The following is a 72,089-nucleotide window of genomic DNA, read 5'->3' on the forward strand; positions in this document are numbered from 1 at the left end:
GACGCGTGTATTTCGCAAAAACTAATTCGTAGGGACGCCATAAATTCAAACGCAGTTTGGGTCGCCCGAACTCAGTTTATTCGTGAAATTAATTACTACAATTATTAAGCGCATTTGTCATGTCTTACTTGTGAAATTTGAGTGGAGATAATTCTTGAATTATTGATTCGAATCAGCCTGATTAGGTTTTATTGTGGTGCCATGTAACAATAGAGCCACTTTATTTTTTTTTCGCACGGATGTCGTAAACAGCGATTAAGCAAATACACTCATTTATTGATTGCTGGTGTGGTGATAGTGACTGCTGCTTTTAGAATCCAAAGTAACAAACATGCTTCTATTCTATTCTTACATTCTACACTTGCGGGGTAGAAAGTGCTAACAGTTTTGAAAAAAAACTGAAACGCTACGATCAGTCGTAATGCTAAGAAACAAACAATTTATAAAAAATTAACTTTTTCCAAAATCACAAAAAAAACAAGATATTGAAAAACATAGATATAAAAGAAAAATCAAGGTTGCGTGATTTTCTAAATAAATCAAATTATATACCTATACTTTTTTATTTATGATATTTTAAAAGAGACTTTGATTTCTAGTTCACATGAAAGAAATAAACTTAAAACCAGTTAACCCATAGTGATGGAACACAGACATAAGTATTAGACTGGTATGAGAAAAAAAGGTAACCTCAAACTGATACTACTAAAAAAAACAATAATATACGTTAACCTTAAAAAAAATCTTAATACATCTTTATATTCTTTGACTTAAAGAGGGAATCGCGTTTTGCAGAAGGCGTATTCCGACAAAACAAATGAAGACGCCAGTGTTTGCTCGCAAAAGTGCCGATCCCTGAAACCTTCCATTAGCAACCCTTCTGACAGATGCATTTGCATTAAATTAATTGTCTTATTCATTTAAATATTTAAAATAGGCTGTTAAACGTGGGATTCTTTTTTAGGCAATGGGCTAGCAACCTGTCACTATTTGAATCTCAATTCCATTATTAAAAGATGCCACATACGTCGCACAGGTAGTAAAAAATGTGATAATATAATAATATAAATAAAGTAATAATAATTTTGCTGAAAACTTAACAATTAGAATTTCAAAGAGCAAAGAATTTGTCCTTAAAGAAAGCGGTATAATTTTATTACCTATTTTAGTTTTTTAGTAGAGCTTTTCATGAGCAATTGTAAAATTGAAACTGTTGCTAACAATCTGGTTTGGTGCCGTGTGGTTCCCGGCACCAATACAAAAAAGAATAGGATCACTCCATCTCTTTCCCATGGATGTCGTAAAAGGGATAGGCTTACAAAATTGGGATTCTTTTTTAGGCGATGGGCTAGCAACCTGTCACTATTTGAATCTCAATTCTATCATTAAGCCAAATAGCTGAACGGCTCTGTCTAACCCGCAAGGGATATAGACGTGACCATATGTATGTATGTATTTACTCTGGTTTGCTCAGCAATGCGGCCCAGACGTTTATTCAATATAAAAATATTTGCACAGCTTTTAAAGTAATTACATAATTTCGCTGTACTGTTTGTGAGGAGGTGCGGTTTTGTTACGCCGATTTCAAAAGACATTACACATTTAAGCATTCTTATTTATAACCTGTTGGTCTTATTTATAACTGTTTTGTCGTAAAAGGTGACTATCGAATAGGTTTATAAACTTGAGAATTCTCTTGTAGGCGATGAGCTAGGAACTTGTCACTATACGACTCTCAACTCCATTATGAAACCATACAATTTTCTCTTCTGAAACAAAGTACTGTTCACCTCAGCTAGCCCGCACGCGACTGCGCCTAAATACGCATTTGCAATACTCTTTCTACTTATTTAGTACTCCAAACAGATGACAATAGGTTAGTAAACTTTATTTTTTTCTTTTAGGCGATGGGCTGGCAACCTGTCACTATTTGAATCTCAATTCTATCATTAAGCCAAACAGCTAAACGTGGTCTTTCAGTTTTTTTCAAGACTGTTTACTTTGTCTACTCCGCAAGGGATTTACACGTGATATTTTATGTATCCTAAAAAAAGTGTACACAAATAGAATTTATCTAGTTTTTATAAACTAGATCAGTTCTATATTTTTATGCTTCGCGTATAATCTATTGAACCATGATTTTTTTTCTAATTCCACACCTACTTGGAAACAAATGTATAACGTTCGTCTTAGGTAGCCCGCACGCGACTGCAGCTCGCTCCGCAATACTCTATTAATCCGCCAACGAGCACCTCACTTAAAATACATTACAGCAAGTTACGGCGGCCGTGCGCCGCGTACCAACGTCGAATCATATATGAATCAATTTACTTGAAAGTTATCTACACTCGTAAAAACCTATGTTTTTTATTGAAGTAAATGTGTTTAAGTTTATGACTGGTATTTTTTTTTTGTAGATTGTAAATGGGTAGTGGTTTTTATTATTGCATGAAAGTAGAAGATGTAATGAAATATAATACTTAAGGATAGGTTAGGTTCACAGGTAAATTATCTCGTAAAGTTTTCTCGTGGCATTCGTCCTTCTTAGGAAAGTCGGAGTTCACCGAAGACCACGATTTAGAATAGAAAAACTTCATTGATTTTGGAACAGAGAAACCTTAGGCAGTCACTCGTTTAGTTTTGTTTGCGAAGATTTTTTAATTTTAGTACGTCGCTTAGTATTTGAATTTAAAATTGTTACATATTAATCACCAAGAATAACATATAGCAAATACACAGTTTGAAAAAGGTAGACGATTAATCGTCTGACTAACAATTAAAGCCAAATTTGTGGAAATTTTAAATTTAGAACAAAGGTTCATTTTATAGTAATATTAAATTTAGAACGAAGGTTCATTTTGTATTCTAGGTATGCATTATGAGAGTTATTCCCGAAATTTCCACTGGATCAGAAGTTATCTAGATATTTAGTTTTACGCGGGTGAACTCGCGGGCGCCAAACACATGCGTATATATTGGTGAACAAACATATACACATGTAATCACGTCTACGTTGCAGGGTAGCCAGAGCCAACATTCAGCTGTAAAGATTTATGATGGAATTAAGATTTAAACAGTGATAGGTTGTTAGTCCATCGCTTAAACGAAGAATCCCAAGTTCATTAGCCATTTTCTTAGTCATCTTTAACGACATCCATGGCAGAGCAATGGAGTGATCCTATAGTGCCGGGAACCACACGGCACTTGGTAAACAAAATTAATAAAAATAACTGAAATAATAACATTTCAGTTCTTGAAATGACGATACTCATGTCGTCCAATTACGAGCGAGCAATCTCTTGACTCCAGACATCATGCGCTGCTCTACTGATATGATGATTTTAAATTTTATCATTACAAATTTTAAAATATGTTATTTACAAAAAGTCTTTTGAATACATCTTAATATTATTGTTTATATATATTGATTTAAAGTACGGTTTATTTCTAGAACTTTGCCGCCATAAAAGTTTATCAAAGTAGCCTAAAAGAACTCTCTTTTATTAATTTTATTAAAATCGGTACAGCTGTTTTTATATAAAAACATAGTAGATTTACGGTGAGGGATAACATCGCGAGAAAATCTGCACATTCAGTCAACTGGATTACAACTAGTTAAACTAGTTCTAATTAAGATTGTCAATGAATTTTTAAATTATCGCATGTCTGTTTACCTGCGACGTTTTACTAAAACGCCACATCATGATAAATAGAAATATACATATAATCACGTCTATATCTCTTGCAGAGACAGAGAGAGAGTACAGACAGAGCCAACAGTCTTGACAAGACTGATATGCCACGTTCAGCTGTTTGGCTTAACGAAAGGTCACTTCAAAGAAGTAACAGGTTGCTAGCTCATCGCCTAAAAGAAAAATCCCTAGTTTATAAGCCTATCCCTTAGTCGCCTTTAACGACATCCATGGGAACGAGATGGAGTGGTCTTATTTTTTTTTATTTAGTTCCGCGAGCCACACGGCACATCATGATAACGGAATGAAAACGAGCGGAGTCCCGGTATACCTACAGCTAACCTCACAAGATGTACTGACATATCGTAATGTTGCAATTAATCGATGCGACGCGACGCGACTAGATTGATGAGGTCGCAAGGAGCAAGCTGGGCGCTTGTATATGTATGTTGATCCATGTTCACGCTTCGCATGAGACCGGACATGACATAGTGATTTGAATGGGATGTTAGTGGCGTTTGTAAGATTAATTGCATATATCACGTCTTTATTCTTTACGGGGTAGAGAGAGTCAGAGATAGCGTTAATGCTGAAGGCATGATACCTTAGCAGCGATAACAAGATTTCAGTTTTGGATATATAACGTATGGGATCCATCTTAGCCGTGTGGTTCTCCGCACTTTAGAATAGGACCACTTCATATCTTTTCAATGGATGTAGTCAACAATAAATATGTAAAAAAGGCGACTAAGGGACAGGCAAATAAACTTGGTAAAGAATCCCAAGTTTATTAGCCTATCTCTTGTGCGATATGGGCTAGCTATCTATCACTATTTGAATCTCAATTCCATCATTTATACAATAGTTCATACAATAGTTGTATTTAATTTAAGTTTAAGAGGTCTCATCACAAATCAATACATTTAATTTTTTATTTTATGCAATCTATACTTATAATAAATCTGTAGAGAGGTCAATTCTGTACATGGAATATATTTTCAAAATAACTATCAGGGGGTGATTAGTGATCGATACTGATGCCAAAAATGCAATCAGTAAAATTTTTGTCTGTCTGTCTGTCTGTCTGTCTGTCTGTCTGTATGTTCTTTATAGAAACAAAAACTACTTGACGGATTTTAACGAAACTTGGTACAGTTATTCTTCATACTCCTGAGCAGGTTATAGTATACTTTTCATTACGCTACAATCTCTAGGAGCAGAGCAGTGAAAGGAAATGTTGGGAAAACGGGAGAATTTACTTGATTTTTTAAGCTTCCGTCGCGTGTGCAGCCTTAATGGTTAAAGATACAGCGAAACCGTGTATAACGGAAATATACTACATAAAATTATTAAAAAAATATCCCAAGACAGCATAAGTCTATCTTTTATGGTTGATTCACAATAACACGTGTAATTCCTAATAGCTTAGCAGTTCGGATATTTCTGATTATATTTCTTTACTCTGATGTTTATAATACCAATAACACTCACACTCATTCGTAATTCTTAAAAGTTAATATAAGTACTTATTCAATAAAAAAAGAATCATCGAAATCGGTATAGAAACACCAAACTTATACATGAAATGAAATACGCTAACAAGCCATCGCGCGTAAATACTGAATCATGCTATAAGTATTATTTTTGCGTAACGGTTACCGCGCTCGACGCGGCTAGCGGCGGCAGGGAAGAAAAGGGGCGGGAGGCGAGCGCAAGCTTCATGACCAAGGCAGCCAGGGGGAGACTTCACGCAGTTCTCTCCTCCAGCCTCCCCCTGAGGACGAAGCTCGGGATCTACCAAACGTACGTCAGATCCCGCCTCGCGTACGCGGCCCCGGCGTGGTACGCATTCTGCTCTGAGACCAACAGGAGAAGACTCAGAGCTCAAGAAAACCAAAGTCTTGGAGCAGTCGTCGGAGCCCCGCGCTACGTGAGGAACTCGACGATCCTCAGGGACCTGAAGTGGGAGAACCTAGATATTCGAGAGGGCGGACGCGTCATCACACAGCCACCTGCGCAGCATCTCGCCGCTCCACGCCCGCCCTCCGGGCCGTCGGGTGGAACTCTCCCCACGCTGCCTTGCGGCAGACGTCGTCGACCATTGACAACGCCGCCGCCGATGGGAACTCCCACTGAATGAAGTCGTGAAGACCCAGGCCGTCACGGCCGCCCCATCGACCTGCCTACAGTCGTAGGCAGCGATGATGCCATTGAAGAGGGCCAAAAGCCCTGACCAATCTGCTCCGACTTCCCCTAAGGAAGTATGGGAAGACCCGACGATGGCAAGATAGTATTGCACAGGCGTTTCAACTTTATTTTCATTTCTTTTTCTTTTGTAAGTTGTAGGTACATATTTCTGGTTATAATTCTATTACAATATATTTTTTAATTTAAATAGGCACTAAGATTTATCTATACTAATATTATAAAACAGAAGAGTTTGTTTGTTTGTTTGCATGTGCTAATCTCAAGAACTACTGGTTCGATTTGAAAGATTATTTTTGTGTTGAATAGACCATTTATCGAGGGAGGCTTTAGGCTATACTAGCTGTGCCCGCGACTCCGTCCGCGTGGAATAGTTATTTTGGGCATCATTCCGGCCCTCAAGGGTGAATAATTTTCGCCTGTTTTTTTCACATTTTCCATTATTTCTTCGCTCCTTACAGTTGCAGCGTGATACGTTATATAGCCTAAAGCCTTTCTCGATAATTGGTCCATTCAACACAAAAAGATTATTTCAATTCGAACCAGCACTTCCTGAGATTAGCGCGTTCAAACAAACAAACTCTTCAGCTTTATAATATTAGTATAGATTTGGACTACAGTTTTGTCTATCAGTCTATGTATTATAATTATTAATAGCTTTTTGTATCGATTTAAAAATGACGAAGTTCCATACAAACTTGCACCCCCTATTTCATCCCCTTGGGATAGAATTTCAGGATAAAAGCCTATATTCTAATCCAGGTTACTAACTATATCTGTGCCAAATTTCGTTCAGATCCGTTCGGTAGGTTTTGCGTGATGCGCGTACAAACATACAGACAGACAGACGGACAGACAGACAAAAATTCTAAAAAAAATTGTTTTTGCTTCTATTGACCCTAAAAAGACCCCTTATATTTTTTTTTTCTTAAATATCTTCAATGTACAGACAAGGTTCAGTTACAGTTTTATTATATGTTTGGATTGGATAACGTCTAGCTGCAACTATTAGGAGCGAAGAAATAATGGAAAATGTGAAAAAAATCGGGGAAGGAGCATTTTTGAGGGCTTCAATGATGCCCAAAATAACTATTCCACGCGGACGAAGTCGCAGGCACAGCTAGTTATTTTAATAAAGATAAAGTTTTTTAAAGTATTTTAATGATAAATTCAAATTCAAAAATTTTATTCATTATTATAGGATACTACATATCGCTTAATAATAGTCAAATCTTTTAATTTCACAACATTTGTTGACGTCAAATAAATTACTTAAACCAATTAATAACTTACTTCAAGTACCAGATGTCTGCAAAAGTTCTTAAAATTCGACTTGATAGCCTAAAATCTAGACTTTAGTGATTCAAATGTCGATTACAAGCTTTGAAAGTTTCGAATTTCGAGTGCTTTCAGAAAACTTATTTCATACTTATGTAAGTGTGTTTGTTGAAAAGACTTCTGAAACTTTTGGTATTTAAGGACAAATATTCTTTCTTTCTGAAACCTTAAAAGACAAATAAGCATAACTCACTTATATTTATATTTTTGTTTGTGTAAATAAATAAATAAATAAATAAATAAAATAGTATGTACAATATAAACCCTTTGGGCATCGAAATTTTAAAATAATATGGAACGGCGGGCAGGTTTATATTGTTTAATGACTATCGATTATATATATGATTTCATGTAGGTATTATAAATAAAACAATATTTTGTATTACAGTAACTAGCAGTTTGAATATCGCTTACAGTTTTGTTATTAATAAATCTTATTTTAATGGCAAAATTTTGTAAACTACTCTAACTTACATTCATACTTACTTTATATTATAAAAAGTAAGTTTCGTCTTCGTATTGTTTAATTTTAACAAATAAGTCCTTTATAAACAAATAAGTATTTTTAAGGCTTTTTATTATTATACTTCATGGTATATCTTATTAGAGTGAGGAAAAACTTCGTGAGGAAACCTGCACATTCAGGCAACTGAATGTGTAACCATGGATCCAATACGGGGTTTCTTTACTATTATTTTTATTTGTAGAAGGAAGTATGCAGAGATCGTGGCAAGTGGAAACTGGTAGTCTCTGCCTACCCCTCCGGGAAAAAGGCGTGATTTTATGTATCTATGTATTTTTATTTGTTTTAGCTTTAGGTTTATTTTGTCACTTATGTAGGTTTACCTGCAAAGGTTGCGGAGGTCAGATGGGAGTCGTTTCCTTTAAAAACCAGACTCCCAAAACCAGGATCCATGGTCAAAGGTATACCCCGGGCTCCTCTCCAGAGAGTTGAGGAAGGGAATAAAAACTGTTGGCTCTGTATACATACATATATCGTACTGTAGACGTCTACGACGTTCGTAGCACCCGCTACGAGATTGACGTGTTGTAGCATGTCTACGCAACATGATTAAAAAAATTCTTTTTTGCTTTTAAAAATTCTTTTCTTGTAACAACTTTCCTTCAGATATAATATTGAATTACTACGAACTTTATTATCTGTATAGTGGCGGTGATACGTTTTTAGATAAAGGTGTTCATTGATTTATATTAAGTCTAAAATGTCACGTAGTATTTTTCATGCAATAATTATACGTTTGTTTTGAAATAAGAGTAGACTTAAGAAATATTTTTATTTTTACTTTTACCATATAAAGTTTACGTCTTCTATGATACAGGCGATTGTTAGTTTAAAATGACTATTGCAATAAAAAGAATCCGCAAAAAATTTACATAAAACTTACTAAAATCATTTGCTACAAATATTAGTCTAATCATTTTACGTTTAAGACACGTGGCATCTACATATTAAAGTTATCTGTTTAAAAAAGTTTCCTTAACAAATCTAACTAACCCACGTGACTAAACTCACCTCTAACGTCGATCTTCTAACACTAATCTACTTCTCACAACCGATTGAGTCAGCTTCTAAAACTATCACTACAGCTATAAAAGTCAAAAAAATATGTGAAAAAGTTTATAGAAAACTTTTGGAATAAGTATGAAACACGTGCGACCGGTTTCAGAGTCAATGTGGCACTGCCGGCTATCAGACTGTTGCTGATAGTACCTAGGTCTAGAATGGGTAGGCATAGTCTGGGGTCTAGGCACTGCGTGTGCGGAAACTCTCGCTGTAGGGTTGTGAAAATTATGGAGGTTTACAGATGTGCGTCCGTCGTCGAATCGGTAAGGTGCCCGGTTGAAATTCGTACATACATACATATGATCACGTCTATATCCCTATCGGGGTAGACAGAGCCAACAGTCTTGAAAAGACTGATAGGCCACGCTCAGCTGTTTGGCTTAGTGATAGAATTGAGATTCAAATAGTGACAGGTTGCTAGCCCATCGCCTAAAACAGGAATCCCAAGTTTATAAGCCTATCCCTTAGTCGCCTTTTACGACATTTGTGGGAAAGAGATGGAGTGGTCCTATTCTTTTTTGTAATGGTGCCGGGAACCACACGGCACTAAAATTCGTGATGTTCAAAAAGGCACAGGTTCGAATCCCATCTCGGCCATGTACCAATGACTATTTTTGAAATTATGTACCTTAGTTTGAATACTAACTGATGCTCTTAAGGTGAGGGAAAACATGGTGAGGAAACCTGCACATTCAGGGCAGATGGATATGTGCAATACGGGTTAGGTTCCCCGCAAAGTTTGCAGAGGTAAGATGGGAGTCGCTGTGAATGTGGCCTCTCAGTCTTTTTAAGACTGTTTGCTCTGCCTACCCTGCAAGGGATATAACAAATCTAACTAACCCACGTCAATCTTCTAACTTTAATCTACTTCTCACAACCGATTGAATCAGCTTCTAAAACTATCACTACAGCTATAAAAGTCAAAAAATATGTGAAAAAGTTTATAGAAAACTTTTGGAATAAGTATGAAACGCGTGCGACCGGTTTCAGAGTCAATGTGGCACTGCCGGCTATCAGACTGTTGCTGATAGTACCTAGGTCTAGAATGGGTAGGCATAGTCTGGGGTCTAGGCACTACACACTGGGGTATAGACGTGAAATATTTACCCTGCAAGGGATATAGACGTGATTATATGTATGTATGTAATCTTGGTGTACTTCTGTTATTTCCAAATTTATATTCATGGGTCGCTATTTGCATTGGCCCTTCAGACTGGAATAGATATTGTAATGTTGAAGCATAACAATGATATTACTTAACTAAGGTTTGATTTTACATAACAGGTGACTCGTGACTTACGTTTGGTATAAAATTTTATAAACTAAAAAAAAATTATTAAACAAAAATATCGAAGTTAAATGCCCGTTTTTCGATTAAACATAACTTGCAACTTACTTAAAATTACTTTCTTAAAAAAAATATTCTCTTAGAGGAAAAAATTTTTTAGTTACCAATATTTTCCAAGTAGTTAGGTACTATCTCTAAAAAGATAAAAATAGCCTAAATAATTGTTTGTTGCCTGCCTTACCTTAAATAGATTAATCAATTATTCATGGTGAGCATAATTATAGTAATCCTTTAAGAAAATTATTTCCCGAACTACCTACACGAAACACCGCGTTTAAAATAAACAAAAATTTGTTCTCACTGCATCTTTTCTCAAGTAAATTTACGAAATCACAGAGCAAAAGTTGCACAAAGCCTTGATAAAGACCGGAAGGCTTCAGATGTTGTCACAATGGACAATAGCCTGATTACGACACGAACCCTCGGTGCAACGCCATCTAGTGGCGGAAATGGGAACCGCTTAGTTAAAGCGCTCTCGTACGTAACAACTTCTGCTTACAGTTTTCAGGATTTTCTTTTGTTGAAGAATGTATCTTGATCAAATTTAGGACGTCCTGGTAAAGGGTCAGGTCAAGAGTACCCGAAACCGCCGAGCTTGCATGAAGAGAGTTATGAATGTGGATGAAGCGAAGGAAGTATGCAGAGATCGTGGCAAGTGGAAAGAGATAGTCTCTGCCTACCCCTCCGGGAAATAGGCGTGATTTTATGTTTGTACGTATGTATGTTTCATCATTTAACCGCCAGGCTATACGTCGTTATTTCAGTAGTAAGACCAACATTCTTTCAAACAAGACATTAAACAAACCCACATTTATTTACAAAGCTAAGTTTAAACAGTAACAAAATAATAGACGGACAAACATACGGGCTCACTGCATTTACATAGCAAATTGTATGAGCGGTCCCGTGCAATTTTTGTATGACTAGAATATTTTCCGTATGCATTTGGGAATTTTCAGTATTTCCAGATTTACTGTTCAACCTATGTACTTGTGGTTTATAGACAAAGAACTTGTAATTCCCTCTATTATTTTATATGAAGAATTTTCATCGCGCGGAAGACTATCGCTGTTTCGCTTTTTATTGTGACGTAAGACGTGACAGCAACATTGACGTCCGATGAAAATACTGCAGTGTAGTTTGTTCCGCTGCTTCTTCTACACATGCGCTTAGGAAGCGGTAGTAGTTACAATTAGACGAACTGATACTTTGTATCCAATTTTGAGAATAAATCTATTCTATTCTATTCTATAGGAGTTACAGAGTGACAGTTTTTCGCGCGATAAAAATAGCATCGCGCGTGCTATGCTACGCGTGCTGTTTTCGTACCATCTTGGGTGGTCATCATGCTTGGAATGGTGGGGTTTTTGAAATAAATTAGGTCTTAAGTCCGCAATTTAAGCTGTTTAGGTAAACCTAACCAGTATCTGTGACTTCGGTCACGACGTTTCCCCACTCAGGCAGAGCATCGGTTAGCACTCAAACTAATAGTAAAAATATTAGGACTACTCCATCTCTTTCCCGTGGATGTCGTAAATGGCGACTAAAGGATATGGGATTCCTTTTAGGCGTTGGGCTAACAACCTGTCACTGTTTGAATCTCAATTCTATCATTAAGTCAAACAGCCGAACGTGGCCTATCAGTCTTTTGAAGATTGTTGGCTCTGTCTATCTCGCGAGGGATAAACATATGAATGTAGAAAAGAGTCAGATACATTGCCAAGAACTTGGGATTTACTTGTGCCTCGATATAGCAACTTACCTGGACAGAATTATTCCATAAATAATTGATTTTTTTTAATGCAACGGGTTAACCCCTCTCAATCCCGAATCAGCTAAAAAGGCCCATGAAAGATAGTTTCATCCGTATCGGCGTCATTACCGTAACTGCCGGATATCCGGCCCGGTTGAATTGCCGGTAATGAGCGTGTATAGCGCCGATAGCAGTGACGGCGTCGATTTGATTCCGAACGTATTGTTACTGGCCGTAATTTAGATTGGATTTTTTGCAATTTCCATACATACATACATATCTATGGTCACGTCTATGTCCCTTGCGGGGTAGATAGAGCCAACATGCTTAAAAAGACTGAATGGCCACGTTCAGCTATTTGGCTTAATGATAGAATTGAGATTTAAATAGTGACAGGTTGCTAGCCCATCGCCTAAAAAAGAATCCCAAGTTTGTAAGCCTATCCCTTAGTCGCCTTTTACGAAATCCATGGGAAAGAGATGAAGTGGTCCTATTCTTTTTTGTATTGGTGCCAGGAACCACACGGCAATTTCAATTTCCATAGGTGCATCAATCAATATATGTATATATACGTTTAATAAATTAATAAATATATATAACACGACACTTACTGACTGTTAAATAAACGCAAAAAAACGGATTTATAAATTTGAAATTTGGCGGTAAGGTCTATTGTGTTGTCAAAAATATAATTCAAAGCAAAATGGCATTTGTTATAGGTTGGTACTAAAGCACACAATATAAGTTATTAATATCCTACTAATATTATAAATGCGAAAGTTTTTGAATATGTCAGTATGGATGTTTGTTACTCTTTCACGCAAAAACTACTGACCAGATTACGACGAAATTTGATATGTTGAAGTATGCTGAAGACCCAGAATAACATATAGGCTACTTTTTATCCCAGAGTTCCCGCGGGATTGATATATAAAAAAATGTATATCTAAACGGTCCCTTGCCTGCCTTATAAATTTACAACCTTTCTGAATCTAGACCTAGACGAACGTATCTTGATCAAATTAAGGACGTCCTGGTAAAGGGTCAGGTCAAAAGTACCCGAAACCGCTGAGCTTGCATGAAGAGAGTTATGAATGTGGATAAAGAGAAGGAAATATGCAGAGATCGTGGCAAATGGAAAGCGGTAGTCTCTGCCTACCCCTCCGGGAAAGAGGCGTGATTTTATGTATGTATCTGAATCTAAATTTTAATAAAGCTGATATTCAGATACGTGTCCTATCCAGCTAAACGTAGTCTTTTATTTTTTTCAAGGCACAAGAAAAATGTACATTCGATATACAATGATTATTTTGAAAGTTATATTAAAAGTAGGTTTTTAATTTTCGATTTAGTTAATCAGAATCTCTAGATTAGTCGTCCAACAATTTGTCGCCACATCCAAGTAGTCAGGTGCTCGGGAAACTGTTCGACTGAGCTGAAACACTCACGGTTCTAAATTCGCCGCTTTTATGCTGTTTTTATTAATAATATTTTGGATGTCGTAAAAAGCCATCATTTAATATGGGTAAGGACTAGGTTTCGGAGAATTAACGAGAGTCGCTCCATGTGAAAACTTAAAACTTACCCAATTTCGTAAAATCAAATAAATAAATTTGTTGAGGTCAAAATTTCCATTGACAAAATGTGCACCTCGCCCGCTCCAGAGAGATGAAAATATTGTAACCGCCTACAATAAGGATCCCAAGTTTATTAGCCTTTCCCTTAATCGCCTCTAACGACATCCACAGGAAAGGTTATTATTCAAAGGTGGTAGGCACATCTCGGAACTTAAAGTTTTTACAGTGAATGAAATCTTTGTTTGTTTGTTTGTAATATCTTTATTGCATAGAAATTTACACAGTTACAAGAAAATACGAGTAGTACATAGTTATAAAAGAAACAAATCACTTGCAATGGAGGACTTATCCCATGAAGGGATCTCTTCCAGTCAAACGGCAAACAATAAAGAACTATATAATTCAGTAAAAAGTAGTAATACCTATCCACTAAACATAGATGTATAAACTTATCTTTAGTGAATATTCTAAGCGGTCACGCCACAAATATTCTCCCGTGTGTTTCCACGAACAGTTGCGCGTTGCACCTGCGAAGTTGGCCGCAATTTAATTAGTTATGGAAACGGACCCGCTCGCCGGGGCCCATGTAAATTGTTTTCAGAGTTGTTAGTTTGTCTTGTGCGCGATTTATTATTAAACTGGATTTGGGCGGTCAAGTGGCTCGGCAAGTGGCTTGTCCTCTCTTGATGGTCAATCTACATGTAAAAACTCTTCCGTCACTGATCTAACCAATGATACTTAATATAAAATATTTCTTTGTTTTTCTTGCTTATTTACAATTGTTATTACTTTGCCCCTCTTTTTGATATACACAATTTTTCTCAACAATACATACGTACATACGGTCACGTCTATATTATTTGCGGAGTAGGCAAAGCCACCAGTCTTGAAAAGACTGAATGGCCACGTTCAGCTAGTTGGCTTAATGATAGAATTGAGATTCAAATAGTGACAGGTTGCTAGCTTATCGCCTAAAAAAGAATTCCAAGTTTGTATGCCTATCCATTATCCTATCTAACCATTAGTTGTCTTTTACGACATCCATGGAAAAGAGATGGAGTGGTCCTATTCTTTTTTATATTGGTGCCGGGAACCACACGGCATTACACGGTTCACAACAATAGATGAAGTTTTTTTTAAATATTATTTAATCAGCTTACACGTAAATGTTACATACTTATACACACCCTCATTCCCTCGCAAAAGAGGGGTTCTCAAAATGGTTTTTTATTGAAATTTATGCTCGCCACAAATTCTTCCACGACATGGTTTTGTAATTGAGACATTTGTTAAGAGGGGACAATATAAATGATATGATAAGTTTTACTCAACAATTTTGAGGGTGCATTATCATTATGGCACTGATGTATTGTTGAAGAATTTTTTTTATGCATTCCTTGTTATATTGAAGAATGCATGAAAAAATAAACTGGTTCTAAGCATTTTACGCATGGAGTGGTCTCACACAATTTTTTCCCCGGATGTCGTATGGTTGGACTAAGGAAATATGCACTTTCACTTTGTGTTATCATCATGTTCAAACCTGGGTTTGATTCGTCGATGACGGAGAAATTATTGGTTTTAAACTTCAGCGTTGCATTAAACTTTCTATAATTTATACTGGAATTAAACGTTAAGTGCGTTAACGTACCTTTATTTTAGTTAGTACGTTCCGAATCATGTTACAATAATCCGTGGTCACCAAGTGACTGAAACATACGAGAGGTAAAACAAAATTACGTTAAGTGCGCGTTTAAATGCTTTTTTATTAATATATTGTGTTTTATTCTTGGACCATAGTCATGGTCAGACCTCTGGCTCAATTCCAGGATATTGCAACTGGAACACCAGTAGCATAAAAAAAAAATTAAATAGTAGTAGTAAATATAATTTTAATAAGTTATTTCTAATTTTTTTTTCCTAGAATGCGCAACTAAAATGTAATTGCTTTTAATTTATTGTTTTCATGAGAAAATAAAATATTTATTTTAACAGTGAATAGGAGACGATAACTGGAGCGTTTACCCTAATCCAGGGGTGTGCGATACGTCAGCCGGGCGGAAAAGGCGGCAAAGCAATATCCGCCAATACCAAACGCCTTCAGACGTATTTTTAGAGATAAAATGTAAGTAGTTCGCTATATGTGGATATAGGTATAGTGTATTTATTTTGCTCGTACGTGATATTGTGATATATACATACAAAAATACATAAATCACGCCTCTTTCCCAGAGGGGTAGGCAGAGATTAGATCTTTTCACTTATTATTGTGTTATGATAACTCAGTATTGTGATACAAGAAATTATAAAGTCATCCAAATAACTAAAAACATCTTTGTTTTTGTAACGCTTGTTGCGGATGTGAATCTATGGATTTTTTATGAAATATGGCTGGCAATACTTACTATATGGATTGTACATATGCCTCAGGTGATACCTGGGCCATATCCCGTACAACAATCAAGTCAAGGTGTCACAATTAACTCCTGAGCCCACTGTACTAAAATTTGGCATTCATATTGTTATTTTGATGCAAAGCAGAATACACTGTTGTTATTAACGTTATCATTCATTTAAATGTCGGCTTCGACGCATTTGCTGTGAAATTAAACATAGTAAAGCCACATATTCAGACATTTGAAAAGCTATGTTGTCATCAGATCAAACAGAGTCCCAAAGGTAGCCTCTCCACGTAACTACTGACCATTTTAATTCCGTTCTGCCTTAAATAAACCGGATGTTTTTATATAGATAAATACATATGATATGATATATTTCTTAAGAAAACATTTCCACGCAGACGCATCGCTCACTCAAGTAGGAGAGAGACGGATGTCGAACGCTGCCGAACGCGAAGGCCGATTGTGTCTCTTTGTCGCTCATTCCGCGCTCTCGCTCACACTTCAAGCCTTACATGGAACGCCTCAGACCGAGGTAACGCCGCATAAGTCATCTTTTTTCGTGCGTGCAACCGGCTCAATCGAATTATAAGATGTTGTCACGTCAAAAATCTACTTTGGAAGTTATTTTCTTTAGACAAATCCACTTCAGCAAACCCTGCTATTTGGCTACTAACCATTACTGCGAAAACAATTTAGTGTAACGGTCAAACTTAAGCGGCAGCCCTTGAAATAAGGCTATACGTTCACCTACGCAAAGCCAGGCCATCCCGACAATAGGCAGTTAGGCTTAGACAATTTACATATTGAGGGGCTCAGTGGCGCCCCAGCGGCCACAATTGGAACCATGATTTGATGATTGCTGAACACGTAAATGAATATCGGTTGATTGATTTCGCAAAGTGGAATGATATTTCCTGCTTGCCCGTATGTTGGTAACTACGTCATTGGTTCCTATTTCGATTGGTGTTTTAGTTTTTGCTATTTTTTTTTATACCTACATGCTGTAAGCAACCTTCTTTAATTATATTAACTAGAGGCCGCCCGCGACTTTGTTTGCGTGAAATCAATCCCACGGGAACTCCGGTATAAAAAGTAGCCTAAGTGTAATTTAGGGTCTTCAGCTACCTACATACCAAATTTCATCGTAATGGGTTCAGTCGCATTTATAATATTGGTGGGATTGTTTATTGTATATAAATATTAAGAAGAATATCAGAAGCTGGCTTACATATGCATTTGTATGCCATAGCAATACCCATGAATGTCGTAAAGGGCGACTTTGGGAAAAGCTTATGAACAAGGGATTCGTCTTTTAGACGATGGGCTAGCTACTTGTCCTATTTGAGCTGAACGTGGCTTACCAGTCTTTTCAAGATAGTGGTACTGTTTACCCCGCAGGGGTAAATAGACGTAATTATATGTATGTTTGAGAATCAAATAGTATCAGGTTGCTAGCTCATCGCCCACGAGAAGAATCCCAAGCTACACACCTTTCCCTTAATCGCCTTTTACATCATTCATAGGAAACATAAGAAGTGATCCCATTCAAAAGCGCCGGGAACCACACGTAGCCGTGTGGTTCCCGGTTAATATTTATCCTAAAATAGGCCGATTACATAAATACGCCACTAAATTATTCCTGATTACACAAATAGATGTCGAGGGACATTTTAGTTTATCTGTGAAACTACAGATCATAAATGAACCATATTCCCAATACTCAGAGGCCTTTAACCGACTTTGCAAAGAAGAAGTATGTAAGTACTGAAAATAAATCAATCGTACATAGTACCGTGTGGTTTATGTCACCAATAGGAAAAAGAATAGGGCCACTCCATCTCTTTTCCATGGATGTCGTAAAAGGGGACTAGGGGTTTATGAACTGGGGATTCTCCTTTAAGGTAAACGGCTAGCAACCTGTCACTATTTAAATCTCAATACTATCATTAAGCCTAACATCTGAATGTGATTTTATGTATAAATGTATACACACACACATATTTACCTATAGTGGGCCTACTGGTAGAAATTTCTCTAGAAATAAGTAGTACCAAAATTCTCTTTAGTTTAAGTTCTATTCTTACTTTTTCCTTGATACATACATACACGTCTATATCCCTTCCGGGGTAGACAGAGCCAACAGTCTTGACAAGACTGAATGGCCACGTTCAGCTATTTAGCTTAATGATAGAATTGATATTCAAATAGTGATAGGTTGCTAACCCATCGTCTTAAATCAAAAGAATCCCTAATTTTTATTGATGTACATAAATATATAAATAAATAATTACATATATTTTATTAGAATGAAAATCAAATAACAAGTAACTTACAAATAACAGAATTGTCCAACCAAGCCTAATACTTTGACGCAGCCATCTTAGATACACGAAGCTACGAGCTACGGCGTAGCATCGTAGCACATTCGTAGCGCACTCGTAGCCCTTCAATTTGCTATGTAAATTTCATCTTTTGTCCGTACGTTCGCCACTCGGCGAATTTTGTTCGAGAACTGACCATTTCGTATGCAATTTTGAGCAACGCATCGCTATTGGTCGGCCCCGTAATATGTAATGTACCAAATACGCCATTACTTGTAATTTAATGGAATCCATTTAATGTTGTCATTGCTTCTTTATTAAAAACTAGAGGCAATCCGCGATTTCGTCCGCGTGGTACCAATCCCGCGGGAACTCCGGGATAAAAGTAGCCTATATGTTATTCTGGGTCTTCCGCTACCTACATACCAAATTCCATCGTAATCGGTTAAATAGTTTTTGCGTGAAAGAGTAACAAACATCCATACTGACATACTTATAAACTTTCGCATTTATAATAGGACTAGAGGCCGCCCGCGACTTCGTCCGCATGGAAACCCTATCAATCCCGCGGGAACTCGGGGATAAAAAGTAGCCTATGTGTTATTCTGGGTCTTCAGCTACCTACATACCAAATTTCATGGTAATCGGTTCAGTAGTTTTTGCGTGAAAGAGTAACAAACATCCATACATCCATACAAACTTTCGCCTTTATAATAGTAGTAGGATAGTAGTAGTATATATACTTTATTGACACAAACATTAAATATTATCACGTCTTTATCACTTGAGGGGTAGACAGAGCCAACAGTCTTGAAGAGACTAAAAGGTCGCGTTTAACTGCATGCCTTTATCATTCAATTGAGATTCATATAGTGAAAGCACCACAAAAAATTATGGCAAGTTTATTAACCATTCCCCTAATCGTCTTTTACGACATCCATTATAAGGTGTGCCTATTCAAAAGTGACGGGAACCACACGACATACCCATCCTATCCATATTAATACGACCCCGTGTCATCAAACTACGGCCCAGTAGTTTCATTAGCGTAGTGGGGACATTGTTTCCGGCCTATAGACTTTTATTATAATGTTCATTTTATACCAATGACTATAAATACAGTTTATTTTAGCTTCTGCATACATACACACATATGGTCACGTCTATATCCCTTGCGGGGTAGACAGAGCCTACAGTCTTGAAAAGACTAAATGGCCACGTTCAGCTTTTTGGCTTTACGATAGAATTGAGATTCAACTAGTGACAGGTTGCTAGCCCATCGCCTAAAAAAGAAGCCCAAGTTTGTAAGCCTATCCCTTAGTCGCCTTTTACAACATCCATGCGAAAGAGATGTAGTGGTCCTATTCTTTTTTGTATTGGGCCACACGACACTTTAGCTTTTGAGCCGTGTGAATCATCATCATTGCTAATGTAGCTTATTGGCAGAGTGCTTGTCTGTAACACAGAAGGTTCCGGGTTCGAATACCGGCTAGGGTACGACAAAAACGAACAGTTTCTTGTTTCCCTGGGTTTTTAACGTAACCTTTTCCAGTTACCTGAATGTGCTGGTTTTCTCATGATGTTTTTTCCTCACCGTAAGAGCATCTTTTAGTATTCAAACTAATGTACATCAATACATAGTATAAAACAAAGTCGCTATTTTAGTCTGTTTGTCTGTATGCTTAAATCTTTAAAATTATGCAACGGATTTTAATGCGGTTTTTTTGTTTTTGAGGAAGGTTTTTATGTATAATTTTTTCCGAATTTTGCACCCGTGCGAAGCCGGGGCGGGTCGCTAGTAACTTATAAAATAGTCATTGGTAAATGACCGAAGTGGGATTCGAACCTGAGTCTTTTCGCGCCACACACGTGTCGATTCGACCATCGACGCTCTTCACTGTTTTGAGTCAAACACATAGTAATATGTTATCTGTTGAATAAGAGATATAACGGCCACGCACATTCAAAATAGATATAACAAGCAAAAAATAATTCCAATTTCGTAATTCGCTATATTAACGCAGATTCTAATTACAAGAAAAACAAATTTAACTGTCTCCCTGATGATAAGCTAATGGTACTTATACAACTTCAAAGAATAATGAATATTAATACATTGAAATTTTAAATATCTCGCGCTGAGACACAGAAATTAGGACGTCGGGATCGGAAAAAAGTATTTTTCCATGTTAATTTAACGGTACTTACAGGAATTTATCCCGAAGTATTAAGAGGAATTAAAAAACTTTGCGGGGAGTTAGCTTATTATACGTTTCGATTTGAATTCCTAAACAATTTGCATTATGAATATTAAAAATGAAAATAAACTCGACAACGCTCTCAGTTTCTTTTTGAATTGTATTAAGTACTGAAGATATGAATATATAATGTTTCCTATTCTTTTGTGTTTTGTTTTAAGAAAATTTTATTTGTTTTAAAACAGGTTGCATTTATTCAAATAAAGAAATCTTCCTCTTTAATCATTCTTTCTAATAGAAAACTGTATCAAAATTTGTTGTGTAGTTTTAAAGATCTAAGCGTACATACAGACATAGGGACAGATACGGGAAGCGACTTGGCTATAAACTATGTAGTGATTACATTATTATTTGTTCATACTTAAAATTACTTTATACTGCCTCATTCATACATACATACATACATACAGTTACGTCTATATTCCTTGCGGGGTAGAAAGAACCAACAGTCTTGATAAGACTGATAGGCCACGTTCAGCTTTTCGGCTTGATGATAGAATTAAGAATCAAATAGTGACAGGTTGCTAGTCTATCGCCTAAAAGAAGAATCCCAAGTTTATAAGCCTATCCCTTAATCGCTTTTAACGATGGGATGGGAACGAGATGGAGTGGTCCTTTTCTTTTTTATTGGTGCCGGGAACCACACGGCACATTACACTGTTTCATCTACAGATCAAATCCAATTTAACTAATTATGGTTTCGTATGTAATATTAGACGTAAATACTTTCTTATAATATATTAAAGGGTACTATTATTAAGATTTTTTCTAAAAATTATCTAAAGTAAGTTTAATGTAAAAAAATATTTAGTTATTTTTTTAATTTACATCAACAGAATATCCAATGAACCACTGCTGACACTGAAAATTAATAATTAATATTTAATTATATTTAATAAAATTCATAATACTACAAAATTATTTAATAAACATTCTCCCACTATTCCAGTTACAAATATTTTTTTACTCTACTCCTCTAACTGTAAAGATGATCCCTTCCAAAAAACCCTTACCTTTCCATAAATCCCTTTTAATTCAGAATGAAATTTATGCTTTCTGGCAGTAAATAAAATTACCTACTCGTCTGAAATTACTAATGGCACCCATTATTCCGATATGATTTGAGGCGCATCAGCAAAATACCCCCATCAAAATGAGCAATTTCCCAATTTTTTTCCGTGATGATTTTTGGCACGGGATGTTAGCCACGGGAATATGGTATTACCACGGGAATCTGAATAATAATACTTAAAACTTCTATAGGGTGTGTGTCTATGTATGTCTTACGTTTTTAAAAATTACACTTAATTATGTATTTTGCGTACTTATTTAAAGGATGCCGTGTGGTGAATAGAATCACTTCATGTCTTTCCCATGGATGTAGTGAAAGGCGACTAGGGATTGGCTTATAAATTTGGGATTCATCTAGTAGGCACTGTGCTAGCAACCTGTCACTGTTTGAATCTCAATTCGATCTAAAAGCCATACAACTAAACGTGGCCATTTTGTCATTTCGAGACTTTTGTCTCTACATAATATAAATATATAGCATAACTAGCTGTCCTGGCAAACGTTGTTTTGCCATATAAATAATTTTTAATTAGTTACTAGTTAAAAAAAATGTTAAGGGTTCACAACCCTTATTACTAAGGGGTATGAGAAATAAATGTTGGCCGATTCTCAGACCTACTCAATATGCTCACAAAATTTTATATGTAAGATGTGCGGATTTTATATATATGATATGATGCTAGAAGCATTATCTACCAGTCAACCATTAGATCTCACAGAGAACTTTATATTTAAACTAATAGTCGCATTTCCTATAAAATAAGTATATAAAGTACAAAAAATGACCCATACAAACAAACATATAAATCAAATACAGTTTCATCAGCTAACAAATTGTAAACATATAAAAGAAATCGCCATTAACCGGCCATTGAAAGGGCAATGCGTGGGGCAGTCCTCACAAAATACTCGTAGCTGCAGACTAATGGTTATAGCCGTTTGATTTACAAATGCATCGTTTGAGGGGAAAACTTATATTTATGTAGTGCAATCACTGAACAGGTCTATAAAGGTCTGGTGGGGAGCATGTGATTCGCTAGGTCAAGTTTTTCATTATTTTTTATTAATATCTAGCTGTGCCCGCGACTTTGTCCGCGTGGAATAGTTATTTTGGGCATCAATGAAGCCCTCATGGATGAATAATTTTCCCAGTTTTTTTTTTCACATTTTATTTTATTTCGTCGCTCCTAATAGTTGCAGCGTGATGTTATATAGCCTAAAACCTTCCTCAGGTTATTTATTCAATACAAAAATAATTTTTCAATTCGAACCATATAAAATCATTTATAATTCATTTATTTATAGCCCAAAAATGTTAGTTTAGAAGGTCAACTTATACATAGTGTGGGCCGGGTTAGTTTTACATTTGCATTAGAAGGTTGAATCGTTTATAAAAGAACAAATCATAATTATCTTAACGCATGCAGTTGAGGGACTGCTTATTTTCGTTCAGACGTCTGATAAAAAATCAAACGTTCGCCTTTATCAGCTTTCTACATTGTTTCTATACTAGATGTTATAATTAAAAATGTTAAGATCTAAATTTCCAACAGTTACTTCATTAATTACTATATGCATACATAAAAACATTCCTATTTCCCAGAGGGGTAGGCAGAGCCGGGTACAGACTTTCCACTTTCAACAATCCCTTCGTACTAATTAATATTTTAATTACAATTTTATTTGCAAATGACAACAGCTGATATTTATAAATCATGAGATATTTTTTTAAAGAATATAAGCTTAAAGAAAAAACTTTACCCCACCAGCTCAGTATTATTTCGTCTGGTTTTAGACGGTTTTCAAATCTGTGGCTACTCTGCAGACTTCAATACCATTCATGTTACGTACTTATTATTTTTAGCTAAATTTCTCATTAAACTCACAATTAATTCATTCAGAATATTATTTCACCCAGTACAATTTCATTATTTCTTGGAGTACACCTGTATATTAAAAATTTACATCAATTCTAGCATTAAGCCCAATCAATCTTATCAAAACTGTTGGCTCTCACTACCCCGCAAGGGATAAAGACGTGATTGTATGTATGTATGTAAATGAAAAATAATCATTACAATGTATACGTAAAAAAAATATGTGAAGATTTGAAAGTTAAATAAAATTTATAATACACTAAGTTAAAAAATTGAAACTCGTACGTACTATTTATACTTTCAAATGGACTAATACGAGTACATACTAAGTCATAGTAAAAATAATTTTACTCTTAGGTATTATAATAATTATACTTATTAAGTTCTTTGATATTTGAATGAAAAAAAAAGACATATATTTTAAAAAAAATTCTATTGCGAATGTGAAAACAGATGAGCAAAGGAATTCTTATTCTATTTGTTTATGGATTTCCTTAACCAAAAGTACAATAGCATATTTCACATTGATCCTCCATCTTGTGACGTCACGGTTACGATCACAGACTATAAATCCAAACTCACTATTTTTACCAAGATATCGTGCCAAAGTCTATATGTTTTGGTTCGATGCTTTTGAGTTTAACCGATTTCAAAAACGAATGTCATGGGTTACGTGTAAAAGGTCGATATTTTTATTGGGAATTTTAGTGCTTATGAACCTACTTTAGATCTTTAAAGTCTAATGTAGTGCAAACTTAAATAATATCTATTAACTCTTGCCCTGAAAATGCCTAGGTATGTTGTATGAATTTTTGTTTTAATTATTCGCTTGATAAAAGTATATTTTTATCAAGCGAATAATTAAAATATATTTTAGTAGCACAATTTTATACCTTAAATTAATAAATACAAAAGCTTTATAATAAACAGAGTTGTAAGGCGGTTTTGTTTTGTACTGTGAAGTGAAAGTTATAAAAAAGAATCTTAATTTTGTAAGCCTATCCCTTAGTCGCCTTTTACGACATCCTTTGTACTGGTGCCGGGAACCACACGGCAAAGCTAGTATCAAGATAAATCAGACAAAAATAAACTAACACACGAGTTCAGAAAACAAACGTCTTGTTATAAATCGTACGAGACGTTCGAGTCTCCAATCTTCTTACCAAAAGTCGCAGGTCGCAGTCGCAGGTCGCTAGAGCGGCATTATCGCCGTCCAGTCGCAGATTTGAATTTCAATGACGGACAATGTAAATACTTCGTCAGGTGCACAGGTAGAGATATATTTTCACTAGGTAGACCATTGTCCGAATTAAACATAGAAAATCGAAAGATAAGTGAACATCATGTCCGGAAGAACGATTATTTTACTAGTATAGTTGCTTGGTTATTTTATTTATAGGCATAACTATATTGGTATTGAGGTATATTTTTGAATTTATCAAGGTACGTAATTTTCATAAATATGCCAGCTATTTCGTCTTGCCGAGCTGGTTGTAAGAGTAAATTAAGGAAAAGGCTTATACACTTGGGATTATTCTGTGCCGTGTGGTTCCCGGCACCAATAGAAAAAGAATAAGACTGCTCTATCTCTTTCTCATGTATGTATAACTGTCAGCAGAACAGGACCTAGAAGAAACCTACATGCCTCAAGGATTGAATTGATGCAAAAATGTAAGAAAGGTCACACACATTCTGTTAAGACATTCCAAATTTCAAAAATAACACTGGCAGTTAAAAGTCGTTCCATTTTCAAAACCGTCACACAGAAATCGTCCAGCGCGTCCCTATTAACCGACCTCGGGAGAAATGTGAGAAATGAGTGACGAGGCGAGCAGTGAAACGCCATCCAATCAATCGCCGGCCGATCGCTCGCAAAAAGCAAAGAAATCGCCGATAACCTCCGACCGGCTAATAAGTTTGCTCGCTCTTGCATAGCAAAACGGAATTGGTGCAATTTCGTTCTTTTTTTTTTTAAATCCAGCAATCGAAACGAAAACGGATTTCGCGATGGCCCGCTTGTTTTTAGCGATGTTTGATGGGTTTTTATAGCGCAGTAGGTCTGGATGTCAGTGCTTCGGTGGCGATGTTGTTCGCCTCGCTTCGTCCGATGTTGCTTCGGATAAGGCATATAAAATTAAAAAACATACATAAATAAATAATAATATATACGGGACAAATTACACAGATTGAGTTAGTCTCGAAGTAAGTTCGAAACTTGTGTTACGAGATACTTACTCAACGATACTTTATTTTAAAATAAATACTTATATAGATATAATTCTACTATAGTATACAATCTAAAAGAATAAATTACAGTTTTTTTCTTTGTGGCAATAATAAATAATCAAATTTATTGACAGATTTTAATAATCAGAGTCACACCTTAACAACATAGCGATAACATTTTTGATGGCCTCTTTTGAACTTTGTCTGATTGTCCTGGGTCTTGGATGTTTATCTATATATGTAAGTATTTATTGTAAATATAGTATCGTTGAGTTAGTACCTCGTAACACAAGTTTCGAACTTACTTCGAGGCTATCTCAATCTTGGTAATTTGCCCCATATAAAAAAAAAACAAATAACATATACGTCTTCACCCATACCAAACGAAATCCATCCAACCAACCCAACCGCCAACAATAAACTATTTTTTCACACTCAATATTTTTAGTCTCTCTACAAAGCAGATCTAAACAGATTGAAACCGTCAAAGGCTGCCGATAAGAGCTGCATATAAGCAGGCGGTAATGTAACCGAAGTGTCCCGCTTTGACGGTATCAAATAAGAGAGAATAGTAATAAAATTGAACCGACGCCGGCCAGATGTAGCGGCGGATTTATCGCTGATTTAGGGCGGCGACACACTGGGTTGCAATTTTTTGAAATCAATTGCGTGTTACATTTTGACTATGATGAGGACAAATGTTGTAACAATCGCGGGAACATCGTTCGACCGGTTGAAACCTGTATTATTTATACATATATATATTATTTATATATATATTTATAAAGAAATATATATATACATATATATATATATATATATATATATAAAGAAATGCTATATGAATACTACAAAGAAATGCTGAACAAAAGAGCACACTTATAGTAACATACATACATAAACACACATAGAATCACGTTTATATCCCTTGGAAGGTAGACAGAGCCAACAGTCTTAAAAATACTGATAGGCCACATTCAGCTGTTTGGTTTATAGAATTGGGATTCAAATAGTGACAGGTCGCTAGCCCATCGCCTTACCGAAGAATCCCAAGTTTAAAAGCCCACTCCATCTCTTTCCCATGGATGTCGTAAAAGGCGACTTAAGGATGGACTTTTAAACTTGGGATTCTTCTTTTAGGCGATTGGCTAGCAACCTGTCACTATTTGTATCCCAATTCTATCTAAAAGCCAAATAGCTGAACGTGGCCTAACAGTTATTTTAACAAGACCGTTGGCCTTGTCTACCCTGCAAGGGATATAGACGTGACTATATGTATGTATGTAACACAATCTCTCAGTGCACCCCAGCCCAGCAGCGCCGCTTACACATCCGCCGAACTGCATCCAATATGTCTCCGGCATATTGTCTTTAACGGCTCCATTATGCCGGCGGATTGCTTGGAAGCGATCGCTCCGAGGAATCTTACTTGTCATGAATATTTTGTTTGTCCCCGGATCCCGTATTAATGTCGGTGAGTAAGTATTTGTTCTTACCGTTTTGTATGAATTGTAGTACACGTTGGTACCGTCTGGTTACCGGCACTAATACATAAAATCACGCCTCTTTCCCGGAGGGGTAGGCACATCTTTCCACTTGCCACGATCCCTGCATACTTCCTTCGCGAAACGAATACGACCTTTCTTCCTTCATTGTATAAATCCGCCCTATAAAAATAACCTTTTCAAAATCTACAACCTGTCATCTATTCGAAATATAATCGTATCTATATTGAGAAAATGAAGCAAAATATTCCATTAATCTACCGCAAACAGTGTATAAACAGACCGGTTTTAAAATGATTAACAACGCGTTGCCACAGAAAACCGCGCTGCCTTATAATTGAATGAACATTCAAGCTTCTTAATCAATAGAAGGATTTCCACGAGGTCTGGAGGCAACCACCAGCCTGTGAAATTGGACTAGAATAGAGAGAGACGGCTGTAGGATTTAACTTTAGTGCGAACGGGACGGAGATGGGAGCGAGCGTTTTATAAATCATTTTTCCTGGCACGCCGAAGTCTTAGGGCAGTTATTAACTTGCGATAAAGTCATCAATATATGTGATATCTTTATTGAGTTTTAACGTTGTTAAAAGCGTAGCCGTATTGGAGAAACTGTAGTGTGAAATTGAAATATAAATCCTAACTTTCCATATTTATTTTTGAAAAAGAGGTTTTCTCGATGTTAGTAATTTTGCTTGTCACGGATAAACTCAAAAATGTCTGGAGAGATATTGATGACATCTTGCACATAAATAGATGAGAACCTCAGTAGTAAGTTCACCTAATTTCATTAATTTATGACGGCATCAAATCTGGTTTTAGATATTTATAGTAACAATTTACTTAATAAATGTTCTTGAAACTAAAAAAAATATACGTTAATAAAACTGTATTTTATAATATAAAATAATTTTATGGTCACTTGAAAAAATACTTAATTTTTGTAAAGAACATTTTCATTTTCTTCCGATCATACAGAACCTACATTTTAGATAGATGATTAAAAACTTCGATTTTATTTTCATATATCATTCCACTAAACATATATTTTATGTTAGAACTTATTTATTTAGCAGCTAACATAGTTTCATTAAAAAAAAAGATTAAAAAAAAAAAAACAGTCGGGTCATATTTATTCCCAAAAGTCGCACGGGCATATAAACGCAATCAGCTGTCGCGAGTTAGCGGGCACCCTTAGTTAGTAAAATGCTGAATCGCGATTATTTCTCTTTGCGTTTAGTTAATCAATTATTCTAATGTTGTTGGCAGAGACGTGTGCACGTTTGTTCCCGTCTGAATTTTTACGTACCGACGTTCTGGGTAACTTTGTAAAAGTGGCTTATATACCGGTCTCGTAGCGTAGAAAAAAGCATAGTGTGTGCCATCTGCTTTATTCCCCGTGCAGATAGAAAGTTCAATGATAGCTTTATAAATATATCCTTGATTAACTCCTCTGAATGAATCCTAAGTCACAAGTACCATGGATTTTTATTTCAGGCGATCGTTCGACAACCTAGCACTGTCTAAATCTCAACTGTTATGCCATCCAGATAAACGCAGCCTTAGAATTTGTAAAACTATTTACGGTGAAGTGATAGAGGTATAGTTTTGGGTACTTAAGAATAGAACCACTTAATATCTTCCCATGGATGTCGAGAAAGGCCACTAAGGGATAGGTAGGCTTTTAAACTTGGGATTCCTCTTGTAGGCGATAGGCTAGCAACCTGTCACTATTTGAATCTCAATTCCATCATGAAGCCATACAGCTGAACGTGGAATTCAGTTTTTTCAAGACTGTGGGCTCTGTCTACCCATCGTCTAAAAGAAGAATCCTAAGTTTATAAGCCTATCCCTTAGTCGCCTTTTACGACATCCATAGGAGCGATATGGAGTGGCTTTTTTTTAGTTCCAGGAACCACACGGTTTTTTTAATTTAACTCTAAAATATACAGATTACAATGCTTGTCACACCCAATAAAACAGCTACATCTAGCTTATCCGTAAATTGAAATTTCGTTACATTTTCAACGGTAAGATTTATAGGAAACCTACAATATCAAGGAAAATATATTATACAAAGTCTCGACGGTTTTATGACAACATCCTCACGGCTTATCGACGAATTTATTTTGTTTCAAATAAAATTTCACAATCATTTTAGCGATAGCGTCGGCGACACGATTTTGAGATTCAGAATGTATACTATTGTTATTTTGGGTGATTGTTTATTATAAGTTTTCTATTTATTTACTAGAATTTCTTAATTCAAATTCAAATTTTTCATTCATGATTATAGGATACTTCATATCGCTTAATAATTGCCTAATTTATGTTTTCACAACATTGGTTGACGTCAAATAAATTACTTAAAACTGAGTTTACTGCCGCTTCCAAGGCGTCAGTGCAGAAGAAGCGGTAACAAACTGCACTGAAGCATTTTCTTTCTTATTAAAGTCGTAATTCTTTTAAGTTTCCATCCTAGACATAGGTACAGATTAAATATTACACAGTGAGATCGTTAATTTTGATTTACCAAATTCTAAATTAAGTATATCTAAGTACATAGTGTCTTGTGTACCTATCTTACGATATTATTCGTGTTATACAAGATTTTTGAAAGAAGATTGTCATAAAAAATTATGTTTCAGTGTTGTTCACTAAAATCAAATTGATATTAAGTGCTGAAGTAAGTAACAAAACTGCAATAAAAGATGGATTGGCCAAGAGTTTAGCCTTGGTAAGTACCTACTGATTTTGATTGATCTTCTTTGTCTGTCCACTAATCACCGTTTTCACAATTACATTTACCAGAACGCATCCAAGAGCGAGAGAGATATTACATACATATATATGTTGTGGTCCAAATGATAAATTGGGCATTTTAAATAATGCCCGGTCATTATGAAAAATGCCCAATCTGAGGGAGCAATTTAATAATAATTGTTCAAATAATCAAATTGACCGGGCATTCTACATATTGTACATGACCCTTTGGGCAGAGTAATACTCTCTCAGCGATATCTCTATTTTTGGCGGACTCCACTGGATTATTTCCAGTAGATAATAGTTTCTCCAAGTCTTCTTCTGAATTAATATCAAGCAGAGCCTCATGCGGTATAAAATAACTTTTATGTCCTACTTTCATCTTCGTTCCGAACATGGCTTCATATGGGGTACAGTTAATGCTTGTATCATGGGCTCTATTTTTCATTAATTGTGCAAAACGTAATTCTTCCGACCATTTCTGAGTCTTGTTATCCTCCAACTACGTACTCAGCATATTCTCTGTGTCCTGGTTTACTCTCTCTGCTGATCCTTGGCTTTGAGAGTGTCTCGGTTTGCCATGTACTTACAATTTTCAATTCGGGCCACATTCCACACGCTTCCTGAACAATATTATTAGAAAACTCTCTGCCATTTAGCTTTATTATCAAATTGCCCAAATGTTATGTAGCAATATAATAATGACCGTGCAATGTGATAATTAAAGAAATTTAAATAGATATTAATCACTTAGCCCGATAGAGCTGACATTATTCATAATGCTCGCACATTATGAATAATGCCCGCATTAATCACCTAGTCCATAACATATACATATGATCACGTCTTTATCCCTCGCGGGTTAGGCAGAGCCAACAGTCTTGAAAAGACTGATAGGCCACGTTCAGCTGTTTGGCTTTGTGATGGGATTCAGATTCAAATAGTGACAGGTTGCTAGCCCATCGCCTATAAGAGGAATCCAAGTTTAAAAGCATATCCCTTAGTCGCCTTTTACGACATCCATGAGAACGAGATAGAGTGGTCCTATTCTTTTTTTTATTTGTGTCACACGGCACTATAAGTGCAACAATTGGAAATTAATTAAATCATCACGTCATCGTTTCCAGAAAATTCATTAATTTTTTTTTTTTATTTTTATTCATTATTATAGGATACTTCACATCGCTTAATAATTGTCAAAACGTACGGTTTAACAACATTGGTTGACGTCAAATAAATTACTTAAAACTAAGTTTACTGCCGCTTCCAAGGCGTCAGTGCAGAAGAAGCGGTATCAAACTGCTCTGCAGCATTTTCTTCTTCTTCAATTCGGAACATATTTCAGATTCCACTGCGTCGTAAGACCGTTAGTGCGGTAGTGTCGACGTTTCCGTTAAGGCTGGGTTTGAACAAGTTGGCTTCAGTTGCCAAGGGAGTCGCCAAATCTGAGCTGTTAACAGCTTTGAATGTCAATGACACCAAGAAAGTAAGAGTCTCAGATTGACACAATTATATTTAAGCCTATAAGTTTTTTCTTACACAAAATTGATTATTGGTGTGTGGTTCCCAGTACCAATACAAAAAAGAATAGGACCACTCCATGTCTTGCCCGTGGATGTCGTAAAAGGCGTCTAAGGGATGGACTATGGGATAAACTTGGGATTCTTTTTTAGGCGATGGGCTGGCAACCTGTCACTATTTGAATCACAATTCTATCATTGAGCCAAATAGCTGAACGTGGCCATTCAGTCTTTTCAAGACTGGTGGCTCTGTCTACCTCGCAAGGGATATAGACGCCTAAAAAAGGATCCCAAGTTTGTAAACCTATCCCTTAGTCGCCTTCTACGACATCCATGGGAAAGAGATGGAGTGGTCCTATACTTTTTGTATTTGTGCCGGGAACCACACGGCACCATTTTTATTGACTCGTTATTTTGTTTTATAATTTTTCACAGGTTAAAAATTATTTTGTAAACTCTATACAAGATAGCAAATATAGTATTTTTTATTCTTCTATTTCATTGTTTCAGTTGAATAAGTTTTATCCAGAACTAGATACGAAATTGTCGTGCCTGACAGAGTCCGACATGATCATGTTGAACAAATTCTACGTGAACTATACTGATGAACTGGATCCCCGCTTTATCGCGGATTCCTATAAGAATTTCGGAGTTCATACGGACAAAATGCGTTTTCAAAATCCTGTCAGTGTGGTCGATTTTATTAATCAATGGGTAATATTTTTAACGAATAATTTAATAAATAATAAAAGACTATTTAAAATAATCAGTTGACACATATATACAATCACGTCTATAGCCCTTGCGGGGTAGATAGAGCCAACAGTTTTGAAAAGACTGAAAGGCCACGTTCGATTGTTTGGCTAAATGATGGAATTAAGATTTAAATAGTGACAGGTTGCTTGCCCAACGCCTAAAAGAAGAATCACAATTTTACACGCTTATCCTTTAATCGCCTTTTACGACATAACAACGAGATGGAGTGGTCCTATTCCTTTTTTTATTGGTGCCGGGAACCACACGGCACACACATTGTTTTTAAAATGCACTATTTCAGGTAGATTCAACTACGTACAAACGCATCCCAAACCTGATGTCGCCTAAAGATATTAATCCAAGTGATAATTTGATTCTGATAAATGCTGTTTACATGAAGGTAAGTTGAGATGCTGACTTTGCAAATTTAACTCAAATGAGTATCAACTATGCAATTTCTGTTTTGGGATTTCTATCCAAAATCTATACTCTATACATATATTATAAAGCTAAAACAGTTTGATTGTTTGTTTGAACGCGCTAAACTTAGAAACTGTACAGGTACTGGTTCGAATTGAAAAATTCTTTTTGCGTTGAATAGACATTGAATAGACAGAGCATTTATCGAGGAAGGCTTTAAGGCTATATAACATCACGCTGCAACTATAAGGAGTAAAGAAATAATGGAAAATGTGAAAAAACGGGTAAAATTATTCATCCTTGAGTGCTTCAATGATGCCCGAAATAACTATTCCGCGGACTAAGTCGCGGGCACAGCTATTAATGAAATAAAATCCCATTATTATCTAAAATATTCTCAATAATTTCTTCATTCTTCTAAACTTGTTCGATCTAGTTGCAACCTGGTCTTCCACGTAAACTTATGTTACTTCAATAAGATTAACTGTTAAAAAAAGGTATAGGACCACTCTATCTCTTTCCCATGGATGTCGTATAAGGCGACTAAGGAATAGGCTTAGAAACTTGGGATTCTTTTTAAGCGATGGGCTAGTTACCTGTCACTGTTCGAATCTCCATTCTATCATTAAGCCAAATAGCTGAACGTGGCCATTCAGTTTTTACAAGACTGTTGGCTCTGTCTACCTCGCAAGGGATATGGACAGGACCATATGTATGTATGTATTAACTGTTAAATAGTCAGTCAGATTTTAAAACCTAAAAATTGTTTGACTAATTCCGATATTTTTTAACATTACCATGTTATTTTCGAATTGCAGCCATCTTGGGAATCAAAATTCGACATACGATTATCTATAATGAAACCATTTATACTTCACGACAAAAAGAAAACAATTGATATGAGAATGATGACAGCACTTTACAAAATGTTTTTCTATTATAGGGATAAAGAAAATAAATTTCAGGTAATAAATATTGTCACTCGACTATTCTAAAGTGTTATTAAAGGCTTACCTCTGTAATTGCGTTGCAGAATTTTTGCAATTCATATTGATAAAAATTATTACCATAAAAACATATTATTTATGATTCCAATGACGTATTATTAATCTTTATCCTTTTAGTAATTTATTTATATAACTAGAGGCCGCCCGCGACATCGTCCGAATGGAAACCCTATCAATCCCGATAAAAAGTAGCCTATATGTTATTCTGGGTCTTCAGCTACCTACATACCAAATTTCATCATAATCGGTTCAGTAGTTTTTGCGTGAAAGAGTAACAATCATCCATACTGACATGCTTACAAATTTTCGCATTTATAATATTAGTAGGATCATTCAGGCAATATCATGATCCAATAAGTTCCCTAGCAAAGGTTGAGGAGACCAGACGCGAATGGCTTCGTGTAAAAACCTGGATCTCAAACTTTTTTTTATTCGATGTTAGATTAGGCATTTATCTTCCATCTCACCTTATGGTAAGTGACGATAAAGATGAAAATGTTACATGCTTTTCCAAGATATACCTATTTATTCTACTTCTGTATGTCTATCTCTATATCTAAGATTGTCTTAATAGATGTGTCCCAGACTCTTCTCCAGATATGTGAAGATATAATCGAGGATTAGCGCCAAGGATGATGTTTAAACATACATACATATAGTCACGTCTATATCCCTTGCGGGGTAGACAGAGCCAACATTCTTGAAAAGACTGATAGGCCACGTTCAGCTTTTTGGCTTGATGATACTACTGAGATTCAAATATTGACAGGTAGCTGGCTCATTGCCTAAAAGAAGAATCCCAAGTTTGTAAGCCTATCCCTTAGTCGCCTTTTACGACATCCATGGGAAAGAGAAGGAGTGATTCTATTCTTTATTTTTATTGGTGCCGGGAACCGCAAATAATATGATGGTTGAAGGTAGCCACTTATTTATATTATACAGGCGGAATCCTATCTAAACATCAGGTCAAGCATAGCTTCAAAGCAACGAGAATTTTGAATGTGGATGAAGAGAACCGTGTGGTTCCCGGCACCAATAAAAAAAGTATAGGACCACTCTATCTCGTTCCCATAGATGTCCTAAAAGGCGACTAAAAGATAGCCTTATAAACTTGGGATTCTTCTTTTAGGCGATGGGCTAGCAACCTGTCACTATTTGAATCTCAATTCCATCATAGAGCCAAACAGCTGAACGTGGCCTATCAGTCTTTTCAAGACTGTTGGCTCTGTCTACCCCGCAAGGGATATAGACGTGATTATATAAATGTATGTATGTAAGAAGCGAAAGAAGTAAGAAAGTGGAAAAATGTCCCCGCAAGGGATATAGACGTGATTATATGTATGTATGTATGAAGCGAAGGAAATGTAGTCTCTGTTTCTATTCGTAACAGGTATTGATGCTACGTCTTTTCTGTGACGGCTGTAAGATGACCTTCTTCCTACCGAACGAGGTGTCTGGACTACCAAAACTTCTGCAATTGTTCGACAAAAAACCTGAAGTGCCGACAAACGCCGTGAAGAAATTGGAGCTGGACATCATCAATGTGAGAATACCAGTCCTGAAGATAAAGACTATGGTGAACTGGACACCGTTTTTGAAACTGGTACCTATATATACATAAATACATAAATATATACGGGACAAATTACACAGATTGAGTCAGCCTTGAAGTAAGTTTGAGACTTGTGTTACGAGATACTAAGTCAACGATACTATATTTTATAATAAATACTTGTATAGAGACCCAGGCGCAAGTTCTTTTCTCATCATGCCCTGACCGGGATTCGAATCCGGGACCTCCGGTGTCACAGACAAGCGCACTACCGCTGCGCCACAGAAGCCGTCAAATAAAAAAAGATATAGGTATGTATATATATTCTTCTTTTTAAATAATTTGATTGCGGTTTACCTTAATCTGCCTGGTGGTAAACAGGGTAAATTAATACGTACATACGTATAAACTAGTCTGGATCCCTTATGGAGAAGACATATCCAAACAGTCTTGAAGAGTATGAAAGACCAACTTCAGCTCTATATCTTAGTGATAGGATTGAGATTCAAATAGTGACAGGTTGTTAGTTATAATCCCAAGTTTATTAGCCTTTCCCTTGATTGAGTTTACATCTGCAAGGGAAGAGAAGCAGCTGGCAGACTATATTTTTTCTTCAATTCCCTTTCTCGCCTTTTACGATGTCCATCTTAAAGTGATGGAGTGGTTCTATTCTAATGTGCTGAAAACCACACAACGCTTTAATTCACATTCATTTCATATTTCAGATCGGGGTCAAGAAAATATTTGACACTAATTCGTCAGGACTCGACGCCATATCACAAGGTCATCCAAAAACCAATCATCATTTGGGCAATGTCATCCAGAAAGTGTTCATAGAATTGGATGAATTCGGGATCTACCGGGAAGCACGTAAGTAACGTTTAAATCTAGCTTGTGTTATAAAACATACATATGTAATCACTTCTATATCCCTTGCGGGGTAGGCAGAGCCAAAATATTTGACAAGTCAGAAAGGTCACGTTCAGCTGTATTTAATTAAACACTTTTAAGAGCTCTCTTTAGGAATTTTTTGGGATAACTTCACTTTAACGTCAGCTAATCCAGGATCCATGGTCGAGGGCGAATCCTGGGCTCATCTCCAGAGTAACCAGCACTAAAGCCAGGAGGTAGAAGTCTTTGACCTTACGCATTAGCCATTGGCAAAGCTTGTACCATAATTAGTCACCTTAGATTTCATTATACACATAACAAATATACACATACAACATACATACATACATATGGTCACGTCGATATCCCTTGCGGGGTAGACATAGCCTGTAGGGGTAGCAGTCTTGAAAAGACTGAATGGCCACGTTCACCTATTTGGCTTAACAATAGAATTGAGATTCAACTAGTGACTGGTTGCTAGCCCATCGCCAAAAAAAGAATCCCAAGTTTGTAAGACTATCCCTTAAGGTAATAGTACCAGTAGTTGATATTATAGTAAGAAAAAATGAAGTTTTCTTCAATAACTATGTATTTATTTTAGTTAGAATTTTTTAAGTAAGTAACAAATATTAACCAACCTTTTATTTATCTTAGGTTGAACTTAATAAAAGAAAATCACTGTTGTTGATTTTAATATAGATTTTTTTCGAGAAGATTATAAATGTACCAGTTGTTGATGGGCAAATTTTCAAAAGCCCTAGTAATTGACTATGACTTTTTCAAGCTAGTGACCCAGTAATTGACAAGAGTACTTCTTAGAAAAAACATACAATAAACTTTAAACAAAACAATAGAACATAATTTCACAAAACTTCTTAAATCACTTAAAATCAACAAAAATAAGTACAATCAAACACCTAAATAAAGACCTAAGCAATTAAAAAAATATACTTAAAAAATATTAAATTCAGTATCATGATCATCGCTATTGAGATCATCTGTACTACCACCAGAAGGCTTCCATGTACCACATTCAGATTCGCTACTTGATGCAAACAATGATTTTGTGACATTTTTTTAAAGAAGCTGATACATTTGTTTTAGTCTTTTTTTTACAGCCTTTATTTTTTTTGTTTTTGATAGCTATTTTGGGATGTTCTTAGACGAATCTCTGGGTGTCTTTTTTTAAATGATTCATACCAGTGTCTTCCAGGCCTGTTATTTTTAAATGGAGTTTCGATATTTAATTCAGTCACTAACTTACATACACTATCTTGTAACTGCTGCACAGTAACGGGAAATCCAGCTTTAGCCATTTCTAATATCCATAAAACAATGATATCCTCTTGTTCTGCAGATAAATAAGATACTGGACCCATACGGCGTTCAAGAGGTGTTTTGCCATTAACTTTATATGAGAGAGTGCTATAAGGAATACTGTATCTTCTTCAGAATAACTTAACATTTTTCCCTTTATTGGAGGCATTTTTACGTATTACTTATTAAATACCTGCACAAAAAAATAATAACTTTAATTTTGTACTAGTATTTGATAGTTTATGTTCCAGTAGTTGATACCCTTATCAACGACTAGATAGAAGTCACATATAAAAGCCATATTTAAAACTGTGATAGATCAACCTTAAATTTATTATTTTATGGTATAAAATCGATCGAATCGAACGGATAAGAATATGCCTAGTAGATGATAGCTGTATCAAGTACTGGAAATCAGACTTTTTATGTACTAGTATTTGATACCCTTGTATTTTGTTTTATTATTATAAAAACGAATCAAAAAGTAAACATTAGCATAATTGATACTGTTCCGAACATAATAAAATAATTACTTACCACTTATTGAGCATTAATTTTGAGTAACACAGTTCGAAACAAGTAAGGTCCTTAACAAATTCGTTAACATAAATATTGAACGACGAGCACGTAAGGACACATTGCAAACAAAATTCAAATGTGAAGTTTTGACAGCCAATCACAAAGAAAGTTGTTATAGGATAGATTAAGAGATGTCGCTACTAGTATAATTAATAAACGTTTCATTGATACCTTCAGAAGAATACTTATTATAAAGAGTTGAATCAAAATTTATCAACTACTCGGGCAATATCAAGTAGTCGTACAATTACCTTACTCGCCTTTTACGACATCGAGTGGTCCTATTCTTTTTTGTATTGGTGCCGGGAACCACACAGCACAAACACACATAAAACATACATATATCTCGTCACGGAGATAGAAACTGTAGAAAAGAAAGTTTCCTTTTTTAATAATTAACCAATCTTACCTTTTATTTAGCTCTGTCACCAGTAGATTTGCCGGTAAACACGATTACAAGGGCCGTGCCGCAGTTCATCGCTGACCACCCTTTCTACTTCAAAATCGAGATGGAAGATGATGGAGTCTCCCACGAGCTCATCAGCGGAGTCTTCTATGGGAACGACAAGATATGAAACTGAATTTGTGACACAGACATAGGTCTAGCTAGATATCGTATGTGTGTTGTGTGTGTGTTTGTGACTATGTCACACGATATCTAACGTAATTTCGTGCCGTGTGGTTCTCGGCATCAGTAAAAAAAATAATACTTACCACCACTCTATACATGTTCGCATGTCGTAAAAGGCAACTAAGGGATTTGTTTACAAACTTGGTATTCTTCTTTTAGGCGATGGGCTAGCACTATTTGAATCTCAATTCTATCATTGAGCCAAACAGCTGAACGTGGCCTATCAATCGTGAGTCAGATAAAGACGTGATTATAGGTATGTTTGTTTCTTAAAACTGCAGAAAAATATGTAGGTTAGACATAATAAGGTAAATTATAAAAGATTTTTCAGAGTTTTTAAGACTGTTGGCTGTATCTACCCAGGAAGAGGTATAGACGTATTTTAATGTGTGTATGTAGATATGTTATAGATATTTGCGGCGGAAGTCGCGAGCGACAGCTATCAGATATATATTATATTCGAGAAGCGCCTGCAATGGTTAATTTCCAACGAATACAGTAAAATATGCAATTGCGATGTAATATTCAGTTATCTAGGCTAGATCTACATATGTTAGCGTTTTGTTCTGTGCTACAAAAATTGGTTGTTATATAAACATTTGTTCTAAAAATAAGTCATGTTAAACTGCAGTTGTCACATTGGGATTAAATATTTAAATAATAATCTAATATAGCGAATAAATACAAGTTATTTTAATTTCTTTTATCTTTTTATTTTATGCCATGTGGCTTTGTGTGTTTTGCCGTTTGCCGTGTGGTTTCCGGCACCAATAAAAAAAGAATAGGACCACTCCTTCTCTTTCCCATGGATGTCGTAAAAGGCGACTAAGGGATATGATTATAAATTTGGGATTCTTCTTTTAGGCGATCGGCTAGCAACCTGTCACTGTTTGAATCTCAATTCTATCTTAAAGCCAAGAAGCTGAGCGTGGCCTATCAGTCTTTTCAAGACTGTTGGCTCTGTCTACCCCGCAAGGGATATAGACGTGACTATATATGTATGTATTTTATGCCGTTTAGAGTCGTTCTTAAAAAAAATTAAGTTGGAGCACCGTAATATCGAATAAAGATTTCTGTTCAAAAATAGATTTATCAATTGATTCTTTTAAAACACAATGACACATTTAAACACCCCTCATTCTTATTCCAAGTAACAATCAATCTTCAGTGGCAATAGTAGCCAATAATTAACCCTACGCTCGCTACCCTTTATAAGCGGCCATTTTGTTTTCGATGTCACGTGACCGGCACGCACCTCATTAGACTAGTTTAGACGTGTCATTGTATATTTGTCAATCCATTTGACGAATTTATTGAAATCGTTATACAAATTAGTCGTCGAAAGATCGGGTCAAAAGTTGTACGCCAATAGTTTTGAAGGGGTCTTAAATGGATATTACTCACGAATTTACACATGAAAAAAATTTTTTTTTTGGTTCGAATCGACTTCCAATTACACTTGAAAATGATCAATGAAAAATTGACGTCTATTACTAGTTATTTAACGTTTAACGATTTTGCCGTGTGGTTCCCTGCACCAATAGCAAAAGAATAGGACCACTCCATCCCTTGCCCCGTGGATGTCGTAAAAGGCGACTTAGGCTTATAAACTTGGGATTCTTCTTTTAGGCGACGGGTTAGCAACCTGTCACTTTATATGAATCTCAATTCTATCTATCTATTAGCTGAACGTGGCCTTTCAGTCTTTAAGGACTGTTGGCTCTGTATACCCCGCAAGGAATATATGTATGTGTATCTATACCAGTATTTAGTTTTAACTTAGTTTTAATACACGTTATTATCAAATCCCTCAGGAGAAGCTGGTATAAAATAAGTAAAATGAAATCGGTAATATCCAGGAATCCGATACTCATCCGACAGGTGACGTCCCACGGGACTCAATTAGTTTCGGTTCAATCCCGACTTGAGCTGAAACAAACTTGTGACGCCATTAATCCTCAATTTTATATGTCAATATTTGTATATAGTATAGTATTATTATATAAAAATCTCGTGTCACAATGTTTGTCTCCGTACTACCCCGAAACGGCTTTACCGATTCTCTTGTAATTTTGTGAGCACATTGAGTAGGTCTGAGAATCGGCCGACATCTATTTTTTATACCCCTCAGTGATAAGGGGTAGACTAGTTAAAAAAAAATGTTATAGGTGGACTATAACATTTTTTTTAACTAGAAATAACATAAAAAATATTTATATGGCAAAACAACGTTTGCTGGGATAGCTAGTATCTAGTATTATATATATATAATATTGTGGCTAAGAAATTAGCCTCAAAATTATTTATTTACTCATGTTCAAATTTTGCTGTATGTATGTATTGTACTGTATTAATTTGTATAATGATATGCCGTGTGGTTCCCAGCACCAATAGAAAAATAATAGGACCACTCATTCTTTGCCCATAGATATCGTAAAAGGTGAATAAGGGTTAGGCATATAAATTTGGGTTTCTTTTTTAGGCGATGGGCTCGCAACCTGTCACTATTTTAATCACAGCTGAACGTGGTCTATTAGTCTTTTCAAGAATGTTGGCTCTGTCGACCCCGAAATAAGAAATTGTACCTATAACTATTATGTCAAAACATTTAATCCCAATAAACTATTAGAAATAACATAATTATGCGAATGGTCTGGTCTTCGGTCAGACGAAGTGGAGAGAGTAATGTCGAAAAGCGGACCCCGGGCCCGGGTCCCAAAGCTAGCGGTACAGGTTGCAATTGTGAACACGCAATAAGAGAGTGACGTAGACAGTGATTTTACTAATCACTACATAGTATAATAGCAAAGTCGCTTTCCGCGTCTGACCTTATGTATGTATGTATACTTAGATTTTGAAAACCACACAACGGATTTTGATGCGGTTTTTTTTATTAGATAAGAGTGATACAAGAGTAGGAATGTTTTTTTATACGAGTACCTGACAAATTACACAGATTCAAGTTAGCCTCGAAATAAGTCGAAACTTGCATTATGAGATGCTAACCCAACGATAATATATCACTACATAGTATAAAACAAAGTCGCCCATTTTGTCTGTAGTCCCTTCGTATGCATAAAACTTTAAAACTACGCAACGGATTTTGATGCGGTTTTCACTAATAGAAAGAGTATTTTCTCCGACAGGTTTTTATATATAATTGAAATACATTGAAACTATATTAGCTGAGTTATAGCGATTTATGTCCAAGAAGTCAGAAAAAAAATCTAATTGAAGATTGCATTTGTGCGTGCGCCGCTTATACCGTTGGATACAAGTAAGAACAATGTATAGCAAAAACATTGGTCTTTATTAGTTCTACAAAAAAGTCCGCGATGACATATATCCAGCTTTTTTATTTAAGTCACAAAAACTACTTTTCTGTATTAAAAAAACATTTAATTCGTTGGGTGATGTTTAACTGGTGATATAACCAATAATACATATATCCTTATCAAAATAAGTAAGTTCATCATCACGAGCATTTAATTTAGATTATTTTTGCAGTTTACAGTGTGTTATTTAGACATATAGTTTAGGAGATATCACGATATTAGTATTGCGGCACGGTACGGGCCGGCCGCGGCGGCGGGGTCAGCGTCCTATAAATTAAGTAAAAGTAATAAAATGTAGAATGTAAATAATTTAAAAAGTAAACAAGAAAATAATAGTTAGATGTATATAACAAAAGTAGGTAAGTACATAAAAAAAAAAACAAAAAATATAAAAAAACGGTACATAAAAAATAAATAATATTAAAAAGTAGGTACTACGACTTTGATCTATACATATAAGACAAAAAAAAATCTGTACATTACTTAAATATTTTTTCCAAAAACTGATAGGGGGGGGCGATCAAAGAAGAGTCACAGAAACCAAAAAACATTTTAATATTTTAAACGCGGTTAAGGGAAAGAGAAGTTATTGTAAATTGAAAATTAGTATCCAATATGTGTTGGTGCGTTGACTGTATTTGTCGAAGTAGCGGGATACACGCAAACGAAGTTGCGCGGGTCAGCTAGTTTGTAATAAATACTTATATAGATAAACATCCAAGACTCAGGCCAATCAGAGAAAGTTCGTTTCTCATCATGCCCTGGCCGGGATTTGAGCCCGGTGTCACAGACAAGCGCACTACCGCTACGCCACAGAGGCCGTTGGTTTATATCTATCAATGCTACCCGTGCGTAGCCAAGTCGGGACGCTAGTCCTTGTAATAAAACCGATATAACTTACACCCAAGTCCAAAACACAGACTTGTGTATTCATAACTTTGCCCCGGGCCAAACAACAGATGAACACCCCTCATATACATATTTGCCCTCGCGATCACTCCGTTTGTTTGGTTCATGTCATTGCTTGCCTCCAGTGATCTATTAAGACTTAGATGAGAGGCAAGATGAGCTGGCGCTGTATCGCGACTTGTACTAATTTGAATTAAAATTGCCACATTGTGTGAATATTCCAATTTTAAAAGTTTTATAGCGGTTTTGTACAGTGTGGTTCCCGGCATCAATAGAAAATAGGATCACTCCATCTCTTTCCTGTCGATGTTTTAAAAGGCTAAGAGATAGGATTGTAAACTTGGGATTCTATGAGATTCTTGATAGAATTCCAACAGCATGTTGTCATCTTTTGTTTATTTTCTTCTTGTATCTTTTCTTTCTTTGACGGCCTCTGTGGCGCGGCAGTAGTGCGCTTGTCTGCGACACCGGAGGTCCCCGGTTCGGAACTCGGCCAGGGCATGATGAGAAACGAACTTTTTCTGATTGATCAGGATCTTGGTTGTTTATCTATATAAGTATTTATTAGAAATATGGTTTCGTTGAGTTAGTATCTCGTAATGCTAGTCCCGAACTTACTTCGAGGCTCTCAATCATTGTTCTTCTTCCTCCTTTAGTTCCAGTTGCATCCTCACTTTCTGCAGAGAAGGACCAGGATCTATGGTCAATAGCATACACCGGTGTATGCTATTGACCATAGATCCTGGATTGGGTGAGTCAGGTTTTTACACGAAGCGACTCCCATCTGACCCGAGCAACCTTTAGAAGTAAACCTTACCCGTATTGGATCCATGGTTACAAGTCCAGTTGTCTAAATATGCAGGTTTCCTCACAATGTTTTCCCTGTTAGTGTATAAACTAATGTACATAACTTTGAAAATAGTCATTGGTACATGATCGAGGTGGGATTTGAACCTGTGCCTTTTAAAGCATCACGCATTTTAACCATCACAATTCGACCACCGACGTTCAACTTCAATCCTTATTTTTATGCTTAGTCCTTTCAATGTTTCAATTCACTGGTACACGATTATATGTATTATTGAAATATATCTGCTGCCCATAGATATCTGAAAATATCCCTCACATTTATTTCTTAATATCTCCAACGTACGCTCATACGCATATTAGATATCGGTATATAGCTACTGCTCATCTGCTGCTATTTCTTCTTAAGTACTAACATAAATTATATATCTTTACTGAATATTTATATATTGATAATAAATAATAATATACATTGCCTTACTTTATAAAAATCTAGACTACCTGGATAATGGTTTTTTTTTCTGTACCTTTTATTTGCCCCATGTTAAAAATGTTATTACGATGACTGCATCTTAGTTTAAGCATATTTGTAAATTATTTTCTCATGTAAGTGGATTTATTGTAATCTTTTTATGAATATAAATTCTTTAAACCTATATTAGACTATTTTTATAAAGTTTTGAATACTAACCTCATATAAGTATGCCTTCAGGGCTAACAAACATTTTCTCATCTGCATACTGTCCCGCGGTAATTGACCGTGATTGTTATTACACTGCCGATTTGAATATTGTTAACTGTATATTGTCATGCATATAAAGTAGCACCCTCCTAATTTTGCAGGGATCATTGTTATTTAGCGGTATATTTTGGTGGCGATATGAATACGTTTTGGTGAATTTTTTCTTAAGTTTATTTGTTTTTTTTTTTTAAGTTTAATTGACGTGTCTTCGACTAGTACTTTTATTTATTTGAAGACAACTCTGTTTAATAGTTTCAATTTCAATTTCAAATTTCTGGTGAATCTTTTTGTTCTTTTACATTTTTAAAATGTACCTCACTAAATTATAACTTACTTAATTCTTTGCCTCCTTTCTTATAAATATCATATTATAGCCTTTTCGTAATTGAATAATGGATAAAATAAAAGAAGTAAGGTATTCAGAGATCATGAAATTATATTTTCTGCCTGCCCTTTCCGAAAATAGGTTTGATCATATTGTTTGTTTGTATGTGTCGTCTTTTTGAAAATACATACATACATATTATCACGTCTATATCCCTTGCGGGGTAGACAGGTCCAATAGGCCACTTTCAGCTATTTGGCTTAGTAAAAGATTCAAAAGTGACAGGTTGCTAGCCCATCGCCTAAAAGAAGAATCCCAAGTTTATAAGCCCATCTCTTAGTAGCCTTTTACGAAATCCATTGGAAACAGATGGAGCGGTCCTATTCTTTTCTCTATTGGAGCCGGGAACCACGCGGCACTTTTTGAAAAATAGTTCTTCAAAATACATCAAAACACAACGCTGAATCCTAAAAGCTACCATTATTCTGCCGTACAGTGTACACTATAAACCTACCATTAATTTGTCGTACCAACCCACCGGCACCAACTGTAGTACCAACCGCACCTACATCAAGCTAGGTACGGTGCGCAGAAAAATCGCACGCCGTACTACCAATGACAGAAGGTCATTTGTTAATTCTCTGAAATATGGTGGGCTGCGACGGCTATTCATTATAAGGCCGGCTCGTTGTGCCACACGTGTGCTGGTAGCGTCAGCAGGTGAAGGCGTTACGTTGAGTTTGGTGATTCTGTGACCCTTGACAGTGTCAGAGTGGGAGTGTGACGTTATATTGGGTTTAAACGGAAGGTCGGAGCTGATTACAGCCGGCTTGTGATGAGTTGGGATCTGAATAGAAGTCCTTAGGATGAATTTAACAGATATAATGTTTGTGACGACATTTTCATCTTGCATCTGAATACTGAGATTTATTTAAAAGATTTAGGTACTGCACAGTTCAGACACTAAATTCCTAGATGCAAACTTTGACTTGCTAATGAAAGAACATTTATTGTATTTATTTTATTTAAAAATTAATTATATGAATCAGAAGTAATAACAAATAATAAATCCTATTAAAATTATTCGTTAACTAAATAAATAAAAAAAAATCTCTTAACTTGCTGACCGTACTTCAAAGCGGTGCATTCACACATGCAATAGCTGCACAATATACTTATATCCCTTTCCCACTTCATCTCACCAGCTTCGTGTATACTTATCTCTTTTGTACATACCGAATCTGCTACGTGAAAAGCCTATCACATTATTTTATATAGTACCAAGCTATATGATGCTATTTATTGTACACTACGTTTGTATACAGCGTGTCATCATTATACCTTAGTGAAGCTTATTAATAAGCATTTTTTCTAATACGATGATGATCAATGAAGACAGAGCCAACAGTCTCGAAAAGACTCACATGCCACAATCAGCTATTTGGCCCAACAATAGAATTGAGATCTAAATAGTGACAGGTTGCTAGCCCATCGCCTAAAAATAAGAATCCCTAGTTTGTAAGCCTATCCCTTAGTCGCCTTTTACGACATCCAGAGTCCATCCAGAGTTGGAGTGGTCCTATTCTTTTTTGCATTGGTGCCGGGAACCACAAGGCACGGCACATTATGACGTATGACTTTCTATTCTTAAGTTTCCTCTGACCCTAAGGTAGACTGGAATAGATAGCTTTAGCGCTAAGTCCGCCTTTGTACCTTAAAACCTCAGTTTTTTTTAGTTTAGTTACAATAAAGACTGTATAAAGACTGAAAGCATGGCTGGATTTGTTAGCAGCAAAAGCTAACTTAAGAATGCAAGAGGTTATAGATGAAGATGTGAATGAAGCACGTAAGGAATATAAGAAAATGAAAGATTTGGTTAAGAAAGCTGTGATTAGAAAGAAAGAAGAGTATAAAGAGGATTTTGATAAAAGGCTATCAGAAGACTTTCAGTCAAATCTGAAAGTATTCTGGAAATCCGTAAGGTCAGCCCGAGGAAATACTATAACCAGAGAGCTGACTAGGATCAGATGCCAGGATGGTAGCGTTGTGAAAGGAGAAGAATGTGTACTAAAGATATGGAAGGACTATTTTGAAAGTTTATTTGAAAAAAAGGAAGGAAATAAGAAAGATTTCTGCTATAGCGAAGAAAAAGAGAATGAGATGGAAGGCGAAATTGAAATGTTCGAAATTGTGGAAGCACTTAAGAGTATGAAAGCGGGAAAGGCTGCTGGGTGTGATAGAGTGTCGGTCGAGATGCTTAAAGCAGGAAAAGGCGTAGTAGCTAGTCAGTTGTACTGCCTTTTCAATTTGTGTTGGAGAAGCGGCCGAGTACCAAAAGATTGGTGTAAGGCTGTTATCGTGCCACTTTACAAAGGAAAAGGGTCACAGCTGGACTGCAAAAATTATCGTGGTATAAGCCTGCTTAGCGTCGTCGGCAAATTGTATGCTAAGGTATTGATTAATAGAGTCAGGAATGAAACTGATGACAAAATATGGGATGCTCAAGCGGGATTTCGAAAGGGAATGGGATGTACTGATCAGGTCTTTTCCTTGCGGTGCATAGCCGAAAAGTTTTTGGCCAAGAGTCAAAAAGTCTATTGCACATTCGTAGATCTGGAAAAGGCCTATGACAGAGTTGAGAGGAATGAATTGTGGTCAGCACTTTCTATGCATGGGGTGAGCAGTCTCTTAATACGAGCACTGAAATCCTTATATGAGGATTCGAGTGCTTGTGTCAGGATAAACGGAGCGCACACTGAGTGGTTTAAGATTGAGAAAGGTGTTAGGCAAGGATGTGTTGCGTCACCGTGGCTGTTCAACCTATTTATGGATAGCTGTTTGACAGATTTGAAAGAGTCTAAAAGTGGATTAAGGATGAATGAGTTACTCGTCAAATGTCTGCTCTATGCCGACGATCAGGTTATACTGGCGTCATCAGCGGAGGAGTTACAGGAGATGGTAAACTGTATGCATGAAGCTTTAAAAGAGAAAGGAATGAAAGTGAACGTAAGTAAAACTAAAACACTGGTTTTTGAAATGGAGAAAGAAATGACAGCATGTAATATTTTGATTGGAGGAGAAAAAGTGGAGCAAGTGAAAGAGTTTGTATATCTAGGATCAAAGTTTACATCAGATGGCAAGTATGATAGTGATATTGAAAGGAGAGTGAACGCGGGGAACATGGTGAATGGAGCTTTGCATGCCTTTATGAGCAGTCAGAAACTATCCAAAAAGGCTCGACTGGCTGTGCACAGGGGCGTGTTGGTCCCGACATTAATGTATGGGAGTGAAAGTTGGGTATGGCAAAAGAAGCATGAAAGCAGAATAAATGCAGTGGAAATGAGAACGTTAAGGAGTATGATGGGTGTGAAATTGAGTGACAGGATAAGGAACAGCGTGATAAGGGAATGTTGTGATGTGAAAGAAGATGTAGTTACAGGAATAGAAAAGGGTATGTTAAGATGGTTCGGTCATGTGGAGAGGATGAATGAAAGCAGGTTGACTAAGCAGATATACAAGGAGAGTGTGGAGGGAAAGGTCGGAGTGGGAAGACCTAGACGAACGTATCTTGATCAAATTAAGGACGTCCTGGTAAAGGGTCAGGTCAAAAGTACCCGAAACCGCCGAGCTTGTATGAAGAGAGTTATGAATGTGGACGAAGCGAAAGAAGTATGCAGAGATCGTGGCAAGTGGAAAGAGGTAGTCTCTGCCTACCCCTCCGGGAAAGAGGCGTGATTTTATGTATGTATGTATAAGACTGTATCTATACGAACATACCAAGATTTCAAGGCTAATATAAAATAGAATTAAGCCCCTCATATAATCAGTTAAGCGTTTGAACGCTGAAAGTTAGGAGTTTCGCCATCCTAATCGAATACACAGCTACTCGAATTAAGAAGTTTTCGAGCTGTTCCACTCGAGTCGAGACTCGAAACTGTTTGCGTTACACAGCCAATGTTTATTGCATGTTTATTCATATTATTACAAGTGAGTATACCTGCAAATTTAAGTGACAGGATATAAAAAAAGAAATCAAGTTGGTTTTGATTCTCTTGCAAGTTTAAACTTGTTTAGTGCCGTGTGGTTCCTGGCACCAATACAAAAAAAACAGGACCACTCCATCTCTTTCCCATGGATGTCGTAAAAGGCGACTAAGGGATACGCTTACAAAATTGGGTTTATTTTTTTAGGCGATGGGCTAGCAATCTGCCACTATTTGAATCTCAATTAAATCATTAAGCCAAATAGCTCAATGTGGCCTATCAGTCTTTTCAAAACTGTTGGCTCTGTCTACCCCGCAACGAATAAAGACGTGACCATATGTATGTATGTATAAATAAATAATAAAAACATGATAGTACACTCCAGTTTAAATAGGAGCTAAGCGGCTAGGTACACTCAACAAACGTCTATAATTGGCGAAACCCTGGTCATTTGCGGGGACTCCCCCACGCGCCCGGACCTATTATTGTGACACATTGTACCGGTCTTAGAGCCAGCTCACACTGGTCATGTGGGATTCAAATTAAGTAGAAATTACTGATTGTAAAGTAGGTACACATAGTTTTGGAAAACCCCATTTTCTTATTTTCAAAGTCACAAGACTCTATCATCACTCTTGCTTAAGACACACTCTGTGACGTTTAGATAAAACGTCGCGTACATATTATATACATATAGTCACGTCTATATCCCTTGCGGGGTAGACAGAGCCAACAGTCTTGAAAAGACTGATAGGCCACGTTCAGCTTTTTGGCTTGACGATAGATTTATGAATCTCTGGCGACTACTTGCTGGATCTCTTGTCTATAGCTTAACCAACGCCGATTATAAAACACGTCCTAACTAAGGTTACAGTTATTCTATGGATTTTAAATTATGTCTCATTATTACTCGTATCTGTGCCGTGTGGTTCCCGGCACCAATACAAAAAGATTAGGACCACTCCATCTCTTTCCCATGGATGTCGTTAAAGGTGACTACGGGATAGGCTTACAAACTTGGTATTCTTTTTTAGGCGATGGGCTAGCAAATATTCTCGACCAGCTTAATATTAAAAACTATACTCTCCACAACACATTGTATGTATGTATGAATTGTTTTTGTTTTTACTCCTTTCAACTGAAGGATAACTTCGTGTGAACACAGCTTTGGAGAGCTCCCTAACGCTAACTGCTAAATCGCCATTAATTAAATGGATCGCTAACGGACATGCCGTCTGCATAGTTCGTGTTTGTCTTTGAACTAAACACTCCTAAACTTTTAATAACGACACCATATTTTATTAGTCAACAATTGTCAACACTGGCTTCATTTTTAGGATTCCGTTGACAAATGGCAATGATAGTCATTAAATGATAAGTATAATTTATATATACATTTGTACGACCATAGTTACCGTATGTCTCAGCTATTTTATTTGGAGACCAAACTGTAAAGAAAGGTAGCGTGTTCAATGAATCGCTATAAACTTATACAGTACGATTTAAAGATCTGTTGGTGTAAAAATCTATACTAATATTATAAAGCCGAAGAGTTTATTTGTTTGTTTGAACGCGCTAATCTCAGGGACTACTGGTTCTAATTGAAAAAATATTTTTGTGTTGAATTGACCATTTATCGAGGAAGGCTTTAGGCTATATAACATCACGCTGCAACTATTAGGAGCGAAGAAATATTGGAGTGTGTGAAAATTATTCAAAATTTATAAAATACGGGGAAAATTAATTCAAAAGTTCAAGGATAAGTAAGTACTATTATTTCTGGAAAATCGAATGAAAACCATGCTCCGAAAAAAAGAAATCTAATAATAAAGAAAAAATTTTAATTTTGACGAAATACTCGTATTGAAATAATTAGTTTTACATTAATTCATGTTTAATAATGTAGACAATGTGACTTGACTGTGACACCGGAGGTCCCGGTTTCGAATCCCTGCCAGGGCATGATGAGAAACAAACTTTCTCCGATTAGCCTGGGTCTTGGATGTTTATCTATATAAGTATTTATTATAAAATATAGTATTGTTAGAGTTAGTATCTCGTGACACAAGTCTCGAACTTACTTCGAGGCTAACTCAATCTGTGTAGTTTGTCCCGTATATATTTATTTATGTTTATGTATTTTACTTATAATCTAACATTTATTTAATGTTATTAACCCTTCAATTGCTGTGACACGATCAAAACTCGCCCCGTTACTACAAACGTTACAACGATGCGGATCGCAATCAATGTAATCCATAATTCGATTGGCACCTCCACCTGCACTGACGATTCGTCGAAAACGACCCGTGTAATGAACGTTTTATCGAATTACTTATTTGGTTACACCTGTCCGGCGAATGTATAGTGTTTATTTTAATGCAGTTAAATGTTTTAACTAGTTTGTTGCACTGAAAAATCAAATAACACATCACTAATTACGTTTATAACCCTGGCTTGGTAGACTTTGTGCCGTGTGGTTACTGGCACTTTAGAAAAAACAACTCCTTATCTTTTCCATGCATGTTGTAAAAGTTGATTAAAGGATATGATTATAAACTTGGAATTACTCTTGTAGGAGATGAGCTAGCAACCTGTCACTAATTAAATCTCAATTCCGTCATTAAGCCATCAACTGAACTTGGCCTTTTAGTGTTCTCAAGACTGACGGCTCTGTGTCTAACCCGCGAGGGATATAGACGTGGCTTTATCGGTTAGCACCCAAACTAATGTACATTCCTCATGAGTCATTGGTACATGGCTGAGGTGGGATTTGAACCTGTGCCCCCACACGAATTTCTAGCGCGTTTTAGCCGGACACCTTAACCACTCGCCCATCGACGCTCTTGACATTAATTACTATGCAGCCAAATTGAATTAGCTGATAAAATATGGACCCTCCACACTACACTGTTTGTAACGATTGAACGAAAATTTGTCCTGATTACCAGATAAATAGATTTATAAGCATGTCAGGATTTTGAAGTGAGGAGTATACATTTAGTGTTCGTGTGGTTCCCGTGACTTTAAAATAGGACCGCTCTATCTGTTTCCCACCGATGTCGTAAAAGACGACTAATATATAGGCTTATAAACCCGAGCTATTTCTTTAAGGCGATGGGCTAGCAACTTGTCACTATTTGAAACATCTTAAAATCATACAGCTGAACGTGGCCCTTCAGTCTTTACAAGACTGTTGGCTATGTCTACCCCGCAAGCGATATAGACTAACTAAATCTGTGTTATTTGTCCCGTATATATTTATTTATTATTTTATTTATTCACATTTAAAAACCCCGACTTTAATATACAATTCGCGCATTACGAAAAAAATCAACTGACCACATTTGCGAAATTAACAACTCAATCAACGAGTTACCGTTGTCTGTACGTGATGGAACTGTTAAGCGTCTGTTAACGTTATTTAGTTATTCAGTTCGCGCGCGAAAAAGCACGAGCACCAACAATTATAATTTACGCGGAATCAAATGAAGCGACGACGTGTTGGCGCGGTAAGTGTTAAGGTAGAACGAATGGTAATTATATACATACATACATACATATAGTCACGTCTATATCCCTTGCGGGGTAGACAGAGCCAACAGTCTTGAAAAGACTGAATGGCCACGTTCAGCTATTTGGCTTAATGATAGAATTGAGATTCAATTAGTGATAGGTTGCTAGCCCATCGCCTAAAAAATGAATCCCAAGTTTGTAAGCCTATCCCTTAGTCGCCTTTTACGACATCCACGGGAAAGTGATGGAGTGGTCCTATTCTTTTTTGTATTGGTGCCGGGAACCACACGGCATTTATAATTTACGCGGAATCAAATGAAGCGACGACGTGTTGGCGCGGTAAGTGTTAAGGTAGAACGAATGGTAATTATATACGTTTCTTTCCGATTTTTGTGCATTCTCAACTACTATTTCCAAATTTCAAGTGTATAAACATACATACATACATACATATAATCACGCCTATCGTCACGTCCCTTGCGGGGTAGACAGAGCTAATAGTCTTAAAAATACTGATAGGCCACGTTCAGCTATTTGGCTTAATGATATAATTGAGATTCAATTAGTGATACGTTGCTGTCTGTTGCCTAAAAGAAGAATCTCAAGTTTATAAGCCTATCCCTTTGTCGCCTTTTACGACATCCATGGGAAAGAGATGGAGTGGTCCTATTCTTTTGTGTATTGGTGCCGGGAACCACACGGCATTTATAATTTACGCGGAATCAAATGAAGCGACGTGTTGGCGCGGTAAGTGTAAGGTAGAACAAATGGTTATTATATAAGTCTCTTTCCAATTTTTGTGCATTTTCATCTACAATTTCCAAATTTCAAGTATACCCTGAGATATTAATGCCTTGCGGGGTCCAGGGTCAGGAGAAGGCAGTCTCGAAAAACGACTGAAAGGCCATGTTCAGCTGTGATGCAATTGAGATTCAAATAATGGCAGGTTGCTAGCCCATCGCCTTCAAGACGAATCCCACGTTAATAAGCCTTTCCCTTAGTCGCCTTTTACGACATCCATAGGAAAGAGATGGAGTGGTCCTATTCTTTTTTGTGTTGGTGCCGGGAACCACACGGCAGTTTTTGAAAATAGTTCTTCAAAATGAACACATGAATGTTTATGAAAACATGCGATGGTTTATCTTACAAGCCAGAAACCACACAGCATTACTACTATTTTCTCATAAAAAATAAAATATCCTGTCTCAATACATCGTGAATTCAAAGCCTTAACTTGATACACCTTTTTTAACACACAATAAAACTGTCAGTTGTCACAAGCACGCACCCGGAACTACATCGAAACTACTATGTTCTAAACGGTTCGGTTATCAGTTCTCTATAACGGGGATGAGGTTCCGTAATGATGGCAATACCGACCCTCCCGTCTGCCTTCTTTGCTGTGTGGTCCAAGATAGAGGTGTATTGTCTTGGACATCGGAGGTCCCGGGTTCGAATCCCGGCCAGGGCATGATGAGAAAAGAACTTTTTCTGATTGACCTGGGTCTTGGATGTTTATCTATATAAGTATTTATTATAAAATATAGTATCGTTGAGTTAGTATCTCGTAACACAAGTCTCGAACTTACTTCGAGGCTAACTCAATCTGTGTAATTTGTCCCGTATATATTTATTTATTTATATTTATTTATTTATTGTGGGTTTATGCGCAAGGCGTACTTACAAGATAGACAGATCCAATGAGAGACCACGCGTTGCTTGATCGTAGATTCAGAAAGCATGTTGCTAGGCGATGGCCCTAAGAGAAGAATAACATAACATATAATTACGTCTTTATCCGTTGCCGGGTAGAAAGAGCCAACAGTCGTCAAAAGACTGAAAGGCCACGTTCAGCTGTTTGGCTTAATGATAGAATTGAGATTCAAATAGTGACAGGTTGCTGGCCCATCGCATAAAAGAAGAATCCCAGGTTTTTTTTTTTTTTTTTTTTTTTGATTTATTTTCAAAATTGGATACAAGGTATCACTTATTGACGTCACATAACTTAAATCTAATTATAACTACTACCGCTTCCAAAGCGCATGTGTAGAAGAAGCGGCGGAACAAACTACACTGCAGCATTTTCATAGGACGTCAATTTACAAATATAGATCTCTTAAATCTAAATCGTGGACGAATGCACATTGTCTACATTAAAAAACATGTATGAATGTAGAACTGATTATGTCAATACGAATATTTCGTCAAATAAAATAAATATAAAATAAAATATGTACATACTGTACAAATTATGTCCAGATCATGTCAAAAATACACAAGCATTTAAGAGGCCATTATGTCCAGCTCGGGCCACACATGTTTATCATTAATATAATCATCCGTGCTGTAATAGGCTTTCCTACAAAGCTCAACTTTAATATACTGTTTGAATTTTCTATCATTCATTTCAAGAACACTTTTTGGTAATTTATTATAAAATCTTATACAATTAATAAGAAATGATTTCCCTACCTTAGCCAGCCGATGTGCTGGGATCGACAACTTATAATTGTTCCGCAGTGATCTACTAGTACATTCACCTACTTTTTTGAAAGAGTCTAAGTTTTTCCTAACATGCATGATGTTATCGAATATGTATTGGGAGGGCAAAGTTAAAATATTTAGGTTTTTGAAAAAATCTCTAAGGGAATCTCTTTGTTTAAGACCGTAGATATATCGAATTGCCCTTTTTTGTAAAATGAAAATAGTTTGTATGTCTGCTGCTGATCCCCAAAGCAGTAGACCATATGACATTAAACTATGAAAATAACTAAAATATACTAGCTTAGCAGTTGCCACATCCGTCAAATGCCTAATACGACGAATAGCGTATGCTGCAGAACTAAGCCTTTTAGAAAGTTTTAAAATGTGAGCATGCCATTTCAAATTTGAATCTAATGTTATTCCTAAGAAAGTAGTACTATCAACAAAATCTAATCTTTTACTATTTATACTAATATCCACATTTGCCTGCCGCACATTGGGAAGTGTAAACTTAATGCATTGGGTCTTATTTGCATTTAACAGTAAGTTGTTGATTGTAAACCAGTTAGAGATGGCGGCTAAAGTGCTATTCACATCATCACAGATTTCGCTACGGCGGTTCATTTTAAAAATTAGTGACGTATCATCTGCAAACAACACGATGCCAGTCTGTTTCTCAATCATGCAAGGCAGGTCGTTGATATATATCAGAAAGAGAAAAGGTCCCAAAATGGAACCTTGCGGTACCCCAATTTTTACCGTCGCTCCTTTCGATTTTGTATTATTTAAATCTACCGTCTGTAATCTATCACTAAGATATGATTTAATTAGTTCAACGGCAGCAGTATCGAACCCGTAATGAGCGAGCTTGAGCAGAAGAGTTCTATGATCTACGCAATCAAATGCTTTGGTCAGATCGCAAAACACTCCGATGGCATCCTGTGAGTCTTCCCATGCATTGAGAATATGAGTGACAAGAGCCACACCTGCATCTGTTGTACATTTCCCCTCAGTAAAGCCGTATTGCTGACTATGAAATAATTTATTAGACTTAAAGTAACGCTGCATTTGATTAAGCATGATTCTCTCGAACACCTTGCTCAAAATTGGTAAAATTGAGATTGGTCTATAATTACCAGGATCTGATTTTTCACCTTTCTTGAATAATGGAATTAGTTTACTATACTTTATTAAATTTGGAAATATCCCTTGGTCAACACAATTATTGAATATATAAGCTAAGTCCCCAGCTATAATATTTATAATATGACATATCACAACAACCGATATACCCCAATAATCCTCAGACTTTTTCAGATTAAGTTCTTTAAAGGTATTAATAATGTCAGTAGGGTCAATATTTAAGAATTTAAATTTGGAACTGCAAATGCTGACATTATTTTTAAGTAGAATTTCAGCTTCATTAGGGCATGAGTCAATATTAGAAGTTAATTCCAACGGTATATTTGTAAAAAAATGTTCAAATAAATTTACTATTCCTGTTGTAGAGGTAATTTTCCTATCATTAAATTTAATTTCATTAATATTGTCTTTAAAATTACTTCTACCAGTTTCCTTGTTTATAACACTCCAGGTTTCCTTTGTTTTGTTAGGAGCATTACTTATTTTGTTTTTAATGAACAAAGATTTTGCATGTAGACATACTTTTTTGAAAATTTTTGAATAATTCCTAACATGGTCTACGAAGCCGCTTTCAAATCGATACTGTTTTTGGGCATATAAATCGTACAAAGTCTTTCTACTTTTGTAGATGCCAACAGTAGCCCATTCATTGAATTTAAAGTTATTATTGCATTTCCGTTTCTTTTGTATAAATGTTTTAGAGTACGCGTCTGAAATGGTAGTAAATAACTTATTATAATGACCATTAGGATCGCTGCCCGTGTAAGTTACTGCGCAAATTTTATTCTCTAAAGAACTTGTAAATTTATTGATTTTATGGGCTGTGATAGGTCTGCACATAATTAATCCATCACGTGTACTACGTTTAGTGGAAAAGGTAACTAATTGACCGCAGTGATCAGAGGTATTGGTGATGTTTATAAGCCCCTACCCCTTATGTATATTATTTATTTTACGAAATACTCGTATTGAAATATATAATGAGTTTAAAAAGATCTATATTTGTAAATTGACGTCTGGTGAAAATGCTTCAGTGTAGTTTGTTCCGCGGCTTCTTCTACACATTTTGGAAGCGGTAGTAGTTATAATTAGATTTAAGTAATGTCACGTCAATAAGTGATACCTTGTATCCAATTTTGAAAATAAATCTATTTTATTCTATTCTTAGTCGCCTTTTACGACATCCATGAGACTGAGTGATCCTATTCTTTTTTTATTGGCACGTTACGTGCGCCGTTAAATACCTCTATTATTTATGAATAGTTATTATTAATTATAATATCACGGTATTAGATACATAATTAATTATGTTTCTAATACCGCGATAATAGTTATCGCTTCCGCTTATACCTCAAGCCATCAGCCACGCCTTAAGACGGTCATTTGGCCGTAATAATCGGCCAGTGTGGATCTGAAAGAAACAAGGTCCTGTACGGTGGCCATTATCAGAGACGTATAATTGGAAAAGACTACGTTTGTTAGCGACAGACAGACTCTTTGTACTCTGTACAGGATGGATGTAACAGGGGGATAACATGCGTTTGAAGAGAAATAAAATAATTTTTATTTGTAAGCTCTTAAGAGTGTCAGTTGAGATAAATTTTGGTTGTTATTGTTTATGGTATGTGGCCACTCTTTTTTTTTATATACGGGATAAATTACACTGATTGTGTTAGCCTCGAAGTAAGTTCGAGACTTGTGTTACGAGATACTAACTCAACGATACTATATTTTATAATAAATACTTATATAGATAAATATCCAAGACCCAGGCCAATCAGAGAAAGTTCTTTTCTCATCATGCCCTGGCCGGGATTCGAACCCGGGACCTCCGGTGTCACAGACAAGCGTACTACCGCTGCGCCACAGAGGCCGTCGAATCGAATCTATCTCTTTCCCATAGATGTCGTAAACGGCGACTTAGGCATAGGCTAATAAACTTGCTATTCTTCTTTTAGGTGATAGGCTAGTAACTCAATTTTAGCATTCAGCCAAAAAACTGAACGTGGCTTGTCAGTCTTTTCAAGTCTGTTGGCTCTGTCTACTTTGCAAGGGATATAGACGTGTTTGTATGTATTAATTTATTATCACAAATAACAGAATACAACTCAGTTCATATAATAAGATACAATAAAAATAATTAATCACGTACAAAATTGAAATTCCTTTAACACAACACTCTATTTACTGACATTGATGTAAAACAGCTTAAATTTTAAGCTTACTATTACTTGAAATACGAATTTGAATTCAATTCGCTCCCAATCTCGAGAGTAAGCATCTGAAACTATAGCACTGAATCGGATTGCATTAGCGTAATCAAATAATAAGAGTAGGTATTCAATCAAAGCTTGTAACTAGATTAGATGCCTAGGATTTTAATGAGTATTACAAACATATGATCAAGTCTTTATACCTTACGGGGCAGACAGATGCGACAGTCTTTGGATAAGGCTGTGTCCAATGCGTGGGGAAATCTGCACATCTGGATAACTAAGATCTTAAAAAAACATAAATAAAACAAAACTATAAATAAAAGTAATTTTTCACTGGTAACATGGTAATTGTTTTGCTGTGTGGTTCCCGGCACCGATAGAACAATGTATTCATTGGCCCTATTGGGCCTATAACATAGTTAGGAAAGAGATGAAATGACATCTCTTTTTCATGGATATCGCAAAAGGCGACAAAGGAGAAGGTGTATCAACTTAGTATATTTAAGGCGATGGGCCAGCAACCTGTCACTGTTTGAATCTCAATTCTATCATAAAGCCAAAAAGCTGAACCTGGCTAATCAGGTTTTCTAGACTGCTGGCTCCGTCTACCCCGCAAGGGACGTGATTATATGTATGTAACATGGTTATATACATAGTTCAGGCGGCAGTCGCATCGCGTTAAATATTTGACTATCCCACTTCTTAATCGTGTTCATTAGTGGACCCCGGGTTCTACCCAAGGAGGCCGCACCTGCGACTTACAATAGGAGTATGTCAGACCTGTGGCGACATCTCTACGCCACTCGTCACAACATCCAATCACACAACAACTGTCAATCATCGCGAAGAAATTGACGCGCTCAACCAATAGCAGCGAAGAAACTAAATCGCGATTTCAGAGTTTCACGGATTGGAGCTATATATACAACCTCCGACACAACATCGTCGGAGCCGCGGTGACCCAGGCATAACACCTAGCCTGGCGGAAGATCTTACCTTTGGTGGCGGTCGAGCCGAATCATCGCTTCCGCTACAGACCCAATGTTTGACTGGTAGTTAATGCATCCAGCATTAAGTCCGCCAATAGTTCTACACATTTGTATTTTGTGCAATGAAGTTAAACTTCATAAATAAATAAATATTTTTGCGGACTCAACATTCCGAACCTTAGCAGCTAAAGAATATAAAATATAACGAACAAGTCACAGGCGAAATTAAAATCTTTAGGAGCAAAAAGATCACCCTTTATTGAACCCTTCATTTTAACCTTAGTTAAACTAACAGAATACTTTTTAATCGGCTCCAAATATTGCGTAACACAATACGGGATTAACCGTTATCGATGCGACTTCCATCAAATAGAAGAGGGGTGTCGTGGGAAAACAAACGTGGCATGATGTTTATGTAATGTTAACTTGGATTTAAAAGGATTTAAAAACTTCCCTAAACTTGTCAATAATTGAGGAGGCGTAAATAATAAATAAATATTTACAGATATGTGAGTGGAGAGGATGAATGAAAGCAGGTTGACTAAGCAGATGTACAAGGAGAGTGTGGAGGTAAATGTATGTATATATAAATAAGATTCAAACACTATAAATTCATTTCATATTTTATTCACAAAGTGTCGAATCGTATCAGAAATATTCCAACATTTTTGGGTAGAAATAAGCCAAGTTATGTAAACGGCAACACTGTCATTTCCGTTTGGGCCCAACAAAATGTGGGACATTATCGAGTTTGGTCGGGTCACTGAATAACTCATCACTTCTTTATGCCTGTTAGTTTGTTCGCGATTGTCAAAGTTTACTTTTTGCAGTCTTTTTTTGCTTTTGACTGTGGAAGAAAGTAAATAAAATAGCATTAAAACTAAAAAAGCATATTATCTTTTATCCGAAAGAAGCCAGATAATAATATTCCGCCTCTTTCAGAAAGGGGTAGGGCAGAGACAACATCTTTACAATTACCACTTTCTTTTCATATCTACATACATGCATACATAAAATCACATCTTTTTCCCGGACGGGTAGGCAGAGGCTACATCTTTTCACTTGCCACGTCTGCATGTTTCATTCGCTTCATTCACAGTCATAACTCTCTTCATGTAAGCTGGGCAGTTTCAGGTACTCATATCTACTTATTCTCATATAAAATTTCATTAGTCAGCTTTTTTTTAATCATAAACAAAATTTTGTTAACTTTTTTCCTTTATCTTTCAATTGTATAATCACCACTAGCAACATTTTTGAAAAAAGAACGTTCAAAACGGAATCTGTACGTTCGAATTCAAATTAAACCGTTATTAAAATTTCACAGCGGTGCGAATTCATAAAACGGTTTGGCGCGAAAACAAAATGGTGGCTACAAAACAATGCCGGCAGAATAGTTGCCTGTTTTACTCAGAATAACGGGTGCAATTTGACAGATAGAAATTATTTTTTAAACTAGAGATATTCTGATGCAAATTTCTTCATTTATAATACCATCACCTCTTATGGACATGTCCATTTCTTTAGGTGCATAAATAAAGGTGAATCATGAAATTGAATGAATTTAAAAATATAATTTTGTTTCCTTCATTTTAGTACCTAAAGTAGAGCAAGGCAGAGTCAATAATAAAAATATTAAGATAAAATTAAGATTCAGATAGATGGTTGCTAGCCCATCGCCTAAGAAAAATAATTCAAAGTATATCATAAACCTTGTCATAACTGACTTCTTCAACCTTCGCGGTATGAGAAGCAGCGGTTTATAGCGCAAAAAACAATCGCTGTTTCACTTTTTGTTATGCCGTGAAACGGGTCAGCGATAGTTTCCGAAAAGAACCGATGACGATGAAATTTGATATGAAGCTGAAGACCCAGAATAACATATAAGCTACTTTTTATCCCAGAGTACGAAGTCGCGGGCGGCCTCTAGTAAAACACGTTTTAATGAACACCATTCTATATATACGAGTATCTATCATTAAGTCTACGAAATCGGTCTTGCGAAATCGAATCTAGTTGCCGAATCGTCGGGCGAGCGTCTCGAGGATTTGAATAAGAAGATCAAAATTAACATAAGCCGTATTGCTTTTAGTTTTCAACATTATTTGTGACTAAGACCTGGTGTGATTACGTTTGAGTCTTATTGTTTTCTTGTTTATATATCGCCCCCGAGTTTGCTTAAGTTAAAATATAAATAAAAAGCGCCTTATGGTTCCCGGCAGCAATATAAAAAATAATAAATAGATAAACTCTTTATTGCACTATGAGAAAAAGAAAAACTTCCGTGTGGTTCCCGGCACCAATAGAAAAAAGGATAGGACCACTTCTATATCCTATATTCTTAAACACGCCTATAGCCCTTGTGGGGTAGACAGAGCCTCTTGAAAATACTGATAGTCCACGTTCAACTTTTTGGCTTGATGATAATATAATTGAGATTCAAATAGTGATAGGTTGCTAGCCCATCGCCTAAAAGAGTAATCCCAAATATATAGCTAAAACTAAAAATAATCTTGTCCATTATGAAAATTCCCAAATGCACAAAGTCTATTATAAAAAAAAAAGAATTTGCTACATTACAATTCGCAACTCATTCCCAAAACAAAACTCAATCGGCACTAGAATCACAGCGCTGATTACTGTGTGTTCAACTCCGTCGTAAACTTGTAATGACAAGTTGTGACAAACATACATACATACGGACAATATTTGCTAGAGGCGACGACGGCTGATGAACTAGCGGCATAGCGAAACTAGTTACTTGATAACACGGTACGTTACCACTCGCTATTCTGACAATGTGTACGCGAGAATCATGATGTGGAAGTTACATACATACATACATACATAAAATTCAAGCCTGTCGACCCCGCAAGGGATATAGACGTGACCATATGTATGTATGTATACATAAAATCACGCCTCTTTACAACTACTACATCTTTCTACTTGCCACGATCTCTGCATACTTTCTTCGCTTCATCCACATTCATTACTCTGTTCATGCAAGCTCGGCGGTTTCGGGTACTCTTGACTTACCTACATGCATACAATCACGTCTATATCCCTTGCGGGGTAGAAACAGCCAACAGTCTTGAAAAGACTGATTGGCCACGTTCAGCTGTTCGGCTTAATGATAGAATTGAGACTCAGATAGTGACAGGTTGTTAGCCCATCGTAAAGATGAAGAATCCCAAGTTTTTAGCCTATACCTTGGTCGCCTTTTACGACATCCATTGGAAAGAGATGGAGTGATCCTATTCTTTTTGCTATTGGTACCGGGAACCACACGGCACGGCACAGCACGGCTAATCTTAGCCTGAATACAAGTTACCTAATGTGTAGGTTACTATGTAATTTTTAATCATTATTTTTCTTTAGTATTAAGAATACATAATATGCAAATTAACACAAAACTAAAAGTCAATTCGAATTTATTGTTATATAAAACCATAAACAAAGTATCTCATGTAATGAGATCTTTAATTGACACCGTTTCTATTATCAGTTGACATTTGTACTGTAGGTACAGGGCCGTACAAAAGGGTGCGAGCAAAAAGTTTGACAGCTCGTTAGGGCGGCGTCCGGGGTCGGAGAGGGGGGTGGTGGGCGGAGGGGAGTCCTAATTGGCCACCTGAGGGACATCCGCGATTACTCGTTCGACAGGTTTTGTTGTCAGACACAGCCTTTGCTATTTGACGATAGATGTCGCTTTTGTTCTCTTGTAGAAGAGCATTTCAGTTTTCGGTATTCTTGTTGTGATGAGAGAATAAAGCGCATAAAATTTTATGAGGTAATTAATTTATAAGAAAACCAAAATCACGATATTTTTTTTTTTTCTTATTTCTTAACTTCAACGGGTAAGTTTTATTTTATCTGAGAGGTTTACTTGATCAAACGCGAATTTGTTTGTGATTAGAACAGCGCCACCTAGTGGTAACGAGATGGCACTAATTCAATCATATATACTTTTTCGTGATCTTTTTCCACCTCATACGTGGGGACGTTACAGCACCTCTGTAAATTTCTACCGACATGTTGAATGGTTGAATGAAGTGCATGAAGCGAAAGAAGTATACAGGATCTTAGCTGGTTGACGATGTAACCAAACCCGCCAGAAATAATGACTTTATGTATGTACTAGAGGCTGACCGCGAATTCGTCCGCGTGGAATCAATCCCGCTGGAACTCCGGGATAAAAAGTAGCCTATATGTTATTCTGGGTCTTCTTAATTTCACCGTAATCGGTTCAGTACTTTCTGCGTGAAAAAGTAACGAACATCCATACTGACATCCTGACATACTCACAAACTTTCGCATTTATAATATTAGTAGGATAAATCTTTCTAATTATATTAAAATTAATTCCATCACCAACCTATCCAGCTAAAGTAGCCTTTCAGATATTTCAAGACCGTTGGCTCTGTCTACCTATAAAGAAGTAAATACGTAATATGTACGAATCAGACGCATCCTTTGAATATGTCTGCCAGAACGGCTGCACAATCGGATTGGAACAAATCTAAGATCAAAATGAGATGTTCAAACAAATGGCCAACGAACCATCTGTTCCGCACTGGACCTGCGTAATATAATAAAGTTCTATATTTGTCGATAAAGTGGACATTTGGACTTATAGCCCTGCGACAGTTAGTCCCTTCAGATGTTAAAGTCAATAAATAAATCAAATTATTACAACTATCATTATTTACTGTGCCGTGTGGTTCCCAGCACCAAAAATCAAGAATAGGATCACTCCATCTCCTTCACATGGATGTCGTAAAAGGCGACTTTTTAAATTTTACACCGTGGTAGACTTCATCATCAAAAGTTACCTAAGCTACAATAGTTTCTAGAATTTCCTTTAAGATTTGATTGTAGATAATGAAACGTACAAAAATACATTACCAAGATTTATTTTAATAGTAATAATTTACATACATTTAATAACGTCTATATCCCTTGCGGGGTGGGCAGACCAAACAGTCGTGAAAAGACTAATAGGCCACGTTCAGCTGTTTCGGCTAAAGATACAATTAATATGTAAATAGTGACAGGTAGCTAGCCCATCGCTTAAAAGAAGAATCCCAAGTTTCTAAGCTTATCCCTTAGTCGCCTTTTACGATATCCATGGGAAAGAGATGGAGTGGGCCCATTCTTTTTTGTATTGGTGCCGGGAACCACACGACACATTTTTTTTTTGATTTGAGAATAAATTTGTGTATGAAATATTCTTATTTTTTGAGAATAAATTTTTTAAGCCTATTTGATTGAGCGGGAAGAGTGATATGTGTGTAGCGGGAGCGATGATTCAGCTGGACCGCCAGGCTAGGTGTTATGCCTGGGGAACCGCGCGACAGACGATGTTGTGTCGGAGGTTATATATAGGCTCCAATCCGTGAAATCTTGCTTGCGCGATTTAGGTTTTTCGCTATTTTTGACTGATAGCGTCGCGTGATTTTATTTTTTACTAGTCCGCGAACCCTCAAGGATAAATAAATTTTCTCGTTTTTTTCACATATACCATTATTTCTTTGCTCCATGCTTGTAGTTGCAGCGTGATGTTATAAAGCCTAAAGCCTTCCTTGATAAATAGTCTATTTAACGCAAAAATAATCTTTCAATTCGAACCAGTAGTTCCTGAAATTAGCGCGTTCAAACAAACAAACAAACTCTTCAGCTTCATAATATTATTATAGATTTGATTGTCCAAAAACGGTAAATCTAAAGCTAAAAAAAGAAAAGTGAAACGAATTCAATTAAAATATTCTAAAAACCAGTAAACAGTTAATCTTAGTAATAACAAGTGGAAAGCTGCATATTGAGCTTATCAAAGTTTGCTCCGCCTACGATTCAGCGCGGCCTCGCCACGGCCACTCATGAAATTAAATTACGACTCTTGCTCCACACATTTTTAAAGGCATATAGCAAAGAGTAAGTATTTGGTAACCATTTACAGATTAGACGTTGACCTATATTGAGATAACGTTACGTGTTCAACGCTTATTTTGAGCATGTTTTAGTTTAATTGCACCCAATTTTTTCAACATACCTGCATATAATATCACTAGCTGTGCTTGCGACTTCGTCCGCGTGGAATAGTTATTTTGGGCATCATTGAAGTATTTTTTCACATTCTCCATTATTTCTTCGCTCCAAATAGTTGCAGCGTGATGTTATATAGCCTAAAGTCTTTCTCGATAAATGATCTCTTCAACGCAAAAAAAATTTTTGGATTCGAACCAGTAGTTCCTGAGGTAAGCGCGTTCAAACAAACAAACACTTCAGCTTTATAATATTAGAATAGATGAATGGCCTAAAAAATTTAACAAAGTTTATGAGAAATGGGTAAATTTTAGGTCAAACACAATTGAAACAAGGTACCTATTTTAAAGAGCAAAATTATTTTATGTACTTAGCGTAAAAGATAAAAAAATAATTAAAAAAAAAAGACATTTTTAATTTTTAGTCTTTGCCATACATATTGCAATATTCCTAAGACGGCAAACTTTTCCATTTTGCGTACAGTACACCGCCCGGGGAACTTCAGAGTTTTTGCGACCAAATACATACATTTACATACATGTTACCACCGAGTTACGCTAATGCGATCATACTTGTTTAATCCGTGACTTCGCTCGCGTGTATTTCATAAAATGGCTATTGATTAGCCTTTATGTCTACAGAGCATAAAACAAACAATAAGAGATCTGTATGTATTTTTTTGTGATAATTAAAAGTTAAACAAATCAAAAAATATAGTTTTGAAGACAGTAACCTTGTATGATATCGATAAAAGAGATTTCCTCCTGACGTCAGTCGTGTCATACAATCCCGTTTTTTTTTTTGATTTTTAATTTTTATTAAACGTAACAGAATACAACTAAGTACATATAATAAAATAAAAAAGAAATAAAGAATAGTAGAAACAGATTTTACTTTAATTAAATTTAATTTATTTATAACAGACTTTAAGAACAATACCTTTATTTTGAACTTTGCAAATTTTTCTGTATATATTGCTTATAACAAGACTACCTATTGTTTTGATCATACGATTTATAAAACAATAAAAACTGTAAACTGTTGTATTTCTGCAATTAAAAAAAAAAAGAATCGTTTGACTGGCCGTTTTCCAGCCGATGGCACAGTCGCGCTCAATAACAGTAGCCAATCAGCGTTCGAAATTTAAAAAAGCAAAACGCACATCACTAATTTGACGCGCGACGTCACATTTGTCGCGTAGCGTCGCGTCGTCGATGTCGCTACTGTTAATAGCGACAATTAACTGGCTGGTTAACTACGGTCGTGTTTTATTCTTAATTTTGATTTTTTTTTAAATTCATTTGATTTTTTGAAGAGCTGGAAAGGGTTGTGTTAAAAATGAAACGAAAACAGCACTCAAGCGCCTTCTAAGAGTTTATAGATGCAACCAAATATGAATTCCACTAACATAACAAGACTCAATATATTCTTTAGCATATTTTTTAAAAAAAAGCTTAATTTTATGACATTTAAGTAAAGTGACGAATAAATTACCGATTTGGTAAATATTTTCTTTATAGGAAATTCGAGTGCATTGAACACTAATATTCCTTATGATAAAGCAAGAGGTCTTAAGCTCAACTCAAAAAATGCCAATATTTTAAACTCATGTAAACGATTGTGATGAATGACAAAATAATGAACACATTAACGAAAACAATTGACTTTCAGACGAGACCGAACGATCACGAACAATTAAAAAAAGTAATACTACCCTTTTAAAAAGGGCGTCAACTATAAAAGCCAATAGACCGCCAATTACATCAACTGAACAGATTCACAGCTAATGGAAATTTAAATACTCGCTTCCGTGCGCGTGTCATACAATGGTGAACGGGCCCTAATTGTGCTAACTTTCAGTTTTTTTTTTCTCACTTAGCGCCAAATTGGCTATTGTGAGGGCGCAATCATGTGGACCAAGCGTTGTTCGTTTTGCCGCGCCAAAGGTCCGTGCGACCGGTCGCGCATTCTGGCTTTAGAAATGTCGCTTTGACTGTACCCCGTTGTGATTTGATCAACTTTTTATGCGCCGCCTTTTCATGGTACCGTAGCCCTTATTTTGATACTAGCTGTGCCCACGAATTCGTCCGCGTGGAAAGTTATTTGGGCATCATTGAAGCCCTAATTTTTAGAAGAATAATTCTCCCCGTTTTTTTTTCACATATTCCATTATTTCTTTGCTCCTTATAGTTGCAACATGATGTTATACAGCCTAAAGCCTTCCTCGATGAATGGTCAATTCAACGCAAAAAGAATTCTTCAATTCGAACCAGTAATTCCTGAGATAAGCGCGTTCAAACAAACAAACTCTTCAGCTTTATAATATTAGTATATGTAGATATGTAAACTTGTGCTGATGTGTAAATTTATTGTCAATGTTAAAATTTGTTGCTAGATCGAAATAAAAGTTTGAATTGATTTATTATTGGATTGTTTTTATACTTTTAATTCGTCCAAAATGTTAAATCCTTAGCCAAACAAATAGTCCCAGAAGAAAGACTAATGTTTTATAATATTAAATAACGACAAAAAGATCAATAAAATATGATATTCTATCAGCGAAATTGATTAAAACTAAACAATAAGAAATCGCGTACTGAGTGACAGATCAATTACAAGTAATTTAGGATTATCCTTATATCTGTAATGCAATCGGTAATGGGGGGGACTTGGATTACTGTATTATTGTTATTCCGCTGCATTTTATTTTGCCAATAAGTTCTAAACGACAAAAATTGGCACAGCACTATTTTTCTATTTGAAACTTGTAACTTTGTATTTCAAACTTATTGCTTACAAACTATAAAAGAAAAAAATATAACAAAAAAAATTTACAAATTGTCCCTGCACAGAATCACTATTTTAACAGATATAAATTAATTGTTTCGTCTTGATATAAAACAGGACACTAATTTACTGACATAGTCCTGGGTCCCTTTGTTTTAAAAATGTACCTCATTAATTTAAAAAATTCAACCAAGTTCACCAAAATAAAGTACCTACAACACTTAGGCTAAATTAGCTTAAATAAAAGTTAGCTACAACACAATCGTTATCACATTGTTTATTTCTTTGCCGCAATAAAATAATATCTTCACAGTAGCATCTTGTCGTGATTTCTGTAACGCCTAAACGTCTGACGTGTACAAATGACCGTCCCGACTGTACCATCCCAATTTGGAGATAAGTATTCTGTTAAAAAAAAAGAAACATTTACATTTAATTTCTTGGCGTATGTACAATAACAATTTAGCGTGAAAAAGTTAATTGTATGCTGCGATAAGGTTTGAAAATGTTTAACATACCATTTTGAGGATCATTGGTTTTTCAATTAAAATTAAAATTTGAAAATGGAGTGAAAAAGACAAACAAAAAGTCTAGTGCCGCATTATATACTTATACCTTCTACCTCCTGACTTTAGTCCCGGTTGCATCCTCACCACTCTGGAGAGGAGCTCGGGGTATGCCTATGACTATGGATCCTGGATTGGGTGAATCAGATTTTAACACGAAGCGACTCCCATCTAACCTCCGCAACCTTTGCAGGTAAACCTAACCCGAATTGGATCGATCATGGTTACACATCCAGTTGTCTGAATGTGTAGGTTTCCTCAAAATGTTTTGCTAACCGTAAAAGTATCGGTAATTATTCAAACTAATGTACATAACTTCGGAAATCATTATGGCCGAGGTGGAATTCGAACTTGTGATTTTCTGCGCATCAATCATTTTAACCGGGCACCTTACCAATTCGACCACCGACATATATAAATATATATGTAGGTAACAAATTTAGCAAACAATATATGTTTATTTATGTCTCTTTGACGTGTAATCAACATCGTTAAAACAACAAACGAAATGGCAAAGATGAAATCAGTTTCAAAGAAACGGGGTGCGAGAGGTCAGCCCGGAATAAATTCAATTTTATTTTGGGGGTGGAATGAGAAGGGCAAATGTTCCGTCAACATCGGGTCCACTGGACCCTCTGGGTAGGGTGACCACGGATTCGGATACTATTAAAATCAGTATTTCAGATTTTATCAATGTCTTCTTTCTTTGTTTGTCTTGAAAAGACTAAAAGGCCACGTTCAGCTGTATGGCTTAATGTTGGAATTGAGATTCAAACTATGACAGGTTGCTAGCCCATCGCCTACAAAAATACCAAGTTTATTACCCTTTCCCTTTTCGCCTTTTACGACATCCATGGATAAGAAATGGAGTGGTCCTATTCTAAATTGCCTAGAACCACATGGCTAAACCGCTTTAGAAATTGATCAATAAATTACTTCTGACACTTTCTGTTTTGTTTTTAACTCTATAATATTATAACATTTTGGAACATTTGACTTATGTATATAAGAATTCTCTGCGTTTAGCAAGATTAATCTTGTCACGTCCCAAATGACTAGAATTCATGGCTTCCCCAGCTAGACCTAGTCCAGTCGTCGGGGCAATTTATTTAGAATTGATAAACCCTTCCGCCAACTGACAATGTGCTTGGGTGATTATTGTCTGCTCTCTCTATTTTTATTTTAACATCTACTTATTTAACGTTACGTTATGGAAAAATCAAAGTTTCGACAGGTTTTGCTTTACATTCTTTCACCGTAATTGCTGTAAGAATTCACTTCCCGAGTGCATCAGGACATCCCCAAGTCGTTCTAGTTTCAAATCACAGGTATACAGGTTTCTCTTGAGCCGCGAGGGTATTTAATACCTATAAGCTTTTTTGGTCAGGTCAAGAGTACCCGAAGCCGCCGAGCTTGCATGAAGAGAGTTATGAATGTGGATAAAACGAAGGAAGTATGCAGAGATCGTGGCAAGTGGAAAGAGGTAGTCTCTGCCTACCCCTCCGAGAAAGAGGCGTGATTGTATGTATGTATGTATGTAAGCTTTTTCACTCATTTCGGTAATCGCAGTACCTATTTATTTATATTTGTTGTAGTTTTCATGTATGTTTATTATGATTATGTTATTTTATATTTTGTGTGTTTATATGAATATTTAGTTTGGCATTCTCTGCCAGTCACCAGCTGACCAAACAGAAAAACTTTAATTTGGTGGTGCGATAAAGTGCACATGCACACTGCAAAATACATACATTATAAATAAAGTACATAAAAAATACATTACACACTTCACTAGAACATACCCGATTTTGTTCTTAATATTGTTTTCAGTCCTTGTAAAGGGTCAGGTCAAAGTACCCGAAACCGCCGAGCTTGCATGAAGAAAGTAAAGAATGTGGATGAAGCGAAGGAAGTATGCAGAGATCGTGGCAAGTGGAAAGAGGTAGTCTCTACCTACCCCTCCGAGAAAGAGGCGTGATTTTATGTATGTATGTATTGTTTTCACCTATCTTATCAGTCCCAGACGTAAATCACATCCAACATTGCTATGCATCACCCGTGCAGTTAACGCATAACGCATCCACTTGTGATGCAAACGGCAGAATCACTGATAATTATGCAACGTGATTCGCAATTTGACGCATTACAGAATTGCCCGTTTAACGCTGTTCAGGGAATTTGCTATTATTTGGTAACTATACCTAGTAGATAGATTTGAAATTGACTAACGCAGTAAGTACATTTGCTGTTAGTTACGTTGTGCCGTGTGGTTCCCGGCACCAATAGGAAAAGAACTCCATCTCGTTTCCCGTGGATGTCGTAAAATGCGACTTAGGGATAGACTTATAAATTGGGATTCTTCTTTTAGACGACACGCTAGTAAACTGTCACTTTTCTATCATTAAGCCAAAAAGCTGAACGTGGCCTATCATTCTTTTTAAGACTGTTCTGCTCTGTCTACCCCGCAGGTCATATAGACGTAATTTTATGTAAATATGTATTAATCAGTTTATTTATTAATTTATAATCACAAATAACAGAATACAACTAGTTCATATAATAAGAAACGATAAGTATGTATGTATGTAGAATCAGTTGAAAATGAGTAAAACCTATGTTAGATTTACATTTCACTGCAAACAGTCTGCTCTTTGAGGCCGTAATACAATTTGCGATGTCTACTTGATCACTAACTCTACGCCTCGTTAGTGGCAAGGCGTCGAAACTGCGATACTGACACGCCTATTTGCTACATTTATCGCGTCTTTACACCTTTCGGGGTAGGCAGAGCCACAGTCTCGAAAATATTAAAAAAGACAGTAAAGCCTTGTTGGGTAAGCTATCCAAAATGGCGAATGGAATAGAGATTCAGATAGTGAAGGTATTTTTTGGGAGCTGGGCTTTCTGAAGACGTGATTATGTGTATGTATGTAAATAAATATATGTAAATAAAAATAACTACAATCACTGAGATTTCTAGTTAATATGCTGATTGTTTTCTTGATTTGAAGCGAATGGATAACGAAGTTGACTTTTATGCTTTTCTACTATTTATTTATTTATTTAAAACTTTATTGCACAAAAAAAAAATGTACAAAAGGCGGACTTAGGTATGACCATTTGGCATTATCTGCCAGTCTACCAGCTGACCAAACAGACAAACTTTAAGTTGGTGGAGCGATAAAGTGCACATGCATACTGCAAAATGCATACCTACATTACAAACAAAATGCAAAAAAATGCATAAATACATACACACAAGATATATAAAATACATATACTATACATACATTAAACTTCAAATTAGGATGACCCATTATGGATCTGCCGAAGGAAGAAGCCATTCACAGCATGTTTTAACGTTTATTTGTTTGTTACTTTTATACCTATAGAAAAGATTGCTCAAATGTGCGGAATATATCTAACCAATGGACAGAAATTTCGTCCAACAAAAAGTCCGTTTTACATCAACAACTGGACTATAAACATACATACATATGGTCACGTCTATATCCCTAGCGAAGTAGACAGAGCCAACAGTCTTGACTGAATGGCCACGTTCAGCTATCTGGCTTAATGATAGAATTGAGATTCAAATAGTGACAGGTTGCTAAGCCATCGCTTACAAAAGAATCCCAAGTTTGTAAG

The 72,089-nt window shown here is 36.2% G+C and overlaps 1 protein-coding gene across 1 annotated transcript; it reads left to right on the top strand.

Moving 5' to 3' along the window:
• Positions 1-15,885: 15,885 nt before the first annotated feature.
• LOC106138130 (alaserpin-like) lies at positions 15,886-38,538 on the top strand. Its single transcript, XM_060944775.1, has 8 exons — positions 15,886-15,928; positions 16,299-16,432; positions 31,267-31,407; positions 31,952-32,155; positions 32,499-32,597; positions 35,015-35,227; positions 35,902-36,046; positions 38,384-38,538. The coding sequence occupies exons 1-8, from the start codon at positions 15,886-15,888 to the stop codon at positions 38,536-38,538; spliced, it is 1,134 nt and encodes a 377-aa protein (XP_060800758.1).
• Positions 38,539-72,089: the final 33,551 nt, after the last annotated feature.

Source organism: Amyelois transitella, chromosome 6, assembly GCF_032362555.1.
Source record: "Amyelois transitella isolate CPQ chromosome 6, ilAmyTran1.1, whole genome shotgun sequence".
Classification (NCBI taxonomy): Eukaryota; Metazoa; Arthropoda; class Insecta; order Lepidoptera; family Pyralidae; genus Amyelois; species Amyelois transitella.

Bases quoted from the DNA above. Each gene is read 5' to 3' on its own strand.
- LOC106138130 (XM_060944775.1), top strand. From the start codon at position 15,886: ATGGCTGGCAATACTTACTATATGGATTGTACATATGCCTCAG. The intron at 16,433-31,266 runs GTAACGCCGCAT...AACATATTTCAG, and splicing joins ATGGAACGCCTCAGACCGAG to ATTCCACTGCGTCGTAAGAC. The intron at 32,598-35,014 runs GTAAGTTGAGAT...TATTCGTAACAG, and splicing joins TAAATGCTGTTTACATGAAG to GTATTGATGCTACGTCTTTT.